Source organism: Nomascus leucogenys, chromosome 3, assembly GCF_006542625.1.
Source record: "Nomascus leucogenys isolate Asia chromosome 3, Asia_NLE_v1, whole genome shotgun sequence".
NCBI lineage: Eukaryota > Metazoa > Chordata > Mammalia > Primates > Hylobatidae > Nomascus > Nomascus leucogenys.
The window spans coordinates 100,317,494-100,389,582 of NC_044383.1; the positions used below are offsets into that span (position 1 = coordinate 100,317,494).

The following is a 72,089-nucleotide window of genomic DNA, read 5'->3' on the forward strand; positions in this document are numbered from 1 at the left end:
ACTGTTGAAGACTTTTCCTTTACTGTGCAGAAGCTTTTTAGCTTGCTGTAATCTCATTTGTCTGTTTTTTCTTTTGTTGCTTGTGCTTTTGAGGTCTTACATAAAAAAAGATTTACCCACACCAATGTGGAGTGTTATCCCAGTGTTTTCTTTTAGTAGTTTCATAATTTCAGATCTTAGATTGATTGATTGACTTTTTAATTTTTTTTGAGATGGAGTTTCACTCTTGTTGCCCAGGCTGGAGTGCAATGGTGTGATCTCAACTCACTGCAACCTCTGCCTCTCAGGTTCAAGTGATTTTCCTGCCTCAGCCTCCCTAGTAGCTGGAATTACAGGTGGCCGCCACCATGCCCAGCTAATTTTTTGTATTTTTAGTAGAGATGGGGTTTCACTATGTTAGCCAGGCTGGTCTCGAACTCCTGACCTCAGGTGATCTGCCCGCCTCAACTTCCTACAGTGCTGGGATTACAGGTGTGAGGCACTGTGCCCAGCTAGATTTAATTTTTTAATCTATTTTGGTTTGGTTTTTGTAAATCATTAGAGATAGGAGTCTAGTTTCATTCTTCTGCTTATAGTTACTTAGTTTTCCCAGCACAGTTTATCAAAAAGGCTGTCCTTTCCCCATAGTATGTTCTTGGCATTTTTGTTGAAAATTATTTGGCTATAAATGGTGGGTTTATATCTGGATTTTCTATTCTGTTCTGTTGGTCTGTGTTTGTTTTCCTGCCAGTACCATGCTGATTTGGTTACTTTAATTTTGTAGGATATTTTGATGTCAGGTAATGTGATGCTTCCAGCTTTGTTCTTTTTGCTAAGGATTTCTTTGGCTATTTCGGATCTTTGATGGTTCCATATAAATTTCGGATTTTTTTTTTATTTCTGTGAGAAGTATCATTGGTATTTTACTAGGAATTGCATTGAATTTGTAAATTGCTTTGGGAAATATTTTAAACTTCCCTCTTAGTACTGCTTTTGCTGTATCCCATAGATTTGGGTATGTTGCATTTCAATTTTCATTTGTTTCAAGAAATTTTTTTTAATTTTATTCTTAATATCTTTATTCACTCATTGGTTATTCAAGAGTACATAATTTAATTTCCATGTGTTTGTGTATTTTCCAAGGTTTCTCTGGTTATTTATTTCTAGTTTTATTCCATTGTGGTCAGAAAAAATATTGATATGATTTCTACTTTTTTGAATTTGTTGAGACTTGTACTGTGGCCTAAGATATGGTTTATTCTGCAGAATATTCCATGTGCTGATAAAACAAATGTGTGTTCTGCAGCAGTTGGGAGAAATGTTCTGTAAATGTCAGTTAGGTCTATTCATTTTAGTGTGTATTTTAACTCTAGTGTTTCTTTGTTGATTTTCTGTCTGGATGATCTGTCCATTACTGAGAGTAGGATTTTGAAGTTCGCTACTGTTATTGTATTGTAGTCTGTCTCTCCCTTTAGATCTATTACTTATTTATAAATACTTGGGAGTTCTGGTGTTGGGCACAGAGATACTTATAATTGTTATATCCTTTTGCTGAATTTGCCCCTTTACCATTATATAGTGAACTTCTTTGTCTCTTTTTGCAGTCTTTCATTGGCAGTCTATTTTATCTTATGTACATGTAGCTACTCCTCTTCTTTCTTGTTTTCCAGCTGCATGGAATATCTTTTTCCACCTGTTTACTTGCAGTCTGTGTCTTTATAGGTAAGGTGGGCTTCTTGTAGTCAGCATATAGTTAGGTCTTATTTCTTTATCCATTGAGCCACTCTGTGCCTTTTGTTTGGAGAACTGAGTCCATTTACATTTAGTGTTATTATTGATAAATAAGGACTTGCTACTGCCATTTAGTTGCTTGTTTTCAGGTTGTTTTGTATCTCCTCTTTTCCTTTCTTTTTTTCTTACTATTTTCCTTTGTGGTTAAGTGATTTTTCTCTGGTAGCATGTTTTAATTTGTTGTTTTCATTTTTAGTGATTATATTATATTGTGGTTACATGATACTTATAAGAAACAACATATAGCTATACAGTTATTTTTTAAAGATGACAACTTATCATAGATCACAAATAGAATAAAAATAAAGAAAAAAATTTAAACTCTAAATGTAAACTTCATGCCCCACCAGATGTTGACTTTAAAGTATTCTGAGTTTGTCAATAGACTGCATTTCCATCAGCGGGGTTTTTTTTTTATCTTCAATTGTTTTATTTTTGCATGTTAGTGTTCTTTTTGTTTTTGTTTTTTGTTTTTGTTTTTTCCTTTCAGATTGAAGAACTCCCTTTAGTATTTCTTGTAAGATAGGTCTGGTGGTGATGAATTTGCTCAGCTTTTGTTTATCTAGGAAAGACTTTATTTCTCCTTTGTATTTCAAGGACAGCTTTGCTGGATACAGTGATCTTGGATGAAATATTTTCTTTGAGTACTTTGAAAATGTCATCCTACTCCCTCCTAGCCTGTATGGCTGCTGGTGAGAAGTCTGTTGCCAGGTGAATGGGAGCTGTTAGTTATTTGTTTCTTTTCTCTCGCTGTTCTTCTCTTTGTCCTTGACTTTTGAGAGTTTGATTATTATATGCCTTGGATAGTCTTACTGGGTCAAATTTGTTTGGTGTTCTGTGACATTCCTGTACCTAGATACATATCTCTGCCTCAGTGTGATGGTTAATACTGAGTGTCAACTTGATTGGGTTGAAGAGATTAACATTTGAGTCAGTGGACTGGGGAAGGCAGACCTACCCTTAATCTGGTGGTCACACTCTAATCAGCTGAGAGCAAATATGAAGCAGGCAGAAAAACATGAAAAGGCTTGACTGGCCTAGCCTCCCAGCCTACATCATTCTCCTGTGTGGGATGCTCCCTGCTTCAAGCATCAAACTCCAAGTTCTTCAGTTTTGAGACTCAGACTGGCTCTCCTTGCTCCTCAAGTTTGCAGACAGCCTATTGCGGGCATGTAAGTTAGGTTTGGGGAAGTTTTCTCTTATTATTTCTTTGAATAAGATTTACACCTCTTGTTCTTGCTCAATTCCCTCTTGAACACTAATACATCTTAGATTTGGTCTCTTGAGGTAATTTTCTATATCTTGTAGGTGATCTTTTTTCCTTTTTATGTTATATTTTCTCTGACAGTGTATTTTCAAATAGCCTGTCGTTAAGCTCATTGATTATTTCCTCTGCTTGATCCATTCTGCTCTTGAGAGTCTCTAATACATTTTTCAGTTCAGCAAATATATTTTTCGGTTCCAAAATTTCTGATTTTTTTTTTTAATTATTTTAATCTCTTTGTTAAATTTCTCTCATAAATTTCTCAAATGCTTATCTGTGTTATCTTGGAGGTCACTGAGTTTCCTTAAAACCACTACTTTAAGTTGTTCGTTAGAGAGCTCACATATCACCATCTCCTTAGGGTCAGTCACTGGTTCCTCGCTTTTTCTGTATGGAAAGGTCATAGTTCCCTGTTTGCTGTTGTTTCTTGTGGATGTACATCTATGTCTTTGCAATGAAGGGTTGATTATTTATTTCAGTCTTCATTGTCTGGCTTGTTTTGTTTTTTATTGGATATGTTTACTTAGAGATTCTTTCTAATTTACCTGTTGATTTTCTTTCTTTCTCCCTTCCCTTACTTTCCCTTCCCTTCCCTTCCCTTCCCTTTCCTTTGCTATTTCATTTCTGTATTAGTCCATTCTCATGCTGCTATGAGGAAATACCTAAGACTGGGTAATTTATAAAGAAAAGAGAACTCACAGTTCTGCATGGCTGGGGAGTCCTCAGAAAACTTACAATCATGGCAGAAGGAAACTCTTCACAGGGCAGCAGGAAAGAAAATGAGTGCCAGCAGGGGAAATGTCAGACACTTCTAAAAACTTACAGACCTCTTGATACTCACTCATTATCACAAGAACAGCACGGAGGAAACCATCCCCATGACCAAATTACTTCCACCTGGTCCCATCCTTGACACATGTGGATTATTACAATTCAAGATGAGATTTGAGTGGGGACACAGAGCCAAACCATGTCTTTCTTCCTTTCTTTCTTTCTTTCTTTCCTTTCTTTCTTTCTTTCTTTCTTCTCTTTTTTTTTCTCTCTCTCTCTCTCTTTTCTAGGTTGCTACATCCTTTTTGGCACTAGATAGGACCTTAAGCCCAAGTTTGCCTTGGTTTTAGTAAACAATCAGAGTGCCACCTGTCCCAAATGGAGGAGGTCCCAAAGGGGATATCCTGATAGTGTGGAAAGGCTGGCTTGGAATTTGTACCTAAGGCACCTGTGGAATGAACCTCCTACAGTGTGGTGCTGCTGAGGCACCCTGATTTGGCATCTCCTTTGGCTGAGTAACACAGTAGAGTTTTCAGGGCTGGTGATGGTAGTCCTGCCTCTCCTCTTTGTTTCTGGCTGTCCTCGGGGATATTTCTCTTTTCAAGCACTGCTAATGCTTTCTATGGGTTGAGGCAGCGACAGGTCTCCTGCTGAGAAAATCAATATGGGGTTGGGGGAAGCTTGCTGTCCAACTCAATCTCACTTTTTCAAGTGTAGAAATTCTGAGTTTGGAGAAAATTTTCCCTGTGCTTGGTGACAAGCAAAATGAGGGGAGGGGCATTGTAGATATGGACGTCTAATTCTATCACCATCTGCTCAGAATTTTTCACCTCTCTGTGGCCTCAAGAACTGGCTTATCCTCACATATGAGTAGTGGGATATTGCTGGTGATAATCAAAGCACTGTGTATTTGTCCTTGTTTTTCTGTGGGCCAGGGGGAGTAAAGCCAGCTTGCTTCTACCCTACCATTTTGGTTAAAGAAATTTTTGAAGGTAAATATCTAGGCTGTTATTGTAAACAACACTAAAATAAATATCCTGAAACTAACTTTGTGTGTGTGTCAACAATTTTTAAAGTTAGGCTTAGGCTTAAATATGCTTATAAAATTTACGGTTCCATACATCTCCATATTTACAAACACCCTTTCTTTTCTCTGAGGAAGCACGGAGAAGAGAGAAGCAATAGTCCATCTTCACACATGTGATCAGCAGGAAAAGAGATGGGTCTTTTTCCTTTGTTTGAGCTTTGTCTTTTCCATGTATATTTACCTTATCCCAAAGCCAGTATCCTTGGGGGAAATTATACATAATTGCTAAAATGTTGTCATGTTTTTTTGCAGTTTGCTTTCAAAATGATGCTCATATTCTCATTCACTAAGCAATTAAAGTTAACATCATCAGTAATGAGAGAAATTTAAATCATGCATTGCCTGACTGGGTGCACTGAGAACACAGCATCATTCCCGTGATATTCTTGCCCAAAACATGCAACCTACATCTAACCATGAAGAAACATCAGACATGCCCAAACTGAGATATTCTACAAGGCCAGAGAGTTAAGTGACTTTCCAAATTTCACAGGACTTGTTGATGGCAGAACTGGAATAGGATTCAGTTATTCTGACTCCTGGACCTGAGATTCGATCCTATCCCATCCCATCTTATCCCATCTCCTTCTATCCTCTTCAATCCCCTTCTATCCCCTTCCATTCCAGTCCATTCTATTCCCATTCTATTTCACTCAAATTCCATTCCATTCCACAAATAATAATTGAGGCTTTATGTGTTAGGCACTGTTCTAGACACTGGAGATTAATCCCCAGTGGAGTATAAGACAAACAAAACCCTTGCCCTTATGAAACTCTTAATCCAGTGGAAGTAAGCAGACATTCCACAAATACAGAAATAATCTAATTTTAAAAATTGAAAAAAAATGCCACAAAGTAAATAAAAATGAGGTATTGGTTAAGCCTTAGTAATACAATTTTACATTACTTACTATCAGTGGTGGTTTAAAAATTTGCCTGAAAAAGTTTTGACTTTTTCCATAGAGTGGTGAAATCCATGTCCCCTCCCTTAGAACTTGGGTGGGCTTTTGTGGATGCTTCCACAAATAGAATGTGATGGAAGTTGCATGCCTTTTGAAGCTAGGCTAGCAAAGCTCATGCGGTTTCCTCCTGGGTCTCTCTGTTGGGATGCTTGCTCTTGGAACCTAGACACCTCTGTCGAAGCTATGAGGAAAGCCAGGCCATATAGAGAGGGTGTATTTAGGTGTTCTGGCCAGCAACCGAGCTAAGGGCCCAGTCATCAGCCAGACACCAACCACCTGCCTGTGAGTGAGGAAGCCTTCAATGTGACTCCATATCCAGCCACCCTCAGGCTAAAAAGACTTGAGACTCAGAATCAGACTATGTGACTGAACCCTGTCAACATGCAGAACTATGAAAAATGATAATAAAGTGATTACTGTCATTTTAAGCCATTAAGTTTTGGAGTGATTCATTATGTAGCAATAGATAACTAGGATGCTATCATCTTCAATGACAGATAATCATTTTGAATATAGAGGATAGAATTATTAGTAGGGTACAAACAGAAATGTAGAAGGAATTAAGGGGAGAGTAAACTATAAAGAGTGAACCTATTCTATAATTTTCCCCAAAGCTTTGATTTTAGAAGTTTGCTGACAAATATGTAATGTTGCAGAAAAATTATTTTCTCAGGGCTTTTGAACTACTCAATAAAAAGCATCACTTCCTTCCATCCCAGTCACTCCCTGTAGGACTAATGATTGTCCACGCCTGTTCCATGCCTCCTTTCTAAGCTTCTCTTAGCAGTAGCTTGCAAGGTAAATTTGGATAAATATATGGGTAAAACAAAAAGTATTCATAATCTCATTCACATGAACATTTAGGTGTATTTTCCTCAATTCTTCTATATTTACATATTTTTCCTTACTACACACCATGTGTGAAGTCATATCTCACTGTGGTTTTGATTTGCATTTTCCTAATGACTAATGGTATTGACTATCTTGTCATGTATTTGATGTTTTAGCTGTTCAGGATCCCTTTCAATTCCCATATGAATTTGAGGGTTGGCTTTTCCATTTCTGCAAATATTATAGTATTCTTTGTAATCTTTATTTCAGTAATGTTGGTAGTAATATCTCCACTTCCATTTCTGATTTTAGCTAATTACATAGTCTTTTTCTTAGCCTAGTGGCTGTCAATTTTGTTGATCTTTTCCAAGAACTTCTCAAGTTTGATGAAATACATGAATCTACAAATATAAGGAGCAACAAAATCCAAGGATAAACATAAAGAGATCCATACTGAGACTCAATGAAGTGTCACAGTTCAACATGAAGACTATTTTTTTCTCAGTGTGTTGCCTCACTTCCTATGTCTCTGAGCCCAGAGCCAATCTGATTCAACTTCAGCAGAGGGTACACCTTTTTTATTGGGGTGGAGGAGGGTGCCTGTTAGGCTTCTCAGTGTAGGGGACGGTATCTGGGGGTCTAAATACTCCTCTTAATGACATGAGTCAGTCTTCCTATTTTCAACTCCAATCTGCACTGGTTTTCTATGATGCCTCACATTTCTAGACCTTTCTGGAGTTCTGGCCTGGGAACTGATTGCTCCCTGGCTTTTCCTCTTGCAGGTGGTTTTAGTCACCACTTGCTTGTTAACTTTCCTTAATGGTCATTTCCCTTTTCTGCTGTGGTTTCCTCTTCCATTTTCCTTCTGGATTTTTACCTCCTTTTAATATACTAGTGAGGCTTTGGGAAGGACCAGGGATAAACTCATATCTCATTTAGCTTCATAGCTATCTGAAGTTGGTATTTTCACCATTTTATAGATGAGGAACCTGAGGTGTAGGAAACTTGTCCAAGGTCACAAATAAGTGATGGAGCCTAGTTTCAATGGTCTTTATATTACCCTATATAGCCTCCCTGAGAATAAGTACACACAATTTGCCTGAATATCATCTGACTTCACTGTTCAAAATCACATTTCATTTTAGAGTTCCCTCTGTTCTTTATGGTAAAAATCAACAAATTCACCCTTACAATAGTGGTGATAACGCCTGGGAGAGATGTTGATAGTTGGGCGGGAAGGAAGAATGGATTCACTTTTAGGGAATGGAGAGCAAAGCAAGAGACTCAGGTCTAGCTAAGCCCAGGTCAGATATAATAGCTGATATACTACTTCATTGCACACAAAAGCTAACACCAGACTCCTTTGGAAAGGGGAATAAGCTAGTTAACATTTTATTGCCTCTCAACTTCAAGTATCTTCTTTATTGCTTGCACTGCAGTATTGGAGTTGCACCCTTTAAATATTTCTGTTTTGCCAGGTGGCATGATGTCAAGCTGCTTTGCTAGTGGAGGAAGAAGCTTCTTTTCTCACTCTCAGGTGTGCTCTTCTCATCAGGTCCCTGAAACACACATGGCTTCTTTAGCGCCTTACTCCAACATCTCCAGCCAGTTCTCTAGGATCTGGCCCCTGCTGTGTGATCAGCAGCACTCAGTAGCTTCCCCTGCACCAGCTCCGGGAGTTTCATGATAGAGTTCCTCCTGTGAGACACCTTTCCATGAACAGCTTTCCCTAACACTCTAGAGGGCAGATATCCAGCAAATGTTGGAGAGTGAATTTTCAACAAGTTACACCCATGCAATGCCCTGAGGACTTCTCTGCCACCCAGTGACCCATGAATGTGGATTCTCTACAGTTTCTATCTCAGTGCTGGACAGGGAAGGTAAGGTAGGCTCTTCCTTGGGTAGAAGGAATGGGAATGGTGGCTGCTCCTCAGCCTTGGGAATGGTGGCTGCTCCTTGTCTGACATTCTTATGTGTGTGTGTGTGTGTGTATATATATGTGTGTGTGTATATATATATATATACACACACACGTATACAGAAAGAGTTCTCTTTTATCCCTTATTCCAATCCTGTTATTATTAAGGATTATATTTAACTTTACGTGTTCAAATTAGTATAGTTCCTGTCTCCTCACCGAACGCTGATGCAGGGAAATTCTGGTCTCTGACTTTTTTTTTTTTTAATAGTAATGTTTGGTACAATCAACTGATTTAAAACTTTTAAAAAATGAATTTCTATGGGTAAATGTTTAAATATGAGAAAAAAGTTGACTTTAGAATGTCTAATAAGCCTATCCTATTCAACAACCAAGAAATTTCATACCTATTACACATAAAGATATAAAGGCATATTTTGGACTTTAAAGAGCTTGCAGGACAGGAAAGGCAAAAACATTTTATCCTTAATACCAACTCTTACTATCTGGGTTAATGGCTATCTGGGTTGATATGCATCTCAAGGCCAGAAAGGAATGATCAATTTGTGACATCAGACAGGTAAAAGACAGAGTGGTGGAAAAGCATGTCAGCTGTTACCTAGTCAGTTTCATAGATTTAGTAAACTGAAGCACAGAAATTTAAATGACTTGCCCAAAGCAAAGTTGTATAATGTAAAGGCTGGTGCTAGACCCATATATGTGATTTCCAGTGCATTATTCTTTACGTGTTGCTGCTCTAGATGATAATGGTGTTTTGAGGTCAGGTCGGAAGCACAAACAATTTAAGATGAGGCTTGTTTACCTTACCTGTTGGGGTCCAGATATGTTTTTCTGGGAAATCAGATTTATTGCCCACCATAGTCACAAACAGACTGGAAATAAGATAGATTTACAGAATTTTCTGCCTAACTCTAGAAATAGGATGGCAGAAGAGTCATTACATTAAGAAAGCCCAATGCTGTCATTTACTTTAAGACATACTAATTTGGATTTCAAACAAAACAGATTACAAAAGGGTGTTTGGCATCAAAAGGGAATAGCACAGGAATTATACCTAAGCCTATTACATATAAACACTGAACTATACAAATAAATGTATTTGACAATAACAATGCTTATTTGATTGTTGGGGAAGGTGACAGCTAGTAATAATTTGGACTTTGAATTATATTTTTTCCTGGAAAATGGTATTTAGGGTAAATTTTTCACACCTACTTGCCCAAACTTTTTTATCAGATGCTGAGTTGAAAAGAACATACCTAGATTCTAAGGAAATTAGAAATCTAGCCTTTTTAAGAATATAACTTTGGAAATACTGGTGAATGGTAGATCTCCCATCCTCATGCTTGGAGGGCTATTACCTACCACGGGGCCACACAACAGTGCCCTCTTGAGCACCTTAATTTCACCTAGTCTAGCCAAAGGCAACACAAGTTCAAACTTTCCCGCTAGGCTTCAGAATAAGAAAATTTTTGAAGTGCATTTCTCACTTAAATAAGAGCAAAAGGGGAAATTCTTGTCTTTTTAAATCAAACATTATTTGTTGCCAGAAGTGTGATGACTTTTTGTTGGTATTTGTTAAGTACAACCAGTTTTGATAATATGCTCTCTTTTACTTTAGGAATTGCCTGTCTGTACTTTCCTTTAAAAGTTTTACCCGTACATCATCCTAGTAAGTATATGGCAAGTGCAAGGAAGTGACCCTGGATGTTTATTTCTGAAGAAACAAAAAAGATGACTAGTAGAGGATACAAGAGAAGCTGGAAGCTACTGATTTATCAATAAAAAATCCACAACACAAAAACAGATTAGAGTCTTCTTTGTTCAACTCACTCCTAAATACAAACCACTGGTTGCAAAATGGGTCTGGCCAAAAAAGTTTCCTATTCAGAATCCTGCTACTCATTTTACCTTAGAAATAATTATACATTTCTTTAACATTTAGAGTAAAAACAATCTTAATAAAAAGAGCAAATAACAGAATCTAATCAAGGTGTCTTCTGTCCTTAACCGTTTGTTCTACTAAAAAAGAATTTTTCATTAATAATCCTAATCATAACTCTGCACTGTTCAAAGACCAAAGGGGTTAGGTACTTAGTTCAGTAAACAAAAGTCGTGGAACAAGCACCCAATGCCCCTGAATATTAACTTCACTATTTTAAGCTATAATTCCTAGAAATAAATTTCAATTCTTTCCCATTCTGTATACTAACTGATTCTTACCGCCAGTCAAAATAGAAAATTATTCTGGCTCTAATATTCAGTTCCATTTTGTCTGACTAGCAAAGTCACATTTAGTCAATGACTACCAGATACACTCTACTGTTTTGCAGATGTAAAACTTAGAAATTAGTGTTATAATTCTTACAGGAAAACCTAAATCAGCATACTTAATTGCAGTTTAATTCAAATAGTTTTTAATCCAATATTGCATTCAAAAAGAATCTGTTAATACATGTTGCTCTGCTTGTTACATGGCCACCAAGTGACTATAAGAGAAAACACACAGAAAAAATTTTAAATGCAGTATCTGCCATCTTGTGGTAGAGTGAGGAAATGCAGCAATTGAGAAGCTTCTAAATGCTGTAATCCTGAACACTTCTCCACATTGCTCATGTAAATAGCCAATAATAACAATATGATAGTTCTATTTTTCTGTAATCTACTTAATGCCACTTTTCTTGAGATTATCCTTGAGTAAATTACAGAGGCATCAAGATCCCCCAAAGTTGTCAAATATTATTCGTATCCTTGCTAAAATCAGGTCTCCAAAAGATTTTCTCTATCCACTATGACCTAGTAGTCTTGATACTAGTAGGCATCAAACTGCAATAAAAGGCTCAGATACAACCCATCTTGCATCTAAAGGAACACTCAAAAATTTAAAACTTCCCCTGGCACCACTCTCACCCATCTATCTACCTTTACCTCATAACAATAGCAAGCCAGGCGCGGTGGCTCATGCCTGTAATCCCAGCACTTTGGGAGGCCAAGGCGGGTGGATCATTTGAGGTAAGGAGTTCAAGACAAGCCTGGCCAATATGGTGAGAACCCGTCTCTACTAAATATACAAAAATTAGCCAGGTGTGGTGGTGCACGCCTGTAATCCCAGCTGCTTGGGAGGCTGAGGCATGAGAATCACCTGAACCTTGGAAGCAGAGGTTGCAGTGAGCCAAGATCATGCCACTGCACTCCAACCTGGGCAACAGAGTGAGACTGTTTCAAAAAGAAAAAAAAATAGCCGCTAACCCTTACTGAGCATTAACTATGTTATTAATACTCATAACAAACCTATTAAGTAGGGACTATTATTTTCCTCATTTTAAATGATGAAGCAACTGAGGCACAGAGGTTAGTAATTTTCGTAAGATTATGGTGGAGAGACCCTAAGCTATTGAAATGATTACTACTTGTTTTCAAAAGCCCCTATCATTTATATCACAATATGAATAACAAATATTATGAATCCCAGTTATCAAAAAAACTTCAGTAGTATTACTGTATCAAAACCATAAAAAACAGAAGATGCGGGTGATTAACTTCAATGTAAGAATTTCAAATAATCACCCATTGACAGAACGCTAGTAGCTCTGGTAGAAGGGCAAAGCTTAGATATGATGTAACTAGCTTAGAGTACCAATGCTGACTTACAACAGCGTTCACCCATGCCATAGAGAACTGAGACAATGTGGCACCTTCATTAAATGAATTAAAGAGCTTTACTTGAGTTAATGTCTTAGTTTACCAAACCTGACATGAGTTTCCTCAAATACTTGCCAATAGTTGCTTTCTAAGTCTGTAACACGATAGGTTTAGGCCGGGTACGGTGGCTCATGCCCGAGTCAGGAGAATCGCTTGAGCCTAGGAGTTTGTGACCAGCCTGGGCAACACAGGGAGACACCATCTCTTCAAAATAAAAATGTAAAAATCAGCTAGGTGTGATGGTGCACACTTGTAGTCCCAGCTACTTGGGAAGCTGAAGTGGGAGAATACCCTAAGCCCAGAAGTTCTAAGATGTAGTGAGATATGATCATGCTACCACACTCCATCCTGGGTGACTGAGATCCTTTCTCTAAAAAAAAAAAAGAAATAAACGGCCAGGCGCCGCAGCTCAGGCCTGTAATCCCAGCACTTTGGTAGGCTGAGGTGGGTGGATCACGAGGTCAGGAGTTCAAGGCCAGCCTGGCCAACATAGTGAAACCCCGTCTCTACTAAAAATACAAACGATTAGCTGGGCGTGGTGACGGGCACCTGTAATCCCAGCTACTCAGGAGGCTGAGGCAGGAGAATGGCTTCAACCCGGGAGGCAGAGGTTGCAGTGAGCCGAGATTGCGCCATCACACACCAGCCTGGGTGACAGCGAGACTCCGTCTCAAAAAAAGAAAAAATAAACATAATAGGTTTAAAAAACGAGGTTAAAAAATAAGTCTCTCTATAGCTTTTTATTTACTGAGGTTAAAGATCTTTTCATATTTACTATTTATATGTATTTGTTTCCCAGTTCACATCCTTATACATTTTGTTCCTCTACTATCTTTAGATATGAGCCTTTTGACCTGGATGAGTTACAAATCTGCCTCCCACTCTGTCTTTTGTCATTTTTCTTGACTTGGCTTCTAAGTTTTTGTTGGTCCACTGAACTAATTTTTTTTGTTATCAAATATATCATTTCTTTTATAGTTGAATTTGGTGTCACACTTAGGCCTTCTCCAATCCATTTGCTTTAAGAGTTTAGGTTTTTGGTAGTTTTATCTTTTCCTATTTAATTCTTCTAGTGGAGGGCAGAAAACTGGTTTTTTTCCATTTGGTTACCAGTTGTTGTCCCAATTCCACCTACAAAATAATGTCTTTCCTTGCCAATTTCAAATATCATTTTTATCCTATATGAATTTTTTAAAGTATTAGGGTATTTTGACATCCTACTATGTTACATTGACCTTACTGGACACCAGAACCATAGCTTCTTTACACATTATTTCTAAAATTTTTTGTTATTACAAATGCGGGTCTTTTTTCTTCCAACAGACTTGGTCACTAAGTGTTACTGATTTCTGTATATTAATGCTGTACCAAATCACCTTGCTGAAATTGCTTTAGATAATTCTCTTGAGGTTTTAGTTGTATATAACCAACTACTTAGAAAAACAAAACCTCTTAAATACACCCAAGGAGATTCAGTATAGTATTGAAGTGTACAATTTCAGTATGTTCACACAATGGAACATAATACATAGCAGTCAAAATGAACTATACTTAACACGCGTCAACAGGGGTAGATCAGAATATTGAATGAAAAAAAGCAAAGGGCCTTTGTCTCCTAGCACGCAGGTACTGAGCTCAGTTCCCGTCTTTACTGTTCCATCTCCTCCATCCTGGAGTCACCAGGATCTCCTAGGTGACTCTACCACAGCCCCTGATGTCCTGTGAGCTGCAGGTACTGGGAGATCCACAGGGGGGATGCCGGAACATCTGGAGCCTGGGAAATGGTATTTTCTTATTTAAAACTGAGGATCATCATGGTGGATGGGAGGCACAGTGGGAGGGGGGCGAGGGATAAAAAGACTACAAATAGGGTGCAGTGTACAATGCTTAGGTGATGGGTGCATCAAAATCCCACAAATCACCACTAAAGAACTTAATCATGTAACTAAACACCACCTGTTTCCCAGTAAGCTATGGAAAAATAATAAAAAGAAAAAAAGCAAAGTTACAGAATTGCCCAAATACATACCATCTGTGTGTTTCACAAACACTAAATATATTTCATTATCCCCCTAATGAAGGGACTAAGTTCCTTAGTTCCTAATGTCATAAAGGTTTACAGATTGATAACAAATATGTAGCAAAAGTACAAAAACATGGGTAAAATATTCACAAAAACATGGATAAAATAATCACAATGGTGATTACTTCTTAAGGCTGGGAGGGAGGGAGGATTGCAAACGACAAAGTACACGAAGAGAGCTTCAATTTCGGTGTATTTTAAGAAAAAAACACCGAAGCAAATACAGCAAAAGTAAAATATTTGCTAAGTCTGGGTGGGTGCACAGCTGTTCATTACAAAAGTCTAGGTGCTATTGTGAATGTCTGAAACATTTAACAGAGGCTTGTAGAGAAATATTTCTTTTAATATTTTACTCCACTGAAGAGAAATATTTTTGACTGAATTATCTTCTAGCATTCTGTAATCTTTAATCTCAAAAGAATCAATGTGGGCCTGACAAAAAGGGAGATTTCACTGATTTTGGTGAGTTCCTAAAATGTTTTGTCTTCTTTGCACATCTTAGTAGCAGGAGTTACCCCCATTTGTCTGCTTCCTCCCACTAGAACGTAAGCTCTGAGTGAAAGCATTTTTCCATTATATTCAGTTACACTTCTGCAGTTTTAAAATGGGCAGACACACAATAAGTAGTTGTTGAATGATAAATCACTTGTGTTTATTTCCTTGAATTAGAAACCTGGATGTCATGTAAATAATAATGGAACCTGGATGCCGTGTAAATGCAGTAAAAGAAACAGGTTTTGTCTGAATAGCAGGTTCCATTTTAAACCAGCAATATACTATAGGCAAGTCTGGTCAACACAAGTTCTGGTCAGTTTCTTCTTTCAATTCAGAATTTCCATTTCAATTTTGAGAACCTTTGGGTCAGCTCAAAGAACTCCTATATCTCAATTGCAGAGTCTGTATTATTATTTCATAAATTGTAATGGGATGTTAATCTTCACTGATACTAACTGGCTAAGCTATAGAGGGCAAAGTGGTAGAATTTCTATTGCAAAAATAAGTAAAAATTACTATAAATACTCTTCCCAAAGAAACAGCAAATAGTTATCTTTCAAGCTGTAATCATTATCTTTCACCTAGAGTGTATTGTAAATCTACAGAAATGATGTCATTAGCCACTGAAACAAGATTTCATATTGTAGTAATAAACAGACAAAAGACAATCCAAGTACAATTTTTTAATAAAGATAATTACAAAAGATGGAAAAATCAGCTCAGAAAGGCCAATTACTTCTTTAATAGATCAGTTTTTTTGACATAATAACTCACATCAATTTTAAATACTATCACATAAAGCATGGTGGAGAAAAGAAATTTTGCTTCATAATTAGAAAAACTCACAATAAAACTTGCCAAGAAAAACAAAAACAAAAAAGCCATTTGAAAATAAATACAGTCCATGCCAAAGTAGTATAAAATGAAGCCAGAAGTCTTCAAAAAGAAAACATTTTCCTTTCAATATTTTCTTTTTAATGATTTTCTGAAATTGGTGAGACTGTCAAATTCAGGGGTTGCTGAGCTGTTCTGATTTGGTTCTGTTAAAAGAGGCAATGTGAAATATTAAAAATGGCACAGTCTTGGTTTAAATGCACTGACCTATTATATTGATCAGGTCGTGTAGGCTCATGCTAAGAAACACATTAATTGATAATGTCTTAAGTGTTTCTGGAGTAATTAATGCCTTAATCTTTCTAGTGATTTAATAAACTATTCCAAGTTATCCTGTAAAGGCTGGCACAAAATTATGTGTGCCCAAACATTTACATGCTTTCTGACAATAAAATCCTCAACTGTTTTTACTTAAAATTGTTTCTTAAATTTACCTATCTCACAACACTAAAAAAACATGTACACAGAAATAAGAACACCATGAAAACCATTAAGTGCATATATAAAAGATAATTGCAAAAAAGGGTCTCAGATAAATTACGCACAAGAATACAACCTGACTGATTCAGTTATACTGATAAACCAATAGGTAAGATGGGCATATGTTGTCTTATGTACCAATACAAACTAAAATTCAGAATACCTCATAATGATGTTCTAAGGTTCAGTCTAGTATTTCTGAAGTGTGTACACAAACATACACCAATAAACATGTTTAGTATTTTTATAGTATGTAAAAAGTACTTGATAAGGAACATCATTTACCCTTTGGTATCGGTTTTTTCACCACTGTTGTCCTTGGATTTATCTTCTTCCTTAACGTCTAAAAATAAAAATTGGGAAAAGATTAAAACCTATTTTGAAATATAAAATGTATATATATTATTTCAAAATATACTTTATTTTCAAAATATAAAGTTATGCAATCTTATTATTAATGAATTCAGTCTAAATAAGCTTTGTGTTGGGTGTTTCCTATACGATGGCAGTACAAGCTATGAATAGTCACTGGATTGGGGTGGGGAGGGAGAAAAGGTGGCCCTAACTCTAGGTTTTGACCTATAGATTTAAAAAAAGCTTTCTGTGGTACTATTTCATTTTTCTGTAGGCTGAAGAATTTTAACAACTGCAAGGCCCTATCAGAAGAGTCTCATCACCAAATAGAGGGTTTAATTTTTAAGCACAGAAAAGATAAAGCTTTTAAAAATGAGAACACCAAAAACAGACAGACAAGAAGACATAATGAAAACGAAAGAAAAGAAAAAAAGGAAAATCCTACAGCTAAAGTTAAGTCCTTCTTACCTCAGTCATGGCTTGAATTTTTGGATGTCAATCAGTTACAAACATAGACTGAAGACATCATTGTAATACACTGGGAAGTTAAAATTATAAATTTCTGTATGTAGCCTATTGAGGAGTGAATCCACAAGTAAAAGAACAGAACTAAATGTGTCAGATGTTACAGATTACCAACTCTCTAGTTAAAAAAAAAAAAGAGCCGGCTTATTCACATAACTTCAATTTGATAGATATAGGAAAAATTGGATCACTCTCTAACTCAGTTTTTCACATACTACAGGATCAAAATTAACAGGTTAACTAAAACGTGTGCTCATCACCATTACTTGCATTAGGAAATGCATCAAGTGCTGAGAATACAAATATTTAAGATACTGTGTTCCCTAGCCATGAGCAGCTCAATCTAGTAGGGAGACAAAATCCTATGAGGTGCTACAATATGATGTGTTAAATAAAATGGCAGAGGCATGTGTAAGTGTTCTGAGAAGTCAGATGAAAGGTAACAGATTCCAGTAGCAAATTCAATTGCCTAAAGCTAACACAGCGTTTTAAAGTAAGGCAATGTATCAAAGTATTATTTCCTCCCTAACCCAGGTCCCAAATCCCCTCCTAGCTTTCCTCAGAGTTTTTAATGTTTTCTTCAATTTCTGAACAAAATCCATTATTTGACCTTTTTCAAAATGGCAAAACTGGTCTAAGGATATGTAACTCTTCTTTGTGTTTTCTCCCATTAAATAAGCTTTAGGTAGTTAAAAATTATCTTAGAAGTTCAGTTCTGACCATGCACTACCAATTGATTCATAATTACTTTGTCCTCTTTCTTACCCAATCTGTATCACAGTGCAATGTTCACTATTTTAAACCTATGTTATCAAGAAAATAAGTTTTCTTGTATTACTAAAGCAAATAGGAATGATAACATTTATATAAAAGCTTTAAGAGCTAAGTACCACTTATATGTAAGAAAAAAGAGTCACCTACCTAGCATACTTCCTTCTCTGATACTTGGGCAACTGACTTCTCGATAGCATAAACATTACAATACAGCTCAATTTTTAAAATTTACAATTAAAACACAATTACCAAGAAACAAATCTGACCTGCTTTTTTGTCCTCTGTTTCTTTCTTATCTTCTTCAATTCTAGCTTTCTTTGCTCCTTTCTTATGATCAGCCACATTTCTTCGACCTCCTTCTCCTTCATCCTCAGAATCTGAGAATTCTTCATCACAAGCTATCCGCTTGTCTGATGCTCGAACTGCACAAAAGATTTTAATAAATTTTGACAAAGTCACAGGTTTTATAATCATTACAGCATACTCATACAAATGCACTAAGCAGTTAGTTCACATTTAAAGGTAAAGGATAACATGACTAATGATTTTAAAATTTGAATGGAATGAATGGTTTACTTAATATTGAAAACTTTGCTTTCATGTATGAAGAAATGGCTCAAAAACACGTAATAAAAATTGGGGGAATCTCTTTTTCTTTTAAAAATGCTGAAACTCTAAAGGAAAAAAGCGTGTTTTTCTAATAGGGGATGGGAATAATGTCATTACTTAAAAAGTAGCATTTTATTTCAGAGCTGAGAGGTGAAGTAGACCGAAATAAAAAAAGTACCAATACCAAATATGTTAGACAGTCTATATCATTACACATACCATTATGCTACAATCTAACCATCACATTAAGTGTAATGAGAAGTTGTAAAATCAAACAGATGTTTAGTTATTTAGTTCAACCTACTTTAGATAAATGAGATGTCTTATTAATTTCCAAATATACTGAAGTGGCTAATTTTTGAAAACTTTCAATCATATATGTATATCCAGCCATACAAACTGAAACTGCTGACACCCAAATCAGGTTTTGAGACATCAGGAAGCTAAATCTCTGAAAGTGGCAAAAATGACAACAGTAATAGTGCGCTCGTGAACATGACTTTATAGTGAAGTTCTTAGGCCACTAAAACCTTCCATTTCAAGTATCATTTTGACAAACTGGAAAAATAAAGGCATTATCTTACTAGAAATTCTCTTGTCTGGATCTTCTCCATCTTCATCTCCACTGTCTTCATGAACAGCATCTTCTGGAATAGCTTGCATCTGGACACCAGGTGCATGAGGTAACATGCGCAAATTTTCAAATAAACGCTGTCTAAATTACACATGCAAAGTTTATTAGACAAAACTCAATTTCTTTGCAGTTCTTACATGCAAGAGAAAATATTTAGCAAAAAATTTCATCTTTGGTCTAGCTAAACCTATAAATTAAAAGGTCTCTCTTTGTTGCCCAGACTATAGTGCAGTGGCAAGATCATAGCTCACTGCAGCCTCAAACTCCTGGCAATCCTCCTGCCTCAGCCTCTGCACGTTAGGACTACAAGTGTATGCCACCATGCCCGGCTAATTTTTAAATTTTTTGCAGACAAGGTCTCACTATATTGCCCAGGCTGGTCACAAACTCCTGGTCTAAAGCTATCCTCCCACCTTGGACTTCCAAAGCATTAGGATTACAAGCATGAGCCACCTTGACTGGCCAAGGAGGCATTATTTTAGTCCGCCATTTCAATGATGAGAAAACATAAGCACAAAGGCAAGCGAACTTATCAAACATCATACAGCTTGTTTGTGGTACAGAGGTGACTCAAATTCATGCTATGTACTATGATGTCTATACTTTGCTTGTGGAGAGAAAGCCTTAACAAAATGTTTCAGACAATGAAAATAACTTATAGTGCACCTTGAAATTTTAAAATACATTTCAACTAATAAAAAAATATTATTTCCATTAACTGAAGAAATTAAATGGCTGAATATGGTGGCTCATGCCTGTAAGCTCAGCACTTCTGAGAGGCAGAGGTGACAGGATCACTTGAAGCCAGGAGTTTGAGACCAGCCTGGGCAACAAAGCAATACCCCATCCTGACAAAAAAATTAAAAATTAAAAAAAAAAAAGAATAATCAGTAACTTAATGTTTTAAATCCTTTAGAAAAAAAACAAAATATCTAATAAAGTTAAAAAGGTCCATCATACTTGGCCCTCTAAAGCATCCTAAATCTTTGTGAAGATAAAATGTTTATCAAAACAGTTCAATGATTTCTTACTTTATCTTTTCCATATATTCTGGAGTGTTCTGGTTTGTCATGTTTGAAGGACTAATATGCAGCTTGAAGTCTGGTCCAAAATACTCAAAGTAATCATTATATGGCAACTCTAATGAAACAATAAAATAAAGTTACATATTACAAGCTCAGTTTTCACAAAAATCCATGCACAGAATCCAGATTTAGGTGGCGAAATATTTCCAAAGAAAATGTTTAAAAGTGAACACAAAGTGAATGTTCTCCTATTTATAAAGAATGGCACTTACTCTAATCATTCATCCATCTATTTCTATATACAGACAGTCTCTGACTTTCAACAGCTTGACTTACAGTTTTCTGGCTTTTTTTGTCACAACTTCAATGTCTTGTATTCAATAAATTACATGAGATATTCAACATTTTATTGTTATAAAACAGGCTCAGTATTAGATTATTTTGTCCAACTGTAGCCTAACCTAATTGTTCTGAGCACGTTTAAAGTAGGCTGGGCTAAGTCATGTTTGGTAGGTTAAGTGTATTACATCGATTTTCTACTTATCATACTTTCAACTTATGATGGGTTTATCAGGACCTAATTGCAACAGAAGTGGAGAGGCATCTGTACTGACAGTTCATACAATAAAGATATCATAATAAGAACACTTACCATTGGGAATCTCACAATCAAGGGCAACTGCAGTCTCATATGTCCAACATCGAGCAACATTACGGATTGTGTAGCCACCTCCTCCAAGCATCAGTAATGGTAAGTTAAAAGTTTTTACAACTTCTACACATTTAGCATGACCTAAGACAAGAAGATTTGGGTAACAACAAAATCTGCATACTGTAACAGTTTGAAAAAAAATTTTAAAAAGATAATAAGTGCAAATGTTATTCAACCAAAATGGGTTTTCTAAATATTTTAAAAACAAATAAAAATGTAAAAAATTTCGAGTCTAAAACTCCTTTCCAAACATGTTACACAATAATACATATTAAAAAATTAAGCTATAACTAGCTATTTTAGCAAGTGTCCCTGATGGAAAAGTCAAGTACACAACTATATTAAGATTATAATATGAATATACACCTATTTTATTAACATAGAAAGATGTTCATGTAGGGTTACATGGTGAAATTAATCAGGTTACAATAAAACATTATGTATAATCTAAATAAATTTTTATTAATATTTCTTTCCCTATGGACATCTGTAAAATAATTATGGAAAGCTAAACAACATAGTTTAACCCTGAGTTAACTTTAGGTAGTGGTACTGAGTAATTTTCATAACTTAAGAGTTAAAAATATCTATTAATATTTTCAAAAACTTCAACTTCTATGTGTAGAAATTTAATATTAATAGTAAACCTAACATAAAAGTAAATATTTTATGTGGATAAATGTCACAATTCAATAATCATTTATAAGTTACCAGTAAGTTCCCTTCCCGGAATATTACCAGTTAGGCACATAACTCAATCTTTAAAGAAGAAAAGAAAATCCTTCAATTATAAAAGACATTTGCGCATACTGAAGAGTATTCGGGAAAAAATTAAAAAGGGACAATGAAAAAACTAACCACCTAAAAACAACCTTATTCAAAAATTGTTTTTCTATATTTCCTTGCATTTCAGAGTTATACAAAGTTTATCTGTTCTCTTCATGTAACGGTATACTGTGAGAATTTTCACTAAGCATTCTTCAATAGTTGCACTATGTGATTTACATAATTCTAGCACTCAATTTTTATTACTGCTACTAGAAAAGTTTCTTGTAACAGATAAAAACCATTTGGATTTTTTTAAAGACAAAACAAACGTACAAAAAGTTAACTTACAGGCTTCCAAGTAAAGATAACTGGCTAAACAAAGATGTTTACTTTTCCTTCATCCCAAAACTTGCCAAAAATGACTGGAAAGGGATTTTTTTAAAGGCCAAAATTTGTAAAAACGAAGAATGGGAGAGAATACAAGAGCAAGAACATAGCTGATGGCAGCAAGGAGATGGAAAAGAGATAACTAACTTCAGCAGATCTGAAAAAGCTGAATCAAAGCTGGCAGTAGAGAAACTCAGAATGAAGTTTAAGACTTGGAATTACAAATATCCTTACATGCTTTATGCAACTGAAACTCTATTAGCTGAAATACAACGTAAATTTTTTTCTAAGAGTGAACTGCTGCAGTTTATGATTATAAAAAATATTAAGTACAAAAACATTAAGGGCTTTCAAGTCAAACAGGAAAACTGATAGTTAATATATACTTTTAAGAGTACATTAGGTAGATCATTTTAGAAAGTTTATAAACATTTTGAGGCAAAAGATGGTTATTAACACATTAAGTTACAATATGAAACTGCGGTTCAACCACTGTTGACCTACAAAGGGACAATTAATTTAGTATCATTCCACTTAATATAGAATAACAGATTATACCATAATCCTAATATAGCTGGTATAGTAGCAATCATAACATTAAATAAAGAAGCTTTTAATATCCGTATTTAGTTATCCAATTCCATTAATACCAGCAACTGTTCTGGAGAAAGTTCTATTTGAGAATTCTCCACATCTTAGAGAATACAATGCACACTATCAACTTGCTACCTAAAAGTTCACGTGGAAAAAAACCTCTAAAATCATACACAAACGCTCATGATAAAAATCATTTCTAATCTACATATAAATTATACTATCTTATTAAATAAAATTGCAGATTTATTCTTACACCCTAGAAGTTCATTCCAAAATGGTGATATTTTGCTTTGGCCTAGCCTTCAATCATATGCTGATTTCAACACATGATCAACATTTACTATGTACTGCAGCACTCCTAATCCCCCAAACACTTTTTATCAGGAAGCTACTTGAGAAGGTGCTCCACCAAAACATGAGAAAAAAATTAAGGACAGAGAACAGAGCCACCAGTGAGAACCAATACAACAGAAAAAAAGCAGAGAACACCTACATGTCCTGTCAGGTCTACCAAAGATAGTCATCCAAACACGAACAGATGAGAAGGCTGTTTTTCAAGAAGGTCAAAGTGACAGAATATTCAATGAATCTGAACACATGAAGATACTGAGACACCAGTAGTTTAGCAGTAAGCGGAGAGAAAACTAAGCAAATGAGAAACTTAGGAACAATTATGCGGCAAAGAAAAACTGGATAAGCTGAAAAGTGTTTAAAGATGCTGCTGTAAACATTAAGTATCACAATCAAACTCTGATTTGTAAAAATAGAGATATGGGAAGGGTACAAGTATGTTGTAGGCAAAGTGGTGAGGAGAGCTAAACCCTCTTCTTCCTTAATGAGAAATAAATAATCCAATTAAGTAACACAGTATGCATGTTTTATTTACAATGAGTCAACAACCATTCAAAAATAGCTGCCTTGGGTTCAAACTACAATAAACCTCAGAAAACTAGTCATGTATAAATGTATATATAAATCTGCCATAATGAAACAAGAATAACTCTAGTCATACATACAACAGACAAAACCCCATGAAAAATGCAGAGTACAGTGTTAAAACAGCAGGCAAGAACCTACAATGAGAACTTTTATGGGAAGTTCTTGGGTGGAAGAAAAACCATCTTTTTCTGGAAATACCACCCTTTGAATTGCTCACCTTTGACTGTTAGATTGAAACAACCCAGTCTATCACCAGACAATGAGTCTGCACCACACTGTAATACCACAGCACTAGGTTGATACATCTCCATCACCTTTGAGATAATCTACACACAAGATAACAAATGTTAGCATCTCCAATAACATTCTGAAATTCCATTCCAATTTTGAAAATAATAATACTTACAGGCTTAAATATCTGCCCATATGACTCATCATCTATACCATCTCTCATTGGAAAATTGACAGCATAGTATTTGCCTTTTCCAGCACCAATATCCTAAAATATATAATTAAACTGATCTTAGAGAATATTCTATAATAAAAAGTTTGGCATTTGTTTACCACATTTTGAAAAGACTGAAAGACTAAGTATTAAGGATCCAATTTTGAATTCATCTTAGAGTTGAGACCGGAACAATCAAACTGAGAAACGAAATAATACAGAACAAATAAGTATATGCTCCAATATTTATAGACTGCTTGTAAAGCATACAAGAACCATTTTCAATTAATCTGTAGTGATTATTTTTGAGAAAAGAAATTTAACACAAGCAGTTAAAGGCAATGAAATTACATTACATTAAACCAGAAAATCCATCATAAACAGAATATTTAAGATGACAAGGCAACTTTATGAGTAAACCTGTGGAAAATAAATTAAGCCAAAAAGCCCTGCAGGACAATCATCTGCAGAATCCTTCTTGTGGTTCACAATCTGTTGGTATGAGTTTACCTATGATGAAAGAACGACCCAGACTTTCTCGAAGATTTAACAGCTACCGACTAAAGCACCAGATTTGTTCTTTTTTATTTTTTTGAGACGGAGTTTTGCTCCTGTTGCCCAGGCTGGAGGCGCAATGGCGTGATCTCGGCTCACTGCAACCTCCACCTCCCAGGTTCAAGCAATTCTCCTGCCTCAGCCTCCCTAGTGGCTGGGATTACAGGCATGCGCCACCATGCCAGGCTAATTTTGTATTTTTAGTAGAGACAGGGTTTCTCCATGTTCAACAGGCTGGTCTCGAACTCCCAATCTCAGGTGATCCACCCACCTCGGCCCCGCAAGGTGCTGGGATTACAGGCGTGAGCCACCGCACCTAGCCTCAGATTTGTTCTTAATTGGACTTCAAACAAATTTTGTTTCTACTTGTTCAATGAGTACCACTCCAGGCATTAATCTCTCTCAAAAGACGCAAAGGTTCCAGCTACATATACTCTTAAATGATATATACACATATTATATACACTTATTTGTACATATTATGCATTTGTAGATGTGCATATGCATTTCTGTGTGTGTATACGTATTCCCAGAAGATACTGTATAGTACGGACATTACTACAAAATAATATTTTAACTGCAATACCAAAGGATTGGGGCGTGCCTTTTTTTTTTTTTTTTTGAGATGAAGTCCTGCTCTGTCGCCCAGGATGGAGTGCAGTGGCATGATCTCGGCTCACTGCACTCCATTGAGCCAAGATCGCCTCCTAGGTTCAAACAATTCTCCTGTCTCAGCCTCCCGAGTCGCTGGGACTACAGGTGCATGCCACCACACCCAGCTAGTTTTTTTTGCAATTTTAGTAGAGATGGGGTTTCAACATATTGGTCAGGCTGGTCTCGAACTCTCAACCTCAGGTAATCCACTCGCCTCAGCCTCCCAAAGTGCTGGGATTACAGGCATGAGCCACTGCACCTGGTTGGGGTGAGGGGGTGGGGGTACCTAATTCTTATGTGCGTTAAATTATAATGTCTGAAGATCCATGAATTTTTACAATTACTAGCACTTGTGCAAGTTCTTCCTGAACCTCTCATGAAATGATCTTAGCTTCAGTCCAATTTTACAAAAGCAAAATTTACCCTCAATATTAGAGTTATGAGACCCAACATCCAACGAGGAGAAAGCAAGCAAAATTACACACCTCCTCTCCCAATTTTTCTTGAAGTCTAAATTTTTATTAAGATTTATTAACTAAATACAAACCATACAAATGTGGAAAAGCCAAAGTATTGTGAATCTTTACAGTCCTACTGCACAGTTAAAACACAGATGAAATATATTTTGACCCTAAGATTTCAGAATACAGAAAAGTTGGTTAGCACTTCTCATCCTAACTGCTACTAACTAGCTGGCAACTCAGAGCTGCTGCCCTTGTTAGACATAGCTTTCTCTCTTCCAGGTCTCATTCTGCAACTGCTACTATGCCACCTTTCTTTCTTCCACTAGACTACTTGAATTAAAGCAAACAGTTTCAACAATGAGCTAAGCTCAGAGTAGCCTTCTTTTCAGCAAGAGAATGAATTAGCAGGCAGAAAAAGGAGTGTTTATTAAATTAACATCCAAAGATACACGTGAATTACACAGAAAGCCCAAATACAGCTGTACATATAATGTAATGACTGATTTTAATTCTCTCACGAAGTTATGGGAACATGCTTAAAATATTCAAATTTTATCCTTAAAACATCAGCGACTGTAAAATGTTTTTTTTTTTTTTGAGACAGAGTCTTGCTCTGTCGCCCAGGCTGGAGTGCAGTGGAGCGATCTCGGCTCACAGCAAGCTCCACCTCCCAGGTTCACGCCATTCTCCTGCCTCAGCCTCCCAAGTAGCTGGGACTACAAGTACCTACCACCACGCCCGGCTAATTTTTTGTATTTTTAGTGGAGACAGGGTTTCTCCGTGTTAGCCAGGATGGTCTCAATCTCCTGACCTCGTGATCCTCCCACCTCGGCCTCCCAAAGTGCTGAGATTACAAGCGTGAGCCACCGCGCCCGGCCCAGCGACTGTAAAACCTTAAGTGAGAGGAAGAGATGTTGAAAGCCATTCTCAAATCCTTCTAAAACATGCATTCTCTAATATTTTCAAAAACTTCAAACTGTAAGAATTATGAATAATAACTGAGATGAGACCACAGTGACATCCACCTGTCAGAAATTAAATGAGGCTTCCATTTTCCACTTCTGAGATAAACTAGGATCACACTGCAAAGACACTGTCTTATTCTTTAAGCTTAAAACAGAGAAGACTTTTGCTTGACTTCCACTAGGATGTAATGGTTGTTGACAAATGTATTCTATCGGTTTACAGCAGTGGTTCTCAAACTTTAAGGTGGAGAATCACCCAGAGTTTCTGGGCCCTAAGAATGTGTATTTCTAACAAGTTCCCAGGTGATGCTGATCTGCTTTCCTCAGTTTAGGGGCCACTGTTTGAGAACCACTGGTCTGTAAGATAAGACCGGGTGGGGAAAGGGAGAAATTGAAGGAGTTTACTGGCAAGGAATTGAAATTACAAATCTGCAATTTTAAAAGCTAAATAATTTAAACTCAAACCAAACATTTGACCTCCCACCCATTTGTAAGTATGGAAAAGTTTTAGTAAGGTAACTCTTTTATTCAAAGAGTTTACTGAGAAAGTATCACACTGTGGTCTAATAAAGAAAAGCCATACAGCTTAAGAATACTTTACGGCAACTCTTTAAACTTTGGTTGCTAAACTGTAATGATATACCACAGATGTGAAAAATAACCTTAATAAAATTGTTTAAAACTCTGTTCAATGCCATATAAATCTCCCATATAATCCAGGCTGAACTAAAAACAGCTGTTTAAATTATTGAATAAATTTCAACATGCATGTAGTTAGGTTCAAAAAAAGTGTAGTGAGGCAAAAAACCAATGAGCTTACAGAAATAGGATTTGACCAGTGATTTTCAGAGTCATAAAAGACAAGAGCATCAAATGGAAAAAGATAACAGAAATAAAATAGAAATACACTTAATGTAACAGGTAGGCAAGGCTACACTATGGTATTCTTTCTCTACCTAAATACATTACCAATTTTAGAAGCTTAAAGAAAAAAAAAAGATTAAAATTAGATCTACTAAAAATCAAGACCAATCACAAAAGAGAGGAGCAGAAGAACCTACAAAGACCTAGTCTATTTTATTCCACCATTCTTTACAATCAATAGCAATGTAGGCTACCATCAGGTAGTTTTGAAGATTCAAACTGAACATCAAGGGAAGGGCTTCATGCTTTGTGGATATTCAAAAACATTTATTCAACCAAAGAAAACAGCTGAGAAAAAAAGCAGTCCTTAAGTTCTCACTAAATTTTTGCTTATAGTCAGCAACAGTGAATTCTAGCAAATGTTACTGCATACATAGTAATTCAATTCTGCATACAAGTTTCAAATTATTAACTCAGGAAAAATACTACTTCAAGTATAGGATTACTGATCTCCTAGGTTCATCTCACAATATTTATTCAGACAGAATTTAGTCTTACCCTCAAGTCTCCTGTGCCAGGAAAGTATTCCCCATATTTATGGAATGATACAGTCATTACACGATCTGTCGTATAAAAAGCTTCTTCAACACCATCACCATGATGAATATCTATATCAATATATAAGACTCTCTGATGATACCTGAAAACAAATCCATATGTTTTGGTTTTTCCTTTAAAGGTTCTAAGATGGGACGAAGCACCACAAATTCAGGAAACCCATTTTTGAGCTCTTGCATTCCAGAATGTTTAATCACCTTTTACATTCAGCCTAAAAGGTTATTCAAATATCTGAGGTTTGAGCCTCAGGCCTTTAAATACTCACTTGTGGCCCAATGTAGGTTAAAAAATATATATTTACTCATGTGTTAGATAAGCAAGGAAAGCTGTGCACCAAGTCAATTAATTAAATCATGTTTGATTACACCACCCAAAAAAATGTGTCCAGAGAAATTAAAGTTGTTTAAAACTATTAGCTGAGTGGGCAAGAACTTGCTCAAAGAGTTGAAGACACTGGAACCAACATCAACAGTCAATTAAAAAACAAGGCAAATGATTGCAAACGATTTTCCTTTGCTCCTGATGAGCAGGCAAGATGTTACACTGATACTGCTCAATTACTGTTCTATTCTACATGCTTCAAAAACATAGCACATATTTCTAATATATTAAAAACTGAAGATTATACCATACTCAAGATTGTTAATTAAAACACCTCTGTAGTAAATCTTCAATAGCATAAAACAGGGATTGGCTAACTATGGCCCATGGCCCAAATTTGGCCAATTGCCTCTTTTTTCAGCTTTGAACTAAGAAGTTTTTATATTTTTTAAACGGTTTAAAAACAAAACCAAAACAAGAGTATTTTCTGACGTGTGACAATTATAAAAAATTCAAATTTCAGTGTCCATAAAAAAGTTTTATTGAAAGACAGCCATGCTCAATTGTTTATTACCTATGGCTTCATTTGAACTGCAGAATCGATTAGCTGTGACAGAGGCTACATGTGGTACTCTCATGATTTCAAACTGTTGCTTGGACTAGGACCACAGATTAGTGACACAGTTGTAACTCAAACACAGTTTAGGAGTCACATGAATCACCGTATCATGACATTTTGTTACCAGTGCATACTCATGTCAAAATAAGGGGAAAATGGACTTCTCATGTCACCCTTTTGAAGTATAGTGAAGTGAGATATTATTAGATGGCAAAGCATTGTATTTATTATGTAATGGTGCCATAGCTGTGCTAAATAAAACAATAAAATGTAAATTGATATTTCCAGACTAAGCACTCGTAAGAATATTCTCATAAGACTATAAAGAGCATATCATAGTATAGCAAAATTTCTTCACAAAATTAAAAAAAACAGAAATGAGGCTGTGATCAAGGTAAAGTTTCTGAGTGGCTCATGTGTTAGATAAGCAAGGAAAGCTGTGCACCAAGTCAATTAATTAAATCATGTTTGATTACACCACCCAAAAAAATGTGTCCAGAGAAATTAAAGTTGTTTAAAACTATTAGCTGAGTGGGCAAGAACTTGCTCAAAGAGCTGAAGACACTGGAACCAACATCAACAGTCAATTAAAAAACAAGGCAAATGATTGCAAACGATTTTCCTTTGCTCCTGATGAGCAGGCAAGATGTTACACTGATACTGCTCAATTACTGTTTATTTGAGGAGTCAGTATCAATTTTAAGTTGACTGAAAAATCAGCCTCTATGGATAGCATGCATGGAATAACTACAAGCAAAAAACACTAGCTCAGTATAATATAAAGTAGAATCTGCTAAGATGTGTCATAACTGATGGCAAAAAATAACTAACATTGCAAACGTCCAAATTCATAAGTACCTCTATAGATCTCTCTCTCAAACTGCAGCCACAGATAAGGAAAAATAACTCCTTCAACAACTCAGAGATAATTTTATATGCATCAGTAGAGAACAAAGCCTCATTCAGATATGGAAGTTAGGCAGTTACACTAACTCAATAGGTAAACAAATTTCCTTTAACACTGGTTTCAAATTTTTGTCTTCAACTTAAAACTTACAAAATACTAGAATATAAACTTCCAAGGTCATTGTCATTTTTTACTAGCTGAAACTAAAATGAAAATTGCCAAACTACTTTTAAAAAAGGGTATTTAATGGAGTTTTGACATTTATATACACTTCTAATTCTTTTTTTTTTTTTTTTTGAGATGGAGTCTCGCTCTGTAGCCCAGGCTGGACTGCAGTGGTGCGATCTCGGCTCACTGCAACCTCCACCTCCCAGGTTCAAGCAATTCTCCTGCCTCAGCCTCCTGAGTAGCTGGGATTACAGGCGCATGCCACCACGCCCGGCTAATTTTTTATTTTTAGTACGATGGGGTTTCACCATGTTGGTCAGGCTGGTCTCGAACCCCTGACCTCGTGATCCACCCACCTCGTCCTGCCAAAGTGCTGGGATTACAGGCGTGAGCCATGGCATTGGCCTTTTATACACTTCTAATTCTTTTTTTTAAGGCAGGGTCTCACACTGTTGCCCAGGCTAGAGTGTAGTGGCAGGAACATGGCTTCCTGCAGACTCAACTTCCTCGACTCAGGTACTCCCACCTCAGCCTCCTGGGTAGTTGGGACTACAGACGCATGCCACCACATCTGGCTAATTTTTTTTCTGTACAGATGGGGTTTTGCCATGTTGCCCAGCCTGGTCTCAAACTCCTGGGCTCAAGAGATCCGCCCACCTCAGCCTCCCAAAGTGGAAGGATTACAGGCCTGGGCCATAGTGCCTGGCCACACTTCTAACTCTTAATAACTGAAGAATTGGGCAAATTTCCTGCATTTCTTCATTGTTTTGTAATGAATTCATAGAAAATTCACCATTAACTATTTCAACCTATGGTTTACCTAATATTTTTTAAAGCCATAGACTTTTACTTATTGTGTTTTAATGAAAACATTTTATCACTGAAAAGAGTATCAATATAAATTAACATACTTTAGTAATTCAAGGATGGCAAGCACAATATCATTAACATAACAGAATCCTGATGCTTCTGACTTCTTAGCATGATGTAATCCTCCAGCCCAATTAACAGCCATATCAGTCTGTTGTCGGTTTAACTTCACAGCTCCAGCTAAGAAGTAGAAACAAGATAGACTTTTTAAACATTTATCATTAAAAATTAGTACAATGAGACAAAAACACTACAAGTGTATGCCATGCACAAGCAAGAGCTTAAAATCATAAAAGTTAACAGAAATCATCCGTAACATGAATAGTTAGGAGTTACTCCTTAGAAAAATATTCTCCTAGAGCTGCAACCTGTGATTACATAATGGTTTATGTGGAAAGTGGTAGTAACAATGACACCTAGAAGACAAGGGGAATGAAAGAAGTCTTTTAAGTGAAAATAAGTTAAAAAAGTGTTTAAGTCACAATCATAAAACATAGAGGTCTGAAAGTAAATTGTACTTTACTATAAACATACTGATTTCCTTTTGTTATCAAAATTCACAATCATTAATACTTCTGCTTCACACAAATAACCCGAAAAATAACACACCAAGTTCAGATCAACTTTTAAATATGATTGCATTAGCACTTACCAACTGAACCGCCAGTTGAGAGCTGACAAAACTCAAAGAGTCCATCAAACACTGGACAATCTTCTCCAACATTAACTGTGGAAGATGGATTTCATTAATTTCAACACACTCTGCAAATTAATGAAAGCCTTTTCTTACAAAAACTATTTCCTACAAATACTTTTTTGCTTGATGCAATCATCAAACATACACTTCACAGTATAATATAAAGTTTCCAACTTTAAAATATATTTATTGTTTTATCCAAGGTAATTAAAGTGTTATCTGTGAAAGATCATCAAATCTTATCAGGATTATCTGTGGAATATTTCTGGTCTATTAACAAGAACTCAATAGTTGTCTAAGTACAACAGTTCTTATTTAATTAAAACACAGGCTTAAATTTTCTAGGCCTTTCCCCTTAATATTACAATAAGTTAACATTCTAAAAGTAACTTCAATTGCTTTATAATTTACTTTCTTTAAAACTCCTTAATCCGTAACTTTGAAATGCATGTCAGTAAGTTACTAAACCAAAAAGATGTAACAGCTGGTTGCCTATTCCCATGGCTAATCTTGATCTTGAAAGTTGGTAAGAATTAACTAGGTTCATGGGAGCCAAAATATAGAAGGATACTAAAGACAACAAGGAAAAAACATATACAGATGAACGACACAACATCACACATTTAGTTCCTTAGTACTGAGAGAATGAAAGGATATGGCAGATGTATGTAACCCTTTCTTAGTCTTTCTCTACGCCCTTGAATTGTAACCTCTTCAAGAATAAGGGTCCTTGTTTTATATATTAATATCTTTGTACACCCTTAAGTCACAAGCACTGTAAGAAATGAATTTTAGTTTCTTACTGCTCAGAGAGATCATAATCTTTTTTTTTTTTTTTTTTTTTTTGGAGACAGAGTCTTACTCTGTCGCCCAGGCTGGAGTGCAATGGCGTGAGCTTGGCTCACTGCAACCTCCACTTCTGGGGTTCAAGCAAGCAATTCTCCCGTCTCAGCCTACTGAGTAGTGGGATTGCAGGTGCGCGCCACCACACTCAGCTAATTTTCTGTATTTTTTTTTAGCAGAGACAGGGTTTTGCCACATTGGCCAGGCTGGTTTCAAACTCCTGACCTCAGGTAATCCACTCACCTCAGCCTCCCAAAGTGCTGGGATTACAGGCGTGAGCCACCACACCTGGCCAGGATCATAAGCTTAATAGAACTCATTATTATGTGGGTTTTAAACCAACCCTGTTATGTTGTTTGCCCAAGGGCTACTCATGCCTCTTTTGCATCTAAGTTGGAATCTTCATTGAAAAAAAAAATAATTAAATACTACATGTTCTAGTTACATTGTAGCATTATAACAAATCAAACAAGATATGATAGAAATGTGTATAAGGTTGTAAATATGAGATGTCTAGCACCTACACTAATTTAGTATTATAATCATCACTGAAGTCAATCAATACAAACACTAATGAGAATGAACTTTGGTATCAAGCTTTAAAAGATACTGTTCCAATAATTTTAGGTTGACTTTTGCATTCTACCTTCAAGCCAATTTGTTACCAATCTCTAAAAATAAAATACTTCTAACCTGTACGAGAACATTACGTAGAATCAAAAGCTTCACTAATATCTTAACAAAGAAAAAGAGATGTGTAATAGTCCAGGTTAACTGAAGTACACAAAGAGAAGACAAGAGATATGTATATGCCAAGCTAAGGCTAATCAAAGTATAATCTTGTTTTTGTTTTTTGAAGCAAGGGAGTAAGGGAGTGAGGTCTCCCTACCAATATGTATTAACCCAAAGTTATCAGGGGAGCAAACTAGGAGTAGAAGAATATCCAAACAGCAGTTTCACGAACCAATAAGCTTCAGATAGGTTTGTTTTTTTCTTAAGTAGCTTTAGTAGTATTACAATGACTTTTCAAATCAGTAAATAATTTTAACATATTAGACCAACAGGAAAAATATTCAGATTTAGATCATTCTAAGCTCCTAAAAATACTAATTTACATTTATCAATGCAAAACTACTTTTTACTTAGAAACGTACATCTCTGCATCTGCTTACTATACTCAGACATGTTATCTGGTCTTATTGACCGTAGAAATTTGATATACTCATCACTGTGATATTTTGTCATTTCTTCAGCAGTGGCTTTATGGGGCCTCTGTGAAGAGAAATAAATGTCAGAACTGTGGAATTACAACCGGTTATATCAGTATTATCAAACAAATATACAAATTCCCCTATAGGTCCCCTCAAAAGAACTAAGTCTACCAAAACAAAATATATAAATTCCAAAACTAACCCAAACTTATACATGTGTTTTAGAAAACAGTAATCAATTTCAAAACTAATTCAAACTCCTCTGGAAGCATTACACAGGCGTATCAACTATGATTTAATCACTCCTTATTTTAGTGGAAACAGTTCGAGGAAAAAATCAAATCCATGTTCATAAACTCTACTTTCTCTCCTTTTCCATGATAAAACATCCAGTGATTTCATCAATGAAATCACTCACTAAAAGAGTTTTCAATTCTAAATCTTTGTTCATGACCTCTCGTCCTTTTTTCTATCCTAATCTTCCTTGTTCTGAAGAGCTCAATTTCACATATGACAAAATTCTTCCACAAGACTTCCAGATTGAGTCTTATTCTAACTTCCCCTCTTCTCTAAATGTCTATATGTAACTGAAAATAATTCACATATTCACATACATTGCCTAACATTAATTGTTTTAAATATTTCTTTTCTCCCCAAATAGCTAATTGTTGTGTCTATATTTGTTTATACATACATACCCTCATCTTTATCTACAAAAACATTAAGGCAGCTGTTGCACTTGCGTTATCTGTACTATGCTTGGCCACACTAACACAGTATTCCATATGTATTATATGCCCTGTAAATATTTGTGGGATTAATTTTATGTGTTATTATTTTGTTTTTATTTTTTATTTTTTTTTATTTTTATTTATTTATTTATTTTATTTTTTTAAATTATACTTTAGGTTTTAGGGTACATGTGCACAATGTGCAGGTTTGTTACATATGTATCCATGTGCCATGTTGATTTCCTGCACCCATTAACTCCTCATTTAGCATTAGGTATATCTCCTAATGCTGTCCCTCCCCCCTCCCCACACCCCACAACAGTCCCCGGAGTGTGATATTCCCCTTCCTGTGTCCATGAGTTCTCATTGTTCAATTCCCACCTATGAGTGAGAACATGCGGTGTTTGGTTTTTTGTCCTTACGTGGCACACATACACCATGGAATACTATGTGTTATTATTTTGTAACAGTCCCAGGTCAACTCTTTTCGGCAGCACAGGCAGATTAATAATTATTGTAAAAAAAAAAAAAAAAAAAAGTTAACATGCTACACTGAGTTGTTGCTATACTGAGTTGTTCTCCAGAAACATGAAAGTCTAGGGTAGGGGTAACTTTTTTAAATGGTTAAAGGAAGATGGAAAAAAAAAAGCTATAGTGCCCATTCTTATACATCTTTTAAGAATAAAACAAAAAGAGTAGTTTTTTCAGCAGCATAGGCAGGTTACCAATGATTGTAATAAAAATAGTTAATATGCTATACTGAGTTGTTCTCTAGAAACATGAAAGCCTAGGGTAGGGGGAACTTTTTTAAATGGTTAAAAGAAAAGGAAAAAGAGGGTATAGCTCACATTCTTATTCATCTCCTAAGAATAAAACGAAAAAAGAAGTTTGTTTTCTTCCAGATCTTTTCATCTGCTAAATGCCCTCAAAAGGGGAATAATAGACAAAGTTTCACAGTAGCTAAAAAAAAAGATCAGTGCTGAATATGTATTAAAATGAATACTCACATATATTTCCATTTTTCTGTATAAGCCATAATTTAACAGCAAGTTATGGGTCATGCGGATTCTATGAGGCTTCATGGGATGACCCTGTCCATAATAATAATTTCCAATATCACCTAAAATAGAAAAGACACAAACTAAACAATACAGACAAGAGACCCTCCATGAACTATTTGAATTTATGTATATCTATCATTGGAAGGCATTTACTATTTAACAAAATTTATTTAAAACCTTAGTAACTTAGATTTATTTTGCAACTTTCAAACTGTATCAGATAACCAAGACGCTATGCACACTTTTACCAGCTGAAGACTCCATTATTACACACTATATTTATTTGTAGATTAAGGAAAGCAAGATTTTCTGATTTTTAGTTACCCCCAATTTTTAAAATTTCTGTTCCTTGAAATGATGCCTGCTTTCTGTATTCTCTGGCAAATTCAGATGCTTTTAAGTTCTCTGAGTTTTATTGGTATGATTTAAAATTTTTTCAGCAAATACTGCTTCTTGGATGATTTGCTGGCATTTCAGAAATCTCATAATTGGCGTTTTGCATGTTAAAACATACTGTGTCCATATTAAAGCCCATCAGGGAAGTTTTGGTAACTGAAATTTAGGTCCTAAATGAGGTTTTGCTCCGCTAAGACACAGCATGACATTTTTCAAGGTAATAAAAATACTGTCTCATTCTTCATGACTAAAAAGTTGTAATTCCTAGCCTGTCTTTTTAAAGGGCATCTTATATCACAATGTCTTTAAACTTATGCATAAGATTTAAAAAAGAGAAAGTAACACCCAAATCACAGATTTTCATCAACTAAATTTCAATAAAATTAATACTTCTAGGTAAAGCTCCAGTGTTTCCTATAATAGCAAATAATGAGAAGCCTCTTAAATATACAAAATCAACCCTCTGTATCTGTGGATTCAACCAACTGCAGACTGAAAATATTTTTAAAAAACAGATGGTGGTGTCTGTTGGAAACACGTAGACTTTTTTTCCTTGTAATCTTCCCCTAAATCATACAGTGTAACAATTATTTACACTGCATATGCATTGTATTAGGTATTATGAGTAATCTAGAGATGATTTACAGTGTAAGGGAGGATATACATAGGTTATATGCAAATACTATACCAGTTTATTTAAGGAACTTAAACATCCATGAATTTTGCTATCTGTGGAGGTCTTGGAACTAATCCCCCACAGGGTCAGGACAATCAAGTTATTTTAATGGTTTGAAGTCTATCATTTCAACATAGGTTTATATATTACAATAAAAGCTAGGATAAATAATGCGATTTATCCACTAAATCTTTCAAAGTCCTCCCTAAATACACCTTTTGTTTGTTTAATGGAAACAACCCCAAAAACTTTTTTTTCCTCTCTTCTACATATTTGATAACAGTCCAGGACAAACAATCAGCTTTTACAAAATCCATGCTTCTAATAACACAAATACTTGATTTTATTGGTATCACACCTCTAATTTTACTTCATTTTCAACACAGCTCTCTTCTGAAAACAATTCATATACACAAAGTCTTTTAAAGGGTAAGAGACCTTTTTAATGCAGGTGCCAACAAGGCTAACAAACAATATAGACTTTAGCAAAGCAGGGCCATGGCCCTTTGCAACATTCCTCTGCAATTATAATTAAGAGGCTATGATTGCAGAAAATAAACTACCTATTAAGAAAGAATCTACCATAAAGCTCTACCTTACATGGTGACAATACAAGGGATATACAGTTCCTTGAAAGCAGCCTGGTCTCATCATTTCTTAGATATGGAAAACCCACTAGTATTATAGAGCATCATGTAATTAAGTTAATACAAGGGAAGGCATTTCTTAGTTATCACTACTAAAGAAATCATTAAAGTAAAAATAATGAAAGTCTAGTCTTCACTAGAAATGCAGACTCTATGAGGTTTCATGGGATGACCCTGCCCATAATAATTTCCCATATCACCTAAAATAGAAAAGACACAAACTAAACAATAACTTCCATCTATCTGCCTCTGTGTAAGAATTACCCAAATGAAATGTCTCTAACATCTACCACATCATAACATCAAATACTCTAGTTATAGGCACACTGAAAATCCAGTGAAAAGCCCCAGGCCCCAATAATTGGAGACTACAGTAGCAATTTCTGAGCAAGTGTGTTTGAACAAAAAAAGCAGTAATTAACACTTGTTGAGTGCTTACTAGAAGGCACTATTCTAAGTACTTCACATATCTTTTAATCTTGTCAATAACCTTATGATGTGGGTATTATTACATTATTCCTATTGTATAATAGTAAAGAAGGATGAGAAACAGACAAGTCAGGTATTATTGCCTAAGTCACATAGCTAGCAAGTGGAGGAGCTAGATTCAAACTCTGGCAGGGCAGCTCACAGCTAATGTTCTTAAGTAATAACAACAGGGAATGTCAAGGGCACTTACAGATTCACTAGAAATGGCAGGGTGAAGGCTGAAAAAAAAGACATAATATGAAATATAAATATTTTAAATAAAGGCTTAGGGTCTTGGTTAATTTAAAGAAAATGAACACAAGAAACTATGTACCTAATATATCAGAGTAATTTACTTTTTACTAATAGCGTCCTCAAATTGTATACGAATATGCATAGCTTTCAACAAGTTTCTCTGTTGAAATTTAGGGACCCCAGTCCCACAAAGAACACACAAAGAACCTAAATGATACATGTATACAGGGCAGCCAAGCTACAGATAATTTTTTGGTTTACCAAGAATTCTTCTGGCTGGGTGCGGTGGCTCACACCTGTAATCCCAGTACTTTCGGAGGCCGAGGCGGGCGGATCACGAGGTCAAGAGATCGAGACCTTCCTAACACTGTGAAACCCCGTCGCTACTAAAAATACAAAAAATTAGCCAGGTGTGGTGGCACGCATCTGTAGTCCCAGCTGCTCAGGAGGCTGAGGCAGAAGAATCCCTTGAACCCAGGAGGCGGAGGTTGCAGTGAGCTGAGATCGTGCCACTGCACTCCAGCCTGGGTGACAGAGCGAGACTCTGTATCAAAAAAAAAAAAAAAAAAAAAAAAAGAATTCTTCTAAAATATAAAGGGGTTATAAAATAACCATCTCCAACTTTTTCCCACTAATTCTGTATCTCACAATTCTCTAGATGGCTACTTTGTAGGCATCCACTTTTTTTTCTTTTTGAAATGGAGTTTCGCTCTTGTCACCCAGGCTGGAGCGCAGTGACGTGATCTTGGCTCACTGCAACCTCCACCTCTGGGGCTCAAGCGATTCTCCTGCCTCAGCCTCCCAAGTAACTGGGATTACAAGTGCCCACCACCATACACGGCTAATTTTTGTATTTTTAGTAAAGACGGGGTATCTCCATATTTGCCAGGCTTGTCTTGAACTCTTGACCTCAGGTGATCCGCCCGCCTCGGCCTCCCAAAGTGCTGGGATTACAGATGTGAGCCACTGCGCCCGGCCCACTTTTTCATAAAGTATAAAAAGGCTACAAAGTTTTAAGACCCTACAATTTTTATTCATCATTTAAATGGTCAGTAATGTATTAATAATTTGGGCATTTTAAATGTTACTGATTTTCACCAAAATACAGATTATCCCTAATCTGAAAATTTGAAATCCAAAATGTTCCAAAATCTGAATTGTTTTGAGCACCAACTTAATGGTCAAAGAAATGCCAACTGGAGCATGTCAAATTTTTGATTTTCGAGTTAGGGATGCTAACTGGTAAATAATTACAAATATTCCAAAACCTCCCCAAATCTGAAATACTTCTGGCTCCCAATAATTCAGATAAAGGATATTCAACCTGTACATAAAAATACTTTACCAATGAAATAAATATTCAGAAAAATCAGCTCAAGGTAGTTCCTTGAACACAACAAACTTTAATTGTCAATGCAAAGAAATTACTGCAAATAATTATTTATCTGCAACATTTTACAAATTGCTCAGTCTTCAAGAAACTAACAGAATGGAAGTGTCTACTAAGGTCCACAATCTCTTATCCATACTCCTTCAAATTAGATATGTTTCAAATTTTACACTTTTTCAGATTTTGTAGAGAGCTAATATGGTACACCTGCCATATATTACGTAATAGCCTAGAGTTTGGGTGGCATGATATAATCAAACATTAGTATTTCTGCAGCAAAAACGTGAATATTTACAGTATTCACAGAGGAATAAAGATCATAAATAGCGTCACACTGATTCAAGGTAAGATTTTGATTCCAAATGAGTTACCAAAATTTTTTTCAATTTTCAGGTCATTTTGGATTTCAGAACTGTGAAATGTACCTTTAGCCCCAAAGATAAGTTGACTGTAAAAAGAGACTCAGGAAAAAAAAAAAAAGAAAAAAGAAAAAAGCGTATTATTTTCATTTTCCAGACTACTTAGCCCACTATCCATTTTTTATACATATTAACACATCTTTAATACATATTTCAAGGAGGTCACTCCTCCTTGAGACATTCAGAGCCTTGGATTCCATAATACCATTTTCTTGGATTTTACTCCTACCCCAAGGCCACTCCTCCACCAACCTTTAAACATCAAGGGTTTTCAGTTCATCCATTCATTTAATAAATCAAGAGCCTACCATGTGCCAAGCAGGTACAGTTCAAAGGGTTTGGGTTCATCAGTGAACAACAGTTCTGCCCTAAATTCTCTTCTCTCGGGAGTTCAGTCCTGGGACCAGTTGTCTGTCTATGCTGTATCTTTTTCAATCTCAATACTTCACCTGATATAAACTGAGAAATCCCAAATTTCTATGTCTAGACTCTCCTCTCTGGATTATAAACTCACAGAGTAAGTTAACTCTCTTCTCAGTCTTTTCACTTGAATTCAATAAGGATCTCAAATATAATAAGATGTTCAAAACAGAGCTCTTTATTTGTATTCCCAATCTTAGTGAGTAGTACCACATATCACCTAACTGCTCAATCCAGAAACTTAGGAGTCATCCTTTATTCTCTACCACCATTTCTCAGCTCCAACTCCATTTCTAATCCATCAAAAAGTTCTATTGGTTTGAGGCCCAAATCTCTCTTAAATGTGTCTATTTCTATCTAAAATGCAACCATTACATTTTATATGGACCAATATGCATTCAATTCTTGCTTCCAGCCTATATTCCACAACTCCTTACCAATTATTTTAAGAGAATGCATTGTATTTGAAAAACTTTCAATGGCTTTCCACCTCTGGGTAAAGTCAAATTTCTTACTACACAATTTTGTGCAGTCCCACCTTTTACTGCCTAACATGGGACTCCACATTTTCCTTGTCTTCCTTCCCATTAAGTGCACCAAGTTCTGTTAATAACTATCTGGCTTTGCTATTTGTAATATCTTATGTAGTAAACTCTTTTTAAGGCTGGCCCATTCTCTTCCTTCAGGTCTTCCCTTTTCTGATTACACTATCAAAGGTCCCCTCTCTTTCACTTTTTTTGTTTTTTTTGAGACAGAGTCTTGCTCTTGCCACCCAGGCTGGAGTGCAATGGCATGATCTCGGCTCACTGCAACCTCTCCGCCTCCCGGGTTCAAGCGATTCTCCTGCCTCAGCCTCCCAAGTAGCTGGGATTACAGGCGCCCATCACCATGCCCGGCTAACTTTTTTTTGTATTTTTAGTAGAGAGAGGGTTTCGCCATGTTGGCCAGGCTGGTCTCAAACTCCTGACCTTGTGATCTGCCCGCCTCGGCTTCCCAAAGTGCTGGGATTATAGGCGTGAGCCACTGCACCCGGCCCCCTCTCTTACTTTATACCTGCAGTCTTTTATTTCCTTCTTAGGACTTGAGCAATCCTTTGTCTATTTGGCACACAGTAGGAACTTTAAGCCTATTTGATATGTATGAACCCAAAGCTGGCTTAATGAACAAGTCACTATAATCAGACTGCTACTGAAATACAGAGGAATAAGGCTTACTAACCAGTACAAAAAAATCCTTGGACTTGATTTGAATTCTTCCAAGTTTGAATTTATTAACATTCCCTAAGAGATGCCTTCTCCAATCCCAAGTGTCTTCCTTTAAGGACTTGTCAACAGAAGCATTTAAAGTTTTTGTTAAGCATTTTTGTTTGTTTGGTAGCAGAGTAAACACTTTGAAAAGGAGAAAAGAAAAATAAAGATTCCGGATGCTGAACTCTCCTTGGACATTAAAACTAGAGTCACTGTGGAAAAGGAAAAGTGGTAGACTGCACCAAACAGAATTGTGAATCTGTTTTCATCTAAACAATACCAAAAATGCCAAAATGCCACCCATCCTACCTAAATGTAGTTCAGAGTAGTTCCAAGAATTAGAGGGAACGTTATATGAAAGCGTTCTATCTATAAGAATAAGGAATTGGCCACGCACAGTGGCTCACGCCTGTAATCCCAGCACTTCAGGAGGCTGAGGCAGGTGGATCACCCTAGGTCAGGAGTTCAAGACCAGCCTAGGCAACATGGTAAAACCCCCATCTCTACTAAAAAATACAAAAATTAGCCAGGCGTGGTGGCACGTGCCTGTAATCTCAACTACTTGGGAGGCTGAGTTAAGAGAATCGCGAACCCGGGAGGATGGTGGAGGTTGCAGTGAGCTGGGATCACGCCACCGCACTCCAGCCTGGGCAATAAGAGCAAAATTCCATCTCAAAAAAAAAAAAAAAGTATAAGGAATTAATCATTTATTCATCACTAATTCAAAAAAAAAAGCTACATTTTTAAATGTAGTTGGCGAAGATACAAACACAAGCAAAACAGACAGACTGTCCTAATGAAGCTTATGTTATAGTGAGGAGAGAGACAAAAGTTATATGGTACAACCGAAAGGAAGAAAAATAAGGCAGTAACAGGGACTTAAGTAATAGGAGAAAGCATCTCTGATGAGGTAAAATTTGAAAGAAAAGAGAGGCAAAAGATTTCTGGGGGAAAGAGAAGTATAGGAAAATTTCAGTCTTATTTAGTCACGTTTTATTGTGCAATTAGTATTATTGGTATTTACGAACTGCTGCTGTAATTAATTTAGCACTTATTTGCCTCCAAAGAAATTATTACCTATTTCACGGATAATAAAGATTTATACCACAGCTAAGAATCCATGCAGTTGTATTAAAGGTTATTCAGCAAAAGACTTTGGTACCACTCATAAACACAAGTCTAGGAAAATCTGACAATCGTTGGCTGCCAAGTAGAATTTCTAGAATTTGCTAAAGAAGGAGTACACTGGGAGGTATCATCTTGTTAACTTTTTTTTTGAGATGGAGTTTCGCTCTTGTTGCCCATGGCACTATCTTGGCTCACTGCAACCTCCACCTCCTGGGTTCAAGCCATTCTCCTGCCTCAGCCTCCCGAGTAACTAGGACTACCGGTGCCTGCCACCATGCCTGGCTAATTTTTGTATTTTTAATAGAGACGGGGTTTCGCCATGGTGGCCAGGCTCTTCTCGAACTCCTGACCTCAGGTGATTTGCCTGCCTCAGCCTCCCAAAGTGCTAAGATTACAGGCATGAGCCACCACACCTGGCCTAATCTTGATAACTTTTATATTTATATAGTTTTATCTGTATACAATCTTTGAGTGTTTTTTTCTGGACCACTTGCCTCCAAAACTAATTATGCATCCCTCTCAGAGGAGGAAAAAATAGAGCACAGAGAAATTTGTGTATAGTTACATAAATTAGGTATATAAACCCTATTTTATACACCATAAAAACAGGCACTAAATATGTTTGGCCTCAAGATTAATTCAAAACAAAGCATAAACATGTCTAGATACAGTATTAAAAATGTGAGTATTGTAACTAGAGCCTAACACAGCTTAGCTGCTAATTATATTTAAGTAGAGAAAAATCACATCGTTTTAAGGCCCAGAAGGGATCTTAGTGACCATCTAATTAGCTGTATCATTTTACAGATTGTTGATGATGTTCTAGTGTATAAAGAATGAACATGATTCAGAAGTATGTTTTTGGGAATTTGGAGGCATGGATCAATAGTTACAGTCAGAGAAGTAATAGCTTCTCTTACTTTTCTTCAAAGGTTTAAGGATAACTAATCCATCAATGTCTGAAGGTTCCCTTGGGACCAACATTTCAGTGACCTAAAGGGCTACCTGAAGATTACACAACGTGTGCAGAACAATATGTATATCTTTAAAAGTTCTTTCATTAAGATGCAAACAGCCTCAGTGGCCAGACATTCTGTGTGGCCAAGAGGCTCAGTGTGCCTAACAGCCCCAGGAAGCCTAAAGGTAGGATTCCTATGGTTATAAAATTTGCTACTTCCCTCCTTTTCTTTTTCACTCACTTTCTTCCTTCTACTTCCTTTACCAACAAGTTACAACCATCTAACCTAGGCTAGCAGATAATTCTGACCCTATTACTACAGATATAACCCATTCCCAATCCAATCCATGTTATATACCTTAAAGTCACGACTCTTTGGTACAGAAGCTCCTTTCCTTGCATTCTTTTCTCACAATAAAAAAAGAATTAGTATTGCTACTTTTGTAAGCTGACAAAACAGTGTTCTCTGGTAATAAAAATGTAAGTTTTTGGATGAGGTCAGCACGCTATCACATATTAATAATTAGCATAATATAAAATTTAATAATCTCTGCAAAATATTTTAATTCCCTCCCACAAAAATTCAAAGAGTATGTGAAACATAAGCAACTAAGAACTCCACCTTAACAAACAAGTGAGTCACAGACAAAAGACAAAATAACCCACCAGAGATTTCCAAACTATCAGCTATTCACTTGTTGCTGGCCATCACGTAAAGCAGGTGAATGGGCTACAATAAAGTATTATACATTAAGTCACAATCACAAGACAAATATTTCCACCCTACTCATCAAGCTTGCATCCTTTCCCGGGGACGCGTGCCTGCTCCCATTCCCACAACGAAGGTTATCATAAACGGGCCCAGGACAAGAGCGCTGTTCAGAAACTGCTACTCAAGTGTACCCTCCAGGTTCTAGGGTTCCACTGTGGTGACAAGAAATTACAAGCAGCTTACTTCCTCAGAGCCCATCACTACCAACAGCAACTGACAGCTTCGAGAAGAACCTCAGTACCACTTTCCCTAACCAAAACTTTTCCTCTTTACTCCAAGCCCTGACAAGGATAAATCTCTACACTTTAGAAACAATGTAATTTTACAAATTAACTATACACAGGGTTACTTCCTTTCCAATTTGATCAGGGAATGCAGGGCAAGAATAACCCAAAATATGCAATGTAAATCATGTTGAAATTAAAATGTATTTCCATCTCCACCCCTCCACGATGGCATAATTTCAAATCAATTTATATAATGCATATCTAGTCCTCTGAAAAATCATTTTTTAAAAGTAGGGCTGTTATTATTCTGTCCTAGCTATCGCATATCAATTTAGATTTGTTCTGTAAGATTTCAGATTTTCCCCAAATGACACAGGTGGTTATTTTATATGTATCAGTCATTAAAAGATTAATCCTTTTTAACTAAAAAGAGACAGTATGGCCATTTACAAGTTAAAGGTAGATTTATTCTGAGCTGGTGCTCTAGGGTCTTACCTCTCTAAGATGTGATTTACAATACACCAAATGTAGGAAACAGCTTCCAAAATTTGTATTGCTTCATACAAATCAGACAGGACTTTCAGGAGAAGGAGCCTAGGATAGGTTCTCTGTTAAATTTTGGAATCCCTTTTCTCAAGAGTAACCTACTATAAACTATTTACCAAGCCTTTGTGAAATCTGTAAAACAGGTTACTACTCTATTGAGCAAGGAAACACAGGAAACAGGATTCGAAGATTTAATGTTACTGCTCATACTCCAAATTATAGAATGCTTAAAATTAAATTATCTGACTTTTATAATTCACTACACGGTGAGCTCAAATTTACCTCATTAGAATATTTAGTACTTCTGCACTTCTCCCACTTCTCAAAGTTTTCCCATACCAGGATTCCCACCACCTCTTTGCAAGATACCAATGCTTCTAAATCCCCAAAGCAGGGTCTATTTCCTGATCGAACAAAGAGCAACAAAGAAGTGGGTGGTAACCACCTCTCTGAGGCAAGCCAGGACCCATGGAGTCTGATCTACAACACAAGCAGTAGCAGTTCCACATCTCCCTACCACCTCTTATTTCCTGCGAAGGCTTTCTACCTGAAACTGGAAAACCCGAACTATTATTGAGGAAGTGAAGCCTTTCCATTTGAATCCTGAGAAAGACGCGCTCAAAGAACCCAGCGAACAAAGGAGAGGGTTGGAGCCCACGCAAAACATGGGTGTGATAAAGCCACACGCGACTTGAGCCCCCACCCTCAGTAACTACTCTCCAGCGCCCACCCGGGAGCAGGGGTCCGGGGAAAAGGTAAGCCGAGGAAGGAGAAGGCGCTCCGGCCAGACCGAACGCAGGGGAGGGGAGGCGAGCAGGCGAGGAGGGGGGAAGGGGACGGGAGGGGTGGAGCTCTCGCGGCCGCGGGGCTTTGTGTAGAGTCAAGGCCGGGGTAGAAATTTTGCCTCGCGGGGGACGGGTCGAGGGGGTAAGAAGCTGACGCGGGTCACCCCAAACCTGCGCTGCCACGAATGGTGGGCGGGAGAGGGGAGAAAATGGGCCGCCCCCTTCGCCGCCGCCACCACCAAGGCGGGTAGGCCGGCGCCGTCCCCAGCGGCGGCCACCTTCGAGGCTGCGGACTGCACGGCCGAAGGGGGAGAGGCAGGAGACAAGGCAGGCGGGCCCCCTGATTCCCGCCCGCAGGAGCCGCGGGGGCTGCGCCAGGAAGAGGGTCTCGTTCGAACGGTGCAGGGCCGGGAACGGGTTAAGATGCGGCCAAATGTCGGTCCCTCCTCCTTCCCACCCCTCAGCCCCGGCGCCCACTCGCGACGGCAGCCGCGGAACCCAGCGCCCGGCCCCGCGCGCCCACCCCGACACCGGCCCGGCCGCTCACCGTCGTAGTAGTAGCAGACTTTTTTTTTGCCGCCTCCTTGACTGTACGCCATGGGCTCCCCGGCCACCGCCGCCTCCGGGCTCCTCCTCCTGCTGCTGCTGCTGCCGCCGCGGCTCGGCCGGGAGAGAAAAGGGCTGAGGGAAACGTGGGGGCGGTAGTCCCGCGGGGAAGGGCAGGCCGGTGGGAGGAGAGGAGGGGGCGCCGGGAAGGCTCGGTACCACCCGGCGGAGATGCCGAAAGCTCGGAATCGGGGGTGGCAGCGGCACCAACTCGCGAGGAGGGGGCCACCAAACCACCTCCGGAGGCCGCAGGGAGGTGGGCGCATCCACTGCGGCCTCCACGGGGGAGGAAGGGGCACGGCTGGGGAAGGCTGCTTCGGCCTCGAGATTAGAGGCCCTCTTAGGGTGAACAATCTGCGCAAGGCGGCGCAATACACAGTCTTAAAATGAGGAAGAAGACAAGCTTCCGCTGCGCAAGTAGATCCAGGGAGCGTGCAGCCGGGTGGACATTCTCCCCCTCAGGTCTGCGCGCAGTGGTTGCGCCTGTCCCTGAGCCTGCGCAGTCGGCGCCTCGTAGCCTTGGCGGTCTGGACCCCTCCTCGGCGTCCCACGCTGCTCCCCTCCCCCACTGTCGCGAAGCTCCCGCCCAAGCCGACCACGTGCCGCGAGCTCGGCGGGGAGAGCCCACTCCCGCGCCCCTTCCGGGCCCACTACCGCCCCGGGCTGTGGCCCATCGCCCCAGTGCCTGGTAGCCTAGTTTTCTCATTTGTCGTTTGTTCACTTATTTTTTATTATTATTATTATTTTGACTCGTAATGGGTATGAGGTATAAGGGGACCTATTACGGGTGTTAAGGGGAGAGGGCACCGCTCGGGTTTTAATAAGCATCTGTGGAGCTCATTTATAAGGTACAGTTCTAAGCACTTGCATTTATAATATATTCCATTGATAATGTATTTATAATACTTAATCTCATTTAAGACTCCCAACAACTCTAGGAGGTAAGTGGCAATTGTACTCCTTCTTTATAGATGGAGACAGATTAAGGAACTTGTTCTTACTGGTGATATGTCTGGAGGTTTGAACTCATTCTGCAAACTCCACGCACCCTAGCTGTTCCACCCTGCAGCATTGCTGCCGGCTAGACACTGGAAGACTGGAGCAGAAAGACTTTCGAAACTCTTGGAATTTATGAATACATATGTTCCTCTGTTAAGTAAATCCACATTTATCAAGCACCTACCTTAAGCCAACCACCTTGCAGGTGAGGGCTAGAGGCTAACAGCCTGTTTTATAGCACCCATCCCAGTTACATAATTTACGATTCCCCCCTACCCCCCAAATACACCCCTATTAAAAAAAAGAAAAAGGCTGTATTGATGCTGGAATTTTAGAGCCACTACCAAAAATACCCCTTTTAATTTGCTATTTGACTTCAAAATCCCGAAAGTGTTCATGCTTAAAGCAGCAGTTTTCCCCAACCTCACCCCCAAGAGATTTAGAAAACGTTAAGTCCAGGGTGGCCCCTGCCCTCCCTCCGCCTCCTCCTCTGTATTTTTAACAAGACCCCAGGTGACTGATGCAGTTGCTAGAGAAATCACGGTGAGTGAAACACTGGCCTAGAGGTAAAGTTAATTGACCGTCTAAGTTGTGCTCTATCAAGTACAAAATCAACTTGGAAGATTCTTAGAACAGAATAAGTGAATTTAGTAGAAGTGAATGTTCTTCCCCAGGGCCAACACAATGAAGTCTGAAATGACACTTTGTTTCCTTTGGGAAGACTTCCCTGACCCCTCTCCCGCCAAGACTGTTCTCCATGCCATGTACTTTGTATGCTGTAGCTCAACACTTAACCATGTTGCAGTTGCCCACAACTTGTCTGAATGTCCCACTATGAATGGAGTGTCATAAATGAAGGGACCAGGTTTATCTTGCATATAATAGTTTCTCTAGTGCCTGTGACTTAGGGCAAGTCACTTAAACGTTTTTTGAATTGCCTTATCTGTAAAACGGGGCAGTATTACTTGGAGAGTAATATTCAGAATCTCAAATAAGAAAATTAATATGGAATACTTTTAAAAAATGAAGAATTATATGAATAAGGGATTATTAGGATTACTATAATAACAGTGACAATTACTAAATTACTGTTTGCAACCACAGCACCTAACATTGAACTTGTGAGAAGAGCCTGGACATATCTTTTGACTAGCTGAGAAACGTATTTATTATTTAATAATTTTAAACCAATAGAAGCAGGTTATATTACCTTTAGAAACTGGTGTGGGAGAAGGAGTTTTATCCCATGATAGGAGTCAGCCAAGAGAATTCTGTCTATAATCTCTACTATGTTAGCAGAGCTAAAAGTGGCATCAGTTATTGAAACCCATTGATAAGCTCCAGATTTCATTGATCACATTCTAACTCTTCTGTATCAAACCCTTTTAAATACGGAGTTTTAGATGGTGCAGTAAAAGGAAACCAGCTGAAAGCATGGATAATTCATAGGATGCATGCATAGTTAAGGACTGTCTTTTTCCTTAAATTGTTTTTCTTTAGTTTCTGCTCCATCTATAGATACTTATTTTTTCAATCTTGAAGATATTTAGTGCTTTGAAATTGTTCAGTAAAATGATCTCTTAAACAGAAATGATTATTTAAGAATAGGACTGTTAAGAAACTGATGGCCTCTGCTTATGCTAAAAATTAAACCCTGCTGACAACTGCAGCAGATAGTTTAATTCCTGTAAGAGAATTATTCATATAAGCTTATTTCTACTGTAAGGAAATTTAGGTTTCTTAGTGCTAATTTTGTGTAGTAATTCCATACGGTGATACAGAAGGTAGAGAAGTACAGTGGCACACTAGAGTGTTGTCATAAACTCAAACAGCCTCAAGCTGAATTCTGATCTTGTAAGCATGGTGCCTATCTTTACACAGTACTACAAGCTATAACTCGTAAACCTGAATAGCAACATCTAACAATGAGAGATTATAGTACTTTTGAACTGTGCATTTGTGTAACAAAATTTCAAATTACCCATTTACATTAAAAATATATTTTTGAACTATGGCTTATCTACTCAATTACTGTTACATTAAACCTTTCAAATCATTCCTGTTACATTGTTAACTGATTAATGCTTTACCGATGACTTTCGAAACACAGTATCACTTTGATTTAATCCACCTACTTGCTCAAATTTTCTAATTTTTATACTCACACTGCATCTGAGAAAATTAACTTGTTAGTGTCTCCTGATCACCTTACATGTGTATCTTAATTCTTCCTCTTTCCTATCTTAGTGTTTTGGCTTTTTTTTTTTTTTTAAGACGGAGTTTCCCTCTTGTTGCCCAGGCTGGAGTGCAATGGCGCGATCTTGGCTGACTGCAACCTTCCCCTCCCGGGTTCAAGCGATTCTCCTGCCTCAGCCTCCCAAGTAGCTAGGATTACAGGCGCCCACCACCATGCCAGGCTAATTTTTGTATTTTTAGTAGAGATGGAGTTTCACCATGTTGACCAGGCTAGTCTCTAACTCCTGACCTGGTGATCGCCCGCCTTGGCCTCCCAAAGTGCTGGAATTACAGGCGTGAGCCACTGCACCCGGCCTCCTATCCTAGTGTTTTTAACCTTCCTTAAAATTTAGTCATCATTCTTCTCCACCTACCACCAGAACTGTACAGATGGAGGTGGCATATGCATGTTGTGACCATGGGGTGGAAAGCCACATGAGAAGAATAGTGGAGCAGAAGGATAGGGACCTGGGTCCCTGATGACCTCGTATGTAGCCGTTCCAGACCTGGACTGTGCACTTCTGGACTCTGGTGACATGCAGGAAAAAAAAAAATGAAACAAATGAAAAAACACATTTAGGTAAACCACTGTAGTTGGGATTTTGTTATATGTAGCTGAATATAATCCTAACTCATGCAAAATCTGAATTAGAAGTTAGTGGTTTCTCAGAATTTCTCCCAACTACAGGCTTCCCTTGGGAGACAATTTTCTGGGTTTCTGAATATCTTGAGAACAGAGGTGCTGGCTTTGTCTGAAACTATCTTTTCAGTGATGTTTGTGTAGTGAACAGTGTTCCAACATAGAGAAAATGACTCCCTCTGGAGCAAAGAACAAGCATGATTACTACCCATTATAAAAAAATCAGGTTATCTAAGTACTATACTGTACTGTACTGTACTATACTATACTCTACTACACTATACTACACTACACTACACTACACACTACACTGCAGTCCATTGCCAGTACAAGTATTATGTGGCATCTTCATGTTGGCATATGGGAATTGGGGTTTAGAACAGCAGCACAAAAATTAATACTGTTGCTCCGGTCACTGCTATTGCCATGGGTAATAAATTATCCCTTAACATAGGAGTCTTGAGTCTAATACTAGCATGATGAAACTGTGGCTGGCTAGCCTGTTAGCTTGCAAATAGGATAAAATTTCAGATTGTTTAAGGAACCCAGAATAGACTACATAGCCCTCAGATGACTGTGGAGAGCTCTCCGAAATAGGGCCACCCTTAGTTACTTGGAGGAACTTTCCAGAGGGAAAGCAGACTCATTTGTGTGCACTTTGTGGTTGGTTGTCCCAACGATGGGAGTCAGGTAATTAGAAAAGGTGGTAAGAAATTTGTCCCTGAGGCTGGGCGCAGTGGCTCACGCCTGTAATCCCAGCACTTTGGGAGGCCAAGGTGGGCAGATCGTGAGGTCAGGGGATCGAGACCATCCTGGCCAACATGGTGAAACCTCGTCTCCTAAAATACAAAAAATCAGCTAGGTGTGGTGGCGCAGGCCTGTAGTCCCAGCTACTCAGGAGGCTGAGGCAGGGGAATTGTTTGAACCTGGGAGGCGGAGGTTGCAGTGAGCCATGATCACAGCACTGCACTCCAGCCTGGCGACAGCGAGACTCCATCTCAAAAAAAAAAAAAAAAAAAAGAAAAGAAAAAAGAAAAGAAATTTGTCCCCGAGTTCAGCTGAAGTGATTAATGATATCACCTGGGCCTTAGAAGGCAGTCAGCTCCAACTCAACTCACTGACCAGAATTGTTATAGATGATAGAATTGCAACAGATGTCAGATTCTGAATCATCCCTAAAACATCCAGCTATACCTGGATTAATGCCGCAAACCAAGTAGAAAGTTCAAATGAGAGCCTTAAGGAGAAAGCCACTGACTTTCCAAGGTAGACCCTGTTGGTTTATGGTATTCAGAACTCTGACTGTCATGATTAAGGTCAGTACTTTGTCCTGCTGCTTGGGTATTGTTGATAGTCCCTTAATTAAATGCTATACGAGACAAACGGAATTAAGCCTCTATACATCAGATTAATCACAGTGGTCAATGGAGTCACATATTCATGTGAAATTTTGAGTTCTGCCAAGAATGTGTAAGGGTGGATGGTTACAAGAGGAAGATCTGTCTTGGTCCTGAGTGTCCCTGCATAATCTTGCTAAGTATGCCAGATTGCAAGTCTTATCTGTCTCCTGAGACTGAGCATTTTTGCAGCTAGACACAGACAATTAAGTGAGTCAGGGTAACTGTACAATGACTCTCGTGTAACTGCTCACCATCAGGGTAAGGGAGATTGGCTTGTTTGCTGCTTGTTCAAGAAATTTGGACCGTTGGATCTGGGTTTCTCTTTTGTAGTGCAACCCACAAAGTGTGCGGATGGCATTTGGGTCCATTACATATTCCCTGTGGGAGTTGGGGGCAAGAGGAACTGACAAATATGCTGATGCTCATGCTGCTTTCTGTGCTATAAGCAATAAAGTACTTTGTCTCCTAACTAGGATTTTTGTGACTTCTGCCAGCATCCATGAAACCAGCAGATTAATTTATTAGCTTGCAAGAAGGGTAAAATTTTAAATGCTTTATAGTTCATGACAAAGTGTAGTCATCCCTCCCTCAGTAAACATGAAGGCTTGGTTCTAGAACCTCCTGCATATATCAAAATCCAGGCATACTCAAGTCCCACTGTTGATCCTGTGGAACCCGAGTATAAAAAAAGCTGGCCCTCCATATACATGGATTTTATATCCAGGGAATGCTGCATTTGGTTGAAATGGAATCCCACATGGTTCAAACCTCTTTTGTTCAAGGGTCAACTTTAATGCCAAAGCATTGTAAGCAATGAGAATTTTTTTATACTATAAACCCACAGAATCTAGGAGTCGTCCTAATTTAGATGAATAAAATATCCAAATTAGGATGACTCCTAGATTCTTTCTGATCATAGGTGGAAAACAGAAAATTCCTAGGAAATTTTACATAAGTTTTGGATAGTTTAACTGGAAAACTCCATCAGATTGGTAGTGGTCCTGCTTCTCTGGAGAACCCTGACTAATGCAACCATAGTAAAAGGATCAGTACTATGTCACTTAAGAATAAGCTGAGTGCTGCATAACTGCAATCTGGTGCACTGCAGCTCTCCCATCTTAAAAAGTTTCTTTCAACTATTACACTATAGAAACTAAAGAAGGAAATAACTGAAAAGGTCACTTAATTTTTGTATTTTGCTGAGTTTTCCTTTTACAATATATTTCCAAGTACTTTAAAAGTACTTGTAGCAGGCAATAAAGATTTTTGCTCTTCCCAATTGAAAATTATTCAGTATGTTTATAATAAACCAGAATTTAGCTTAACTCATTTTACTCTATTAAACAAAAATTTTCCATTTAATTGTTTCCTTTATTACTACTCACTGCTTTCCATTACAATATACTTGCAAATGCACATTGGCTAGGTAGAGGGTTGAAGCAAGGTTAATTGGATAGTTTTACTTTTATTTCTTCATTTTATTATCTTAAAATTTTAGGATAATAGGTATTCCCTAAAATTGTAGATTCCCCATAAGTTAATTTATAAATTAAAATTTGGTATATTAAAATTATATTTTAAATCATTTAGAGACTACCCTTGATGGAATTTTATGACTTTAAAAGTATTTTCCCTAAGTTCTTTTTTGGTGCCCAGCAAAATTCTGATGAGTTTTTCTTTCTTTCCTCCCTCCTTACATGCCTTTTCTTTATTTTTTCAAGAACTATCTATACTTTGAAGACTGTTTTGTTAACAACATAGATGAGATCCTAGGATGGTTTCTGTAGTAAGAATTTTGTGAATTTTATGAATTTTAATCCCTTAAAATTTTACTGGAAAAAAAATGTTGAGCCCTACATGTAATAAAATTACTCTATTTTTCAACTGTTTAAAGACAACTTTATACTTTTCTGATTAATGTTCATGGTCAAAATGTTATACAAAAGAACTGTGCTATTAATAATGATTGTAACATAAATGATGTAGGGAAGTCTCTCTTGGCAGACTGATCACTTCGCTTTTATACTGTTTCTACCTTATCATTTCTGAAACAGGAGTTTTCATGCTTCATTGTATATAAAAATCCCCTGGGAATTGATTGAAAATGCCAGTTCCTTGGCCTACCTTCTATATTTCTGAATTGGAAGTTCTGGACTGATACACGGGGAGTCTGCATTTTAACAAGCTTCTCAAAGTGATTCTGATATAGATGAGCCAAGATCCACTTATTGACTAACGCATGGTATCTAAACTTGACTAATGCTTGGTATCCAAACATTTTCTGCACATCAGTGTAGCACACTTAGATTTTTAGCTAAAGTTTTCTTACAAATTGAATCATTTAGCTCATGTTAACTGGGTAAGTTAGTGGGATCTGACTTCTGCCTTTTGCCACTAGGCACCATGATAGTTTGGAATGGATTAGTATTTGTTTATTTTTATTATTTATTTATTATTTTTTGAGATGGAGTCTTGCTCTGTCACCCAGGTTGGAGTGCAGTGGCATGGTCTCAGCTCACTGCAACGTCTGCCTCCCGGGTTCAAACAATTCGCTTGCCTCAGCCTCCAGAGTAGCTGGGACTACAGGCATGCACAACCACGCCCAATTAACTTTTGTATTTTTAGTAGAGACAGGGTTTTACCATGTTGCCCAGGCTGGTCCTGAGCTCCTGACCTCAGGTGATCTGCCCGCCTTGGCCTCCCAGAGTGCTGGGATTACAGGTGTGAGCCAATGCGCTTGGCCAGGAATGGATTAGTATTTGTAACTAGGGTTGAATGCATAAAACTTTGAGTTGTATAGAATTTGAGTTTTGTTTTGTATGTCATTTAATAGAAAATACAGACAAAAAGGAAAAAAATTTATCATGCATCTCTCTTCCCAGCCCTTAATATCATTTTGTCGCACATGCTTCCTTGCTTTTGAAATACACATAAGTTGACCGGGCGCAATGGCTCATGCCTGTAATGCCAGGCTTTGAGAGGCTGAGGCGGGCAGATCACATGAGGTCAGGAGTTCGAGACGAGCCTCACCAACATAGTGAAACTCCATTTGTACTAAAAATAAAAAATTAGCTGGGCTTGGTGGCACCTGCCTCTAATCTCAGCTACTTGGGAGACTGAGGCAGGAGAATCACTTGAACCCGGGAAATGGAAGTTGCAGTGAGCCAAGATCACACCATTGCACTCCAGCCTGGGTAACAAGAGTGAAACTCCATCTCAAAAACAAACAAACAAAAAATATACATAAGTCTATGTAAGCAGGTGAGGGTATATATTGTAAAAACAAAAATTGGGGTTTACTGTTTATATGCTGTCTTATAAACACATAATGTATTAAATTTGCCTTTCCCCTCTCAATAATACATTTCTGTATAAATACATGCAAAACATTTTGTGAATAAATTAAGATTTAACTAAACCCTATTAGGTTAAAAAAAATTTCGGCTCTTACAAATAGCGCTTTCTTTAAATCTGTTAAAGTACGTCTTCATGCATTGGTCCAATATTTAGCTTAAAAAGCTTTTGATACATAGTTATCTATATGTCCATTAGAATTATAAAAGTGTACATTAATGAAGCATGGGGACAGTGGTAATTATAGTTTTTGTCTGTTTACTACCTTTTTTTTTTTTCATCTTCTGGTTCTTTGGGTGAACTATAACTCCTAACATCCTGCTCTGCCACCCATCCTGGGCCAGGATCCTGGTAGGGTTGTAAAGCACATAGCCTCCATCCTCCCATTCCAGGGTGTGCTTGTGATCCAAGTTGGGCCAGAATATTTTCCCCAAACATTGCTGATAGAGCAAACTGGAGAAACTGACTTTATTTGCTTTTGGCTATCTTCCCTGACCTTAAGGAGAAGCCCGTTTGTACAAAGAGGAACTGGGAAAAATACAGAGGGAAGTAAAGAGATATAGATGATAGACAGAGGGAGAGCTAGCTAGTTAGCTAGCTAGAAGGAAATCACTGGAGCCCCTGGATTGAGCCATGCCTGAAAGCTAGCACTGCCTCTAAACTCCCCAGTTATATGGGCCAATAAATTCCCATTTTTTGCTTGAACTAGTTTATATGGATCTCTCTTATTTATAACCCAAACAGCTTTTATTAATACATAATGCAAATTCAAAATAAAATACAAAAATTCACCCTTCTTATCAGTAAATAATTTTAATAGTTATACAAACTAATTGCCTATTATGTGGTCCACAATTTTAAACATGTAAGCGCTTAAGCTTACATGAATTGTCACTCGCTTCTAACTATGTAAATATCTAACTTTGTAGGAATACTGCACTTTAGCAAAACATGATTTTTTTCAGAGACTGAATATTTAGATAAATAAAAAGTTTCTATGGCTTCGCATTTCAAAATTTCATCCTATAATATCATTTTAAATTCTCAAGGTGCAGTGAAAATGTGGTTGCAGTTAGAAAAGTTCAGTTTACTCAGCTTTTCAAGAACTCATTAATGTGCAAAGACTGTTACATAACTTTGCTTTGCAGTTGCACTTTTCCCATTTGAGAGAACTGTTCAGTCATACTTTTGTCATTATCTCTTAGTACTTGTATAGTTTTTGACACAATTGTTGTACAGTAGCTTATAAAGCTACAGAAATATGATTGGCATTACTTTATAAACTAAGGACATGAACACTGTTACATCTCTTATTTTTCCCATTTCTAGTTTGAAGTTTCACATGCTGTATTAACTGAAAGCATTGTATCTCTTCCTAAACATCTTTACTCTCAAATTGTCGAAGAACTCTAGGAGATGATGGAATTAAAAGCAGGTCAGTCCTGGTGAACATATGGCACTGAGGTCCGCAATAGCTCTTCATTGCCACAAGGTGTCACAGAAGGAAGAGCTTGCACAGAAGGGCCACCCTCTGCTGTAGGGAGACCCTTGCTGGTCCAAACCCCTGTCTAAATAGCAATGAGATCCCTCTGTAGTTCATTCCCATTCCCTGAGGATCATCTGTGTTTATTTTCTAAAATACAGCCAGCCTGTGAGCGTTGCTGGATCCAGGGAAACAAGTATTGCCCATGTCCAAACCAGCCCTATTCCATGAATGCTGAAGTCCTTACCTTCTTTTAGAGGGTTAGGGAGAGCTTTCAATTTTTATATAATTTTAAACTTTCAGAATAATTGCAAAAATAGTATGAGAAACTTTTGTATACCATTTCCCCAGATTCGCCAATTATTCACACAAGTTTTTTTTTTTTTCTAAACCACTTAAAAGTAGGTTGGAAACATTTCAGTGTGTATTTCCTGGGAACTAAGACATTCCCTTACATAATCAGATAAAGTCATCGAAATTAGGAAATCTATATAAAACTCACCTAATTCAGGGTTTGTATTAAAATTCCTACAAACTATCCCAATAGTTTTTTACAGCTAATTTTTCTGCTAATTTTAGATCCAATCCAGTATCATATATTACACTTAGCTGTGATGTCTGCAGAAATACCATAGGAGTGATACTGTGTCCTTAGTGACCATGACAGGAGATGCATTAATCTATTTTCGTTATCTATTGGTCTTGTTAACTTTGATAACTAGGTCAAGGTGGTGTCTACCAGGTTTCTCCACTGTATAGTTTTCATTTTCCCCTTTGAAAATAAGTTATTTGTGGGAATAGACTTTAAGACTCCCCATGTGGTTCCTTAGTGTTTCTCACAGAATGGTTAGATGGGTTCTAAGAATGGATGTACCAATAGAGTTGAAGAAGATGGCATTTTTATGATCTTGCCTCAGAAGTCTCATAACTTTACAGCCCTTCTTGGCTGAAGCAGTCACAAAGGTGCACCCAAATTTAAGATGGGGGGACATAGAGCCCACTACTCCAATGTCAAGGTGACATTTCAGAAAAACATTAAGGATTGAAAGGATTATTGCAGCCATCTTTGAAATACTCTGTTAGCCACACTGGGCAGTACTGTGCCTACTGAATCATAGCCACTTACTCCCAGCAGTACCACCCTCCCACTCTGTGTCCAGTCTGTTTAATTTTAGGCCTCTGCGAACCCTCTTAAGATTGGCATTCTCAAGAGAGCCCTGGGATTAACATCCGGTGAATTTGTTGGGGCCCAATTGTCTCATGTGCCTGTTGCTGCCACTGTGCAGTGCAGCAGATGATGAGGGCTGGCACCCTCCTGCGAGTCATGTTAGCAAAGAGGAGAACAAAGGCAAGTAAAAAAGACCCTAATATTGCCCTTTGTCCCAGAGCCACTTAAAAACAACAGTTGATTTTTTTGTTTTTTTTTTTGAGATGGAGTCTCACACTGTTGCCCCAGCTGGAGTGCAGTGTTGCGACCTCAGCTCATTGCAAGCTCTGCCTCCCGAGTTAAAGTGATTCTCCAGCCTCAGCCTCCCAAGTAACTGGGATTACAGGCGTCTGCCACCATGCTCAGCTAATTTTTTGTATTTTTAGTAGAGATGAGGTTTCACCATGTTGGCCAGACTGGTCTCGAACTCCTGACCTCATGATTCGCCCACCTTGGCCTCCCAAAGTGCTGAGATTACAGGCGTGAGCCACTGCACCTGGCCCAGCAGTTGACCTTCTAACCTCCTTTGTTTTCAGTTATCTTTGGAGGCCACTTGTACACACTGGTCCTAGGATCTGTGCACAACTCACAGTTGACTTTTCCCACCCTCTGCCCCAAGGCCATCTAAATTCCACACTGTGTATATGATTCCTGAGACAGTGGAAACTTTTGGAAATCTGTGTTCCAAACATAGAATAGACCTCTATGTTCTACTCCTTGAATGGGCTGAGGCTTTACAAATTTTCTACTTGTAAAGTATATTTAGCAGCTGTGGGGATAAGAGGTTGGTGACCTCTTAGGTAGTAATCTGCCTCATCATATTGATCTAGTATGAGGTAGCCAAAAATATATGTTTTTATGAAATAATATTGTATATGTATGTACACTACAAATTGGCAAAAGATTTGAAAAGACACTTCACCAAAGAAAATTTGCAGATGTCACATTCTTTAAAAGGTACTCAACCTCAGTCACTAGGGAAATGCACATCAAAACCACAATGAGATGCCACTATACACCTGTTAAAATGGCCACAGTTAGAAAGACTGATCACCTCAAGTGTTAACAAAGACGTGGGGCAATTTGAGCTCTTATACACCGTTGTTGAGAATGTAAAATGGCACAACCACTATGGAAAACAATTTGATAGTTTCTTTTAAAAGTTAAACATTGGCTGGGTGCAGTGGCTCAAGCCTGTAATCCCAGCACTTTGGGAGACCTAGGTGGGCGGATCACCTGAGGTCAGGAGTTCAAGACCAGCCTGGTCAACATGGTGAAACCCCATCTTTACTAAAAATACAAAAAAATTAGCTGAGCATGGTGGTGGGCACCTGTAATCCTAGTGACTCGGGAGGCTGAGGCAGGAGAATCGCTTGAACCTGGGAGATGGAGGTTGTAGTGAGACAAGATGGCGCCACTGCACTTGAGCCTGGATGACAAGAGCGAGACTCTGTCTCAAGAACAAAAAAAAAAGCTAACATTTGTCAGCCAGGCACAGTGGCATGTGCCTATAGTCTCAGCTTTTTGGGAGCCTTAGATGGGAGGATCGCTTGAGCCCAGGAGTTTGAGGCCAGCCAGGGCAATCTAGCAAGACCCTGTCTCTAATTTTTTTTAAAAGTTAAACATACATCTATCTTGTGATCCAGCCATTCCACACCTAAGTGTTTATTTAAGACAAATAAGAGGATACAAACATATAAAGATTTGTACATGAATGTACGTAGGGGCTTAATTTATAATAGCAAAAGACTTGAAAAACCCAACAACCTGTTCATTAACAGGTGAATGGCTAAACAAATTGTGATATAGCCATGCAGTGTGATACCATTTTGCATTAAAAAACGAACTGTTGATATATGAAGCAACATAGATGAGTTTCTGTTGTGCTTAGTAACAGAAGCTAGGCAAAAATAAATACATACTGTATAATTTCATTTATATTAAATTCTAGAAAATGCAAACTATAGTGATAGCACATCAGTGGTTGCTTGGAGATGGGAGGAGCAGTGGGAGGAGCAGAAAGGGAAGGTTTACAAAGAGGCAAGGGGAAATTTTTGGAATTTATGGATATATTCATTATCATGATTGTGTGGATGATTTCATGAGTGTATATACATCTTATATACACTTATAAGTGTCAAAACATCAAATTGTATATTTTAAATATGTGCAATGCAGCATGTACATAAATTATACATCAATTAAACAAGTATATATCCATTACACATGCTTATAATATGAATATTTCAATTCACAGGCTGGAAGATAAAAGTAAAGTTCATATTTCTTTTTTTTTTTTTTTTGAGACAGAGTCTTGCTCTGTCACCCAGGCTGGAGTGCAGTGGCACGATCTCAGCTCACTGCAACCTCTGCCTCCCAGGTTCAAGCAATTCTCCTGCTTCAGCCTCCCGAGTAGCTGGGATTACAGGCGCCCACCACCACACCCAGCTAATTTTTGTATTTTTAGTAGAGATGGGGTTTCACCATGTTGGCCAGGCTGGTCTTGAACTCCTGACCTTGTGATCCACCCGCCTGGGCCTCCCAAAGTTCTGGGATTACAGGTGTGAGCCACCATGCCCAGCCAAGTCATATTTCTTTTTAAGAGACTCCCGTTCCATCTATTCTTTGATCTCTTCAGGATCTCCACTGTGATACATTTAAGAATTCTGAGGGGCTTTGTCTAAAAGGGCCATAGTTACATTATGAGGAAATCTGATGGTCTGCTGAAGCAGCCCATTTGCTGCTGCTGTTGCTATTCCCATCAAGGAGTCTTCAAGGTGCCAGGTAAGGAGAGGCCCTGGCATCAGCCACATGCTCTGCCCAGAACAAGTGCTGTCTTCTCAATTTACATCCAAGAATATACATAGTCTATTTCTTTTAACTGCACACAGATTATTTGCTCCATATAAATAACCAAGGACATTATGGCCTAGAAAAGCAGTGCTGTAAATGGTAGTATAATTCTCAAAATCTAGATCTTCAATAATAAATAATTTCATAAGAGGGCCACCACCTAAGTTTTCTTCTATTGAAAATCTTTTCTTCTGATTTTTTTTTATAGGGAAGGATCTAAATCTACATTTAATCAATGTTTATTGTTCTCCATAATCCTTAAAATCCTAGGCTTTAGCATCTGTCATAGATTTAAATGACCTCAGACTAATCTCTGAGAACAATGGATGGTTACTTGCTTTATTTTTATAAATAATTTCGTAACATTTTTTCCAAATGAAGGGCATCGAGTCCAAATGCTGTCTTCCTCTCTAGGGAGTGAAACTGCCATTAACTGCAAAAGGGCATTCCCTGGTTGAAACAAATATGTATGTTAAGTTTTCCTCAAAGAAACATCACACGCCCTGGGGACAAGAACTTGGAACTGGCCTTGGGATAGGTAGAGGATTGGCCTCCCTGTATCTTCAAGTGATGAAAATGCAGAGGTTCTCATGAAGGGGCCCCCAGAACCTGTGCCATCTCAGTCATCCTTCCCTAGGGGAAGTTGCTCTGTGGATGCTAAATTCAAACAGCTGAGATAGGAGTGGAGGCTCTTAATGCATAAGGGAAGTCCAGGGGTCAGAGCAGCCAAGGCCTTTCAGCTCCTTAATATTTCTAATATTAGACACACAAACAAAAAGCAGTCTGGGAGTTTGTAAGAATAGGCTAGCCAATCCAGTGACCGCTACTCATAGCTAGATGTGCTTCTTCTAGATGAATTCCAGCGGCAGAGAAGAAGGAGGGAGTTCCTGTACAGTGATTGCAAGGCCGAAGATGTGAGTTTGCTACCATTTGTCATCAAAAGCTGCCTAAAAATGTAGGGGCAGCTGTGTGGTTGGGCTCTTCAGAACTGCTTTGTTACTGTCCCAACCACTGTTCAGGGCTGTGTAAACTAAGTCCACTCCTCTCCTTTGGCATACACTCACCTGCTGAGACACAAGCAGGAGCTGGAATCCGTTATCCATCCTCTGTCAGTTAGGAGGGGCTTTGAAATGCTGGCCACATAGGGGGTTTTTGTGAGTTTCCAGGCCGTCTGCTCCATGGGTGCCAATACATTTGGAGGATGATGCCAGGTAGCAGCCTGAAGAAGAGCTGGGAGAGCAATGGCCAACATACAAAAAAACTCCCATGGTGCTTGCCCTGGCCTTTTCCTAGTTGTGGCAGTTGTAGAGTTTTGACACATTCAAGATGACCATACCATGAAAGCCAGCACAATCAATTATGGTCCATTTTGAGGGCACTGGGGCTCACATGTTGATATGGTTAGGCTTTGTGTCACCACCCAATCCTCATCTTGAATTATAATCCCCATAATCCCCACCTGTCAAGGGAGAGACCAGGTGGAGGTAATTGAATCATGGGGGTGGTTCCCCCATGCCATTCTCATGATAGAGTTCTCAGGAGATCTGATGGTTTTGTAAGGGGCTCTTCCCCATTTTGCTCAGCACTTCTTCTTCCTGCTGCCTTGTGAAGAAGGTGCCTTGCTTCCCCTTTGTCTTCTACCGTGATTGTAAGTTTCCTGAGGCCTCCCCAGTCGTGCTGAACTGTGGGGTCAACTAAACCTCTTTCATTTATACATTACCCAGTCTCGAGCAGTTCTTTATAGCAGTATGAAAATGGACTAATACACATGTCCACAGTTACTGGTTTTATGAACTTAAATCTTTTTATAGTAAATATAAAATTCCTGTGCCAGAGTTCCCTATGAACTACCAAAAAAAGCAGTTACACAGATAGGTGTCATTGTGGCTTCCAGCAGTTTACATGTTGAAATTACCCAGATTTAGGGAAGTGCTTTTTGATTCCACCAAAAAGCTGAAGAATCTAAATGAGGTATAGATGGGGCAAAAAACCTCTCGTTAGCAGTAACCTTTGCCAAGGAAGGGTTAATGGGGGTCTGAGAAGAAACTAAAACCCCAAATTTAAACACTTGTGATTATCTGTGCTCTGTGGTCCATAACACCAATTATCAAAAGTTGTGTGTAATACTTTATATTTCATAGTACAGTATAACTGTGAATTGCAGTGTTGAAAAATCTATAAAGTAGAACAAGCCATTGAATCAGCTAAGATGCTTTGGGCTGAATGTAACTGAAATCATAATTCAAAATGGCTTAAGCAATAAAGGCATTTATTATCTCCTTAACAGGGAATCTAGAATAGGGTAGGCTTCAGGGTTGGCTGATGCAGCAGCTCTGCAGTTTTGTCAGAGCCAGATTCCTTAGATGACATTTTCTACCATCCACAGGGTTAGTGTCATCCTAAGGTTGGCATCAATTAGGGCAGTGGTCGTCCTTCTTCTCATCTAGTAAGACAGAGAAAGATATGATGGGGTCTAAGTTCTTCTTGTCAGTTTCCTTGGCCAGGCTTGATCATAGGCCCATGCTGAACTGGTAATTGTGGCAGTGGGAAGGACATGCACTTCTTGGTTTAGAATTCAGAGGTTTCCGTCTTATGCTGAGAATGGGTTACACATGTAGAGATATTGATCCCTTCAGGCCTTAGGGCTGCCATTTGTTCTTGCCCCAAAGCCACTGTCACATCTGGCCAGTCATCTCCAAGCAGAGTGGCCTCTTCCTTTTATCCTACAGTGCTATACTTTTTTTTTTTTTTAATTTGTCACATCACAAAAAATCTAGAAGCATTGGCTTAGGTGATGGATACAGTCCCTTTCCAGAAGCATGGAGATGTGTAGAACAGAAGTATATCTCTTGCTAATATCAGGGTAAGAAGGAAGAAGGGGTCATGGATGATGCATACAAAACTTCCATGCCTACAGGATATAAATAATACCCAAATCTGATAATCATTTATTAGACCTATAAAAATCAAGTCAAAATTTCCTCAAAAGAATTGATTGAAAAATCCTTAAAATGGTGAAGAAGATTGCCAAGCCAAGAAAGGGCACCAAATGAATGTAAAGTCTTTCAAAGTGTGATTGTTTTAGGTAAAGCAATCTGATGAATTTTTCTGTTTTCGTATTACATACAATATGTTTATGTTTCAGTATCTCTCATGTACTTTCGTGATTTTGATATCTTTAATAGTGTATTTAGATATTTTATTGTTTAAGAGTAGATGATACTTAGAAAGCATTCATCCATGTCAGGCAAGAACTGTATTAATTCATTTAATCTTCACTATAGGTCCATGATGATATACAATTTTTAAATCCATTTTGCAGATGAGAAAATTGAGAAATAGAGAGGTTAAGTAATTTGCCCAATAAAACACAGCTAGTAAGCAGCAGAACCTGTGACTGAACCCAGAAAATTTAGTTTCCAAATTGTTTTTATTATAAGTTGATTCAGGATGCTCTGGAAGACACAGTGGTCTAATCCAGTGGGTACTAAATGTTTGTCTATGAGCGACAATAAAAAAATTAAATGTTTATTATAATCTAATGCACACACACTAAAAAATCTTAAAACAATACTTACTATGGAGGCAAGCATTCTGCTACTGCTGTTCCATTCCATTCTCTTCTTTGTTCTATTCTTTTTTTTTTTTTTTTTTGAGATGGAGTCTCGCTCTGTTGCCCAGGCTGGAGTGCAGTGGCCTGAGCTCAGCTCACTGCAAGCTCCGCCTCCCGGGTTCACGCCATTCTCCTGCCTCAGCCTCCCAAGCAGCTGGGACTACAGTCACCCACCGCCCGGCTAATTTTTTGTATTTTTAGTAGAGACGGGGTTTCACTGTGTTAGCCAGGATGGTCTCGATCTCCTGACCTCGTGATCCGCCTGCCTCGGCCTCCCAAAGTGCTGGGATTACAGGCATAAGCCACCACGCCCGGCCTGTTCTATTCTTTAAAAAATCAGCTGTGACTCACAAAATTAATTCTAGGACTAGTAATGGGTCACGATAAACAATTTTTAAAGCCCTGGTAATATAATAGGATTGAATACAGCAATTATGGTGATGACTTAGATGCTCAATGGTTGTTTTAGTCTGTTTGCGCTGCTATAACAAAATGCCATAAACTGAATAGCTTATAAAGAACAGAAATTTTTTCTGACAGTTTCAAAGGCTAGGCAGTCCAAGATGAAGGCACCAGCAGATTCAGTGTCTGGTGAGGACCTGTTCCTGGTTCATAGACAGCCATCTTCTCTCTGTGTCCTCACATGGTCAAAATGGAGAGGAGGCTCTCTGGAATACCCTTTATGAGAGCACTGATCCCATTAATGGGGGCTTCGCTCTCATAACCTAATCACCTCCCAATGGCCCCACCTCCTGATACCATCACCTTAGGGGTTAAGATTTCAACATATGAATTAGGAGGGTTAGGGGAGAAACTTCAAACCATAGCAGTGGTCATTTTTGAGCCAGAGGTCTAGTTCAGGAAAAACACGGAGGTGGCAGGCTGAAGATTAAAGGCATAACTGAGTTCCAAAGCAAATTGATCTCAAGGTTCCAAGAGACCTTTGAAGGGTTTTGAGTTGTGAGTAATTAACTGGATATAAGAGCTGGGAGTCAGTAGCAAATAGTGGAAAACCAATCAAAGCTATGTGGATGAGACCACTGGAGAAGAATGTATGAAGTGGGAAGACAAGAGTTCCAGAACAGAACTGCAAGGAACAGCAGTGTTTATAAGAGGAGGTGAAGAAGCGCCTGCTGGAGAGGAAACTGTGGAACTGGAGTAGGAGGGGGCCATGGGGAAGCATGGTGTCAACAGAAGCCAAGAGGGTTTGGAGATGTAGCTGATGTCAGCTACAGCAGAGTGATCACGTATCAGAGGTGCTGAAAATTGTTTGTTGGATCAGTATTTATTATTCAATAGTGTATTAGTTTGTTCTCCTGCTGCTAATAAAGACATACCCAAGACTGGATAATTTATAAAGAGAAAGATTTTTAATGGACTCAGTTCCACATGGCTGGAAAGGACTCACAATCATGGCGGAAGGCAAAGGAGGAGCAAAGGCATGTCTTACATGGTGGCAGGCAAGACAGTATGTGCAGGAGAACTGCCCTTTATAAAACCATCAGATCTCATGAGACTTTTTCCATATTACAAGAACAGTACAAACAAACGGACAAAAATTCCATGCTCACAGATAGGAAGAATCACTACCGTGAAAGTGACTATACTGCCGAAAGTAATTTGTAGATTCAATGCTATTCCCATCAAGCTACCATTGACTTTCTTCACAGAATTAGAAAAAACTACTTTAAATTTCATATGAAACCAAAAAAGAGCCATATAGCCAAGACAATCCTAAGCAAAAAGAATAAAGCTGGAGGCATCATACTACCTGACTTCAAACTATACTGCAAGGCTACAGTAACCAAAACAGCATGGTACTGGTACCCAAAGAGATATATAGACCAATGGAAAAGAACAGAGGCCTCAGAAATAACACCACACACCTACAACCATCTGATCTTTGACAAACCTGACAAAAACAAGAAATGGGGAAAGGATTCCCTATCTAATAAATGGTGCTGGGAAAACTGGCTAGCCATATGCAGAAAACAAACTGGACCCCTTCCTTAAACCTTATACAAAAATTAACTCAAGATGGATTAAAGACTTAAACATAAAACCTAAAACCATAAAAACCTTAGAAGAAAACCTAGGCAATACCATTCAGGACATAGGCATGGGCAAATACTTCATGACTAAAACACGAAAAGCAATGGCAACAAAAGCCAAAATTGACAAATGGGATCTAATTAAACTAAAGAGCTTCTGCACAGCAAGAGAAACTATCATCAGAGTGAACAGGCAACCTACAGAATGGGAGAAAATTTTTGCAATCTATCCATCTAACAAAGATCTAATATCCAGAATCTACAAGGAACTTAAACAAATTTACAAGAAAAAAAAACAACCCCATAAAAAAGTGGGCAAAGGATATGAACAGACACTTCTCAAAAGAAGACATTTATATGGCCAACAAACATGAAAAAAAGCTCATCATCACTGGTCATTAGAGAAATGCAAATCAAAACCACAATGAGATACCATCTCATGCCAGTGAGATGGCATTGAGGGTCTTAATTGACCACAAAACTCAATATGAGATGAAAATATGAAGTAGCTACCAGAAAATTGAATGCCATTTTAGACTGCATTAATAAAAAATTGTGTCTGGAGAAGGTTTTGGAGTATTGCACCTACAAACCATCTATAAACAATTATAAAACAATGAAGGCCATGTGCTCAAACTAGTCAAAAACTAAAATAGAAGGAAAAATAGGATAGAGAAGGAGATGGCCTTTGAAATGGGCCTTGAAATATTGGTAGAATTTTGATAGGTAGAGATGGCAGTCAGACATTCCAAATTGACTTAATGTGTTTTTGTTTTTGTTTTAATTTTAGAGACAGGGTCTCACTCTGTCACCCACACTGGAGAGCAGTAGTACAATTATGGCTCATTGCAGCCTCAAACTCCTGGGCTCAACAGATCCTCCCGCTTTAGCCTCCCGAGTAGCTGGGTCTATAGGCACAAGCCATCATGTCCTGAGGGCCAGCTGCAGCCGTTTTAGAAATAGTTTGGAATCGGGCTAGAACAGCAGCCAGGATTCTGGCTTTCTCTCTCACCTCACTGTTCTCTTCATGCCTGCTTCATTCATCTCTTTTTGCAGATTGGCATCCTCTGCTTCTTGAATCCCCATGCAGAAAACATGGCTACCAACATCTTCTGAATCCACCTGTGGAGAGACTGACTGCTCTGTTATTCCCCCAGCATCTGTGAAGAGGCTCTGACTGGCTAAAATGTTGATATAGTGATCACCCCAGGGTTAGGCAACCATGGCTGGTGAAAAGGAAAAATGTTATGAACCTGGCTGTGCCGAGCCACCTGAGGAAGCTTGTAGGAGAAGGGGTCAGTTTGCAGAGAAAGGGGAGGCCTGGGCAGACGACACAAGAGGTGCCCATTACATCCCTGTAGAGGTGAGCTGTCTAAAATGGTAGGCACTGGCCACATGTACTTATTTAATTGTAAATGTAAATTTCTTAAAATTTCCTTAGACGCATTAGCCTCATCTCAAGTGCTCAATAGCCACATGTGGCCAGTGGCTACAGTATTGAGCAGTAAAGATATAGCACCATTTCCCTCATTGCAGACAGACATAGTGGACACCTCTCCTCTAGAGTTGTCTGTGGTTCTACCAGCAAAAGCCCAGGTGTTCCAGCTAGAGAAACAGCAAATTTCTCTGGGACATGAACAACTAGAAAACATCTCACCTTGTCCTCCAATAACTTGGAAAGGATTTTTTTAGTTGGAGACCCCAGAACTGGTTCTTGCTTTTTTTTGTTTGTTTTGTTTTGTTTTTGAGACAGTGTCTTGCTTTGTCACCGAGGCTGTAGTGCAGTGGCGTGATCTAGGCTCACTGCAACCTCTGCCTCCTGGATTCAAGGGATTCTCGTATCTCAGCCTCCTGAGTAGCTAGGACTACAGGTACACAGCACCACGCCCAGCTAATTTTTGTGTTTTTAGTAGGGATGGGGTTTTGCCACGTTGGCCAGGCTGGTCTCGAACTCCTGCCCTCAGGTGATCCACCCACCTTGGCCTCCCAAAATGCTGGGATTACAGGTGTGAGTCACCATGCTTGGCCTGGTTCTTGATTATATCCGATTTGAACACTGAGCAAAGCCTCCTAATCTCATCATGCCTGAATTCTTAGACTACCTTACCCCCAAATTTCAAAGATAATTAATTCAGTCATCCATCTCGTCTTTGTTATGCCAGGATACCAGACAAATGCAATTCCTTTCAGTTAACTGTCTTGTCCATTTCCCGTAATATTCTGTTTCTTCTTCCGCTGGTTTCCTTCTTAGTCCTGTCCATTATGCCTTATCAAAACTTAACATGGCAGAGATGGCTAGCTGTCCCCTAAAATTCAGCATCCCCTTTCACAGTGTAGAGATGTCAGTTGAATTTGGCTGCCCAGCCAGGAACCGCATCTTCCAGCCCTTCTTGCATCCAGATTATGCCATGTGACTAGTTTTCATCAATGAAATGAGAAGGAGATTTATGTCACCTCCCAGATGGGGTTTTTTAAAAGCATCATTGTTTTCTCTACTCTCTTCCCCTATCTGAATAGGAAGGAGTCTGTAGCTTTAGGGGAAGACAAAGCCACAAGATGGAAGGAGCTTGGATGTCTGAACTATTCCATGGAGAAAAGCTGCAGCCAATGAGGAACACCTGCAATGGACTCTTAACCTGGGGGTGACGACAACCACTGAAATGTGAGGGCTTATTCGTTAGCATTTGTCTAGCATTACCCTAACTGATACCTAATTAATTTCCTTACATCCTCAAACTTCTTGCCTTAAATTTAATCTCCTGCCTCTCCCCCAAGAGTTCAATTCCCCTCAAGCTTCTGGAAGAGACGCTGCTCATTCTTCCACAGCAGCCTAGACACCATGGAGGCTGACAGATGGGTACTGGCATTTTCTTTTCTTTCTTTCTTTCTTTTTTTTTTTTTTTGAGATGGTGTCTCCCTCTGTCGCCCATGCTGGAGTGCAGTGGCACGATCTTGGCTCACTGCAACTTCAGCCTCCCAGGCTCAAGCGATTCTCTTGCCTCAGCCTCCCAAGTAGCTGGGATTACAGGTGTGTGCCACACCTGGCTAATTTTTGTATTTGTAGTAGAGATGGGGTTTCACCATGTTGGCCAGGCTGGTCTCGAACTGCTGACCTCAGGTGATCCATCCATCTTGGCCTCCCAAACTACTGGGTGTGAGTCACCGCACCTGGCTGGTATTGGCATTTTCTTAACTCCTAGTTGCATTGTTCAGACCACTTCACATGTGAAATTAATGCCATCCAACTTTTTTTCCTAGTTAGTGTTGCACACACAGATTGGCATTGACATTGTTATATAGCCTGCCTGTGCTCAGGGAGAGAATTTGAGGATGAAAGGGAATATTGGCATCAGTGTCTACGGCAACCTAAAGAAATGTATATGAATTTGCGTATGCATCAAGCTCTCTAATTACCATGAGGAAAAACATGAATTCTCTCCCAGTCTGGTCTCTCTTATTAGTCTCACTTTTCTTTCCCCCATCCACCAACTGCATCATCTGTCCCATTTCCATGGGGTGTGTGGGCAGCTAAGGGATATCCAGCATAAGACATCAGTGCTGAAAACCCTAGCCTGGAAACACCAAAGGCCAAATGAGACTCCATCACAGAATTTCTAACACATATATCCAACGTGCAATGACCCAGTTTGTCAAATCTTTAGATTATGTGATAATTTATTGATGATTCACTTTAGAGATTTGAAAATAAAAGTACTTTTATATTTTTGTTTTTCTGAAAATGGTCCCAAAGTTCAATGATTTCTTGCATATCTCAAATATTACAATGTAATCGGTGATTTAAGGCCAGCACATGTTTGCAGGCTATCTGAAAAGAACTTACTTTTCCATAAAGCCCTCTAAGTTTCTTTGCCACTTATTAGATTTATGGCTGATTCTTACAAAGCTGACTGTGACCTTGACCTGCAGACAACAATAGCAAAATATAAATTTTGTGGAAGGCAGTAGCACTGTCTTTCTTGGATAAAGTCTGCATCTCCTACCAAGAAAAATTCTAAGAAGTGTTGCCAAGCTAATGCACATGGTTAAAGTAACTGCCCCATCGCCCCTTTTCTTTCTTTCTTTTGATTTTTTTGTTCTAGGTTTACTGCCCTTGCCTCTAGCAGTTATGGAATTCTATGCCACACAAATCCTCTATCTGTTGCAAAAATGTGCATCCCAAGATGGTGCTCTTGAGCTGTGGTGGAGTATCTTCAGACATACACTGTGGGTCCCACAATGACGCAATGGAGAAAAAGGACACCACTAAAGAACTACCAGGGTGCAGCATTCCTGAGTGGCAGAAGCCTTGCAGGAAATGGCAGTATGTATAGCTGGCACTTTGAAGAACAATGAATTCCTTCAAGGCTTTGTGCAGACATTTCAAACAGTGGCTACCAGACAGGCTTGGCGTAGCTTAGACTCAATTATAGCTAGAATTATTTTATTTCTGGGTAGGTAACTGAGAGAAGCAGGAATTGTGCATGTATCTCCATATGGTTTTATTTTTAAAGAATGAAACAGCAACAAATATAAACAACTGCTGTAACAGCAAAGAGCGTAATTTCTTCTAAAATGAGGATTATATTTAGAACACTCCAAATGGGGACACACTGTCTGACAAGAGGTCAGAATATCGGAAAATGGAAGTGTCTTAATTAAATAACCCCGAAGTAATTTAATATCATGAGTAGGTGAGACTTTTAAAAAGGGTTAAACAAAGGCATATCCCTAAGTAGAAATATGTAGCCCTATCACCTGCAAAATTGTCATAGATCTTTGTGTTTTATTTTCACAGATGCTGCATCTTAGTCCAGGGATTTTTAAAGTGTGGTTCCTGGAAGAGCTGGATCAGAGTCATCTGTGTTGATGGTTTAACGTAAAGATTTTTCGGGCCCCAAGACTCAAGTAGGACAAGGTATTTGAATTTTTAAGCAGCTCACCTGACTTGTCTGTCCTCTAATGTCCAAGGACATCTGACCTCTGCTCTTGCAGTAAAAGCAACAATGGTTTTTTGAGCATTGTCGTCATATCTCTCCACTCGAGGGATCCTTCTCATTTCTCCCAGCTGAGGTCACCCACAGCTGCTACTTCTAACTGCTGGCTTCCAGCCTGCTGTCTGCCAGCTGGCTCTACCTTCTCCTGTAACACAGCAGAGAGTAGCTGTGGTCTCCTATGTGCTCACCCTCCACTCCCTTGGGTCCATGCTTTGGTCCTGCACTTAAATTTTACAAGCATACTCCCTTTCTCTAAAGGTAAGCAACCATTTTAAATCTCAGCAGTAAACAAAACAAAAAATCACCAGGAAACTATTATCAAATCAGGTTTTTTTGTTTGTTTGTTTTTGGTTTTTGGTTTTTGTTTTTTTTTTTGGTTCTTTTTTTTTTTTTTTTTGAGATGGAGTCTTGCTGTGTCACCCAGGATGGAGTGCAGTGGAGGGATCTTGGCTCACTGCAACTTCCGCCTCCCAGGTTCAAGCAATTCTCCTCTCTCAGCCTCCTGAGTAGCTGGGGTTACAGGCACCCACCACCACGCCTGGCTAATTTTTGTTTTAGTAGAGATGGAGTTTCATCCTGTTGGCCAAGCTGGCCTCAAACTCCTGACCTCAAGTGATCTGCCTGCCTCGGCCTCCCAAAGTACTGGGATTATAGGCATGAGCCACCATGCCTGGCATCAAAGCACGTTTTAACTAGCCTTTTTGTCCACTGATAACATAAAGAAG

The 72,089-nt window shown here is 38.3% G+C and overlaps 1 protein-coding gene across 2 annotated transcripts; it reads right to left on the bottom strand.

Moving 5' to 3' along the window:
* Positions 1–15,570: 15,570 nt before the first annotated feature.
* Positions 15,571–46,888, bottom strand: HDAC2 (histone deacetylase 2). Of its 2 annotated transcripts, none has more exons than XM_003255594.4 (14): positions 46,477–46,888; positions 35,542–35,654; positions 33,747–33,864; positions 31,705–31,779; positions 31,094–31,232; positions 28,108–28,249; positions 24,009–24,101; positions 23,820–23,928; positions 20,852–20,992; positions 20,206–20,314; positions 19,125–19,255; positions 18,198–18,353; positions 16,564–16,621; positions 15,571–15,944 (listed from the first exon to the last, which is right to left on the bottom strand). In XM_003255594.4, the coding sequence occupies exons 1-14, from the start codon at positions 46,799–46,801 to the stop codon at positions 15,914–15,916; spliced, it is 1,740 nt and encodes a 579-aa protein (XP_003255642.1). In that variant the 5' UTR covers positions 46,802–46,888; the 3' UTR covers positions 15,571–15,913. The 2 variants fall into 2 exon arrangements, with proteins under 2 accessions (XP_003255642.1, XP_004087680.1); XM_004087632.3 differs by lacking the exon at positions 46,477–46,888 and adding an exon at positions 46,101–46,338.
* Between the last annotated feature and the right edge of the window lie 25,201 nt (positions 46,889–72,089).

Coding starts and splice junctions, on each gene's coding strand:
- HDAC2 (XM_003255594.4), bottom strand. CDS start 46,801: ATGCGCCCACCTCCCTGCGGCCTCCGGAGGTGGTTTGGTGGCCCCCTC. Junction 35,655..46,476: donor AGTCTGCTACTACTACGACG/GTGAGCGGCCGG, acceptor TTTCTATTTTAG/GTGATATTGGAAATTATTAT. Junction 18,354..19,124: donor TCCAGACAAGAGAATTTCTA/GTAAGATAATGC, acceptor TCTTTTGTGCAG/TTCGAGCATCAGACAAGCGG.